Source organism: Bubalus bubalis, chromosome 14 (assembly GCF_019923935.1).
Source record: "Bubalus bubalis isolate 160015118507 breed Murrah chromosome 14, NDDB_SH_1, whole genome shotgun sequence".
NCBI classification, from domain to species: domain Eukaryota; kingdom Metazoa; phylum Chordata; class Mammalia; order Artiodactyla; family Bovidae; genus Bubalus; species Bubalus bubalis.
Window position 1 is genome coordinate 23,365,534 of NC_059170.1, and position 71,047 is coordinate 23,436,580.

Sequence of the window (71,047 nt, forward strand, 5' to 3'; positions counted from 1 at the left end):
GATTCTACCAATGTTTTCTTAGGTCAGTCTCCCAAGGCAATAAACAAGTAGGACCTAATCAAACTTACAAGCATTTGCACAGCAAAAGAAGCTATTAAAAAATATGAAAAGGCTACCTGCAGAATGGGAGAAAATATTTGCAAATGATGTATCAGACAAGGGCTTAATTTCTAAAATATACAAACAGCTCATATAACTCAACAACAAAAAAACAAACAACCCAAGAAAAATGGGCAGAAGACCTTAATAAACATTTCTTCAAAAAAATCATACAGGTGGCAAGTAGGCACATGAAAAGATATTCAACATCACTAATTATTACAGAAATACAAATCAAAATGACAGTGAGGTACTACATCACACCATTTAGAAAGGCCATCATTAAAAAGTCTACAAATAACAAATGCTGGAGAAGTGGAGAAAAGTGAACCCTCCTACATTGTTGGTAGGAATTTAAGTTGGTACAGCCACTATGGAAAAGAGTGTGGAGATTCCTTAATAAAACTAAAAATAGAAATACCATATGATCCAAGAATATACCTGGGAGAAAACTATAATTCAAAAAGATATGTGCACCCCTATGTTCATAGCAGCACTGTTCACAATAACCAGGACATGGAAATATACATCGACATATGAGTGGATAAAGAAGGTGTGGTACATATTTCCAATGGAATACTATTCAGTCATAAAAAGAACAAAATAATGCCATTTGCAGCACCATGTAACTACAGATCATCATACTAAGTGAAGTGAGTCAGGAAAAGAAAGAACAAATATCCTATGATATCGCTTATTTGTGAAGTCTAAAATATGACACAAATGAACCTATCTACAAATCAGAATCAGACTCATAGATATAGAGAACAGGCTTGTGGTTGCCAAGGGGGAGGCAGGTAGGGAAGGGGATAGCTTGGGAGTTTGGGGTTGGTAGATGCAAACGATTACATTTAGACAGGATAAACAACTAGGTCCTACTGTATAGCACAGGGAACTATATTCACTATCCTGCGATAAACCATAATGGAAAAGAATATGAAAAAGAATGGATGTATGTGTATAACTGGATCACTTTGCTGTACAGCATTGACATAACATTGCAAATCAACTATACGCCAATTAAAAAAAAGCAGTACCTGTCATTATATGAGAAATGCAGGTCAGATACCTAGTCTAGTGTCTCAAAACATGTCAGCTAGTTTTATTACTGTCATCATTATCATAGTTCCAAACATATGAATTAGGTAGTGCCAGCAGACGAGGGCAATAGGGCAGAGCCTCCCAGGGTGGGTAAGTTCGGTATCCTTGGAGATAATGTTTGTGGGTTGGGCCTACAAGCATTTCTGGGAAATCCAAACTTTTCCCCAGCCATTAGGTCCTGCACTCATCTAGAGCCAGGATCCCAGTGCTTATAAACGATAACCCTACAGGCAGGCTTTGGGAAACAAAAATATGCATTTATTTCTGTTCCCAGTTCTGAGAACCGCCTCCTGCTTTTCTCTAGAGGGATGCCAGTAGCTTGTGCAAATACTTGGAGGCAGGGATGTGTATCATAGACACAAACGTGGGTAGGCATCTCTATGGTGTCCATCCTCTGAGCACAGCTAACCTGCAGGTGTTTCCAGATACCTGACTGCAGGCTGGCCAGGCCAGAGTCTCTCTCAGGAATCTGAAACTTGAATGGAGGGGCCCTCCCATAAATCCACTGCCAGACTCTTGGTTAGTCACTTTCTGGTGTTTGCCACCCACTTCACCTTAGCTGACATGGCGACTGGGGGGACAGAACATTGTGAGGAGTTAAGGACCAACTGTGGGATGGAGCAGTGATCCTCTGGTTCACGCAGGCAGCTGGGGGATGCTTCTGGCTAGAAAGAGCACTGGACTCAAATTCTGGTTCTCTAGAAACATACTGGCTGTGTGACCTTCGGCAAATCACTCAGCCTTTCTATGTGGTCCAGTGGGATGGGACGAGAGGGGACCTCAATCAGCTGATGGGGAAAATGAATCCCAGAAAGAGGAGGGCTTTCCTTAAAGCCACACAGAAAGTTTAGGACAGACCCTGGAGAGCTCTCGTGTCTGCTAAAAATCCCAGCTCTGGAGATGAGATAGTCCCTGGAGCAGGGAGTGTGTCTCCAATTAGTGGTGAGACTGGTTTTCCCTAGATGACCCTCAGGCTCCAAGCACGTCGAAAATCACAAATTCCTTTCCCAAACAGTTGTCACATTTGTCCTGGCAATATTATCAACATTGCCTCAAAGATTGAGCAAATGAACCCCAGCGAGCCCCAAGATGGTCACACCCCAAGTTCACTGCAGTTTGAGCCAGATTTGAAAAATCTGGGCTTTTTGTTTTAAGTGAATGTTTCCCAGGCTGGTATTTGAGAATGCATTGAGGGTAGTGGTTAATGAGCTCCCCATAAGACTTGTTAAGTTGCTTGCTTTTATTCTGATGGTAATCTTAAAAAAGTAACTCAAATATATTCTGAACCATCTGCATCACCACAGATAAGGTCTACTTGGGATTGTATTTGGATCTGGGGTCACACTGGCATCAAAGAATAACATTTGGGACTTCCCTGACAGTCCACTGGGAAGGGAGTGCTGGCTCAATCCCAGGTCATGCAGCTAAGATCCCACATGCCTCCTGGCCAAAAAATCAGAACATAAACAACAGAAGCAATACTGTAACAAATTCAATAAAGGCTTTAAAAATGGTCCTCATGAAAAATATTTTTAAAGAAAGAATAACATTTATTGAGAACTAACCATGGGCCAGGCACTGTGCTTTGTATTTTTCACGTAGTATTCATTTAACCCTCATGATAGGTATTATTATCATCCCCATTTCACAGAGGATATTGAGGCAAAGAGAGGTTAAGTAAATTGCAACATAATCAACAGCGAGTGATGGGGTGCAGCCAAGATTCGAACCCAGGCTGACTTCAGAGTCTGTGATCTTGACCACAACGCTTTACCACCATCACCTGCTTGGAGGGCTGAGAAAAGGGCAGATATAGCCTTGATATGTATAATCAATTCCTGCTAAGCGAAAGGCTACATGATGCAAAGGTAGAGAGTGGGAAGGAGGTTTCGCCAGGGGAAAAAATAGAGCCAAGTGGTGGGAGAAGAGTCAGCAGCACACAGGGGTGGGTGGAAGTGTGTGACACACCCAAAAGAAATGGTAGCATGACGAGTGTCCCACATGCACACTGCTAGTGATAATTCAGGTTTAGCAAAGCAGTATCATCTATATCACTGAAATTAACATTGTTACATCGATGCTGTGGCAGCATAACTTGGTGGTTAGGGCTAAAGAGACATGATTTCTGAGTTCAAATCCATCTTCCTCCTTGTCTTGTCCTCAGACTATGGGCAAGTCACTGAACCTCTCTGAGCCTCGGTGTTCTCGTCTCTAAAATGGAGCTATAATAGTGCCTGATAGACTGCTGGTTTCCTATGCCATTCCCTTCTCTTCTTTTTCTTTGTTGGCCAAACCCTGATTTTATTTCTGGTGCCAGTGTACCCAGCCAAAATGCCACCTAGCTTCTCTTACAGCTACCTGTAGCCAATGAGTGGAAGTTGTTAGGTGAGGTTTATGAGAAATATCTTTAGAAGACTCGGATGCACGTGAGAAGGAAACCAATGTGTCCTCTTTCATCTTCCTACATGGAAAGCAGGCATTAAGGCAGGAGCCCCAGCAGCCATCTTGGGTCAGAAAGGACCTGGAGGATGAAACCATACGTGGTAAGAACGAACATGAACAGTATGAGCAGCATGAAGCTGGAAGGAACCTGAGACATTGATGAACACTGTGGAGGCTGCACCAGCTCCGGCTCAGGTTGATCTTTTCAGACTTCTTTTTAAAAATAATTATTTTAGATTTACAGGCCTATTACAAAGATAATACAGAGAGCTCCTATATACTCCAGACCCAGTTTCCCTTATTATTAACATCTTATATTAGTATGGTACATTTGTCACAATTAATGAACCAATATTGTTACCTTATAATTAACTAAAAAGTTCACTCCATTCAGATTTCCTCAGTTTTCCCCTAATATCCCTTTTATATGCCAGGTTCCCACCCAGGACACCAAGATTACATTTATCATCATGTCTCCTGAGGCTTCCTCTCGGCTGTGACAGTGTCTCAGACTTTTCTTGTTTTTTATGACCTTGACAATTTTGAAGAGTTCTGGTCAGGTATTTTGTAAAATGTCCCTCAATTGGGATTTGTCTGATGATTTTCTTATAGTTGGACCGGGCGATGTGTTTGGGGAGGGAGGTCGCAGAGGTGAAGTGGCAGCCTCTTCACTTCTGTCAAGGGTAGACACTGGCAATATTCTTTATTGGCGTGGGGGTGAACTTTGATCACTGTCTGGCTCTCTCTGCAAAGCTACCCTTTTCCCTCTCTTTCCATGCTGTGTTCTTTGGATTAATGTCACTATGCACAACCCACAGGCTAGAAGTGGGAGTTACTTTCCCTCCTTAAGGGTGGAGTATCTACATACATATTTGGAATTCTTAGGAGTGTTATCTCTTCTATTTATTTATTTATATCTGTATGGGCTCATGGATATTTATTTTATTCTTTGGGGTATAATCCAGTACAATTTTATTTTATTTTTTTGCTTAAATTGTTCCATCTTTGCTCTTCGGGATCCTGCCCTGCTGGCTCCCCACACTTCTTCACCCGAGTAAAACAAACTGAGATAGATTTTTCACAACAATGGTTTCAAATTCCTCCCATTCCTCCATTCTCGTGCCTTCACAATGTGACTTTATTATAGCTTCTGGCATCAAGAAAGACCTGGCCCTCTCTCTGGATCCCTGGAGTCTGGGCTGGGCCGTGCGACTTGCTTTGGCCAATGGGAAGAGACCAAGGTGTGAAAGGGGCTTGTGCATTGGGCTGTTGTACTCAGGACCCTAAGACCACCCAGTGAGAAAGTGGCGCTAGCCTGCAGAGGAGGAGAAGTGGTGTGGCCCAGTCACCTGCCCTACCCTTGCCAACAGCCAGGTAACAGCCAGGTGCTGGAAGCCTTCATTCACAGCTGACTGCAGATGAATGACGGACCCAGAGGCAAGCTGTCCCCCTGAGCCCGGGCCACACTGCCCACCCACAGGGTCATGAGCACAACAGTGGTCAGTTTAAGCCCCTAGCTTGTGGGGAAGTTTATTATGCAGCAAAAGCTAACTGCTATGCAAGTCACTTTCTTTTAAAAATCTGTTGAGTTTTCTGTTAAGTGAAAAGTGAAAGTGAGCTGCACAGATGTGTACTATTCTTTATGACCCCATGGACTGTAGCCTGCCTGGCTCTTCTGTCCATGGGATTCTCCAGGCAAGAACACTGGAGTGGGTAGACATTCCCTTCTCCAGGGGATCTTCCTGACCCAGGGATTGAACCTGAGTCTGTCTCCTGTATTGCTGGAAGATTCTTTACTGTCATTGCACAATGTAAAAATTAATGGTAAAATTTATGCTACTAATATAAAATTTTAATATTCCTTTACTTGGAACAACATTTAGTAGCAAATAAAAGACATCATGACAAGTTGAGAGAGACTAGAAGAAAAAATTTTATATTTTGGTACCCCTACTGGCACGTTTTTTCTAGTTTTTTAACAAGGGATCCCACATTTTCACTTTGCATTGAGCCCTGCAAGTCATCTGGATGGGGGCATGGTAATCCACTCCAGTATTCTTGCCCGGAGAATCCCATGGACAGAGGATCCTGGTGGGCTGCAGTCCATGGGGTTGCAAAGAGTCAAACACGACTGAAATGATCTAGCACGCTGCAAATCATGTTGTTGGCCCTGTTTGGAATGCCTGCTGTCAGGACTCTTCCTCTCAGAACCCAGTTGCCATGTTGGGAGGAACCCCAAGCAGTAGAAAGAGCATGTTAGGTTCTCCAGTCAGTAGTCCTGCCCAAGCCTAGCCTTTGGGGTGTCTCAGACCAGGTGACAGAAATAAAGCCTCCAGATGATTGCATTCCCACCTCTCCTAACCTTCCCCTGGCCCCAGCTTAACTTCCAGACACCTTCGTCCATCTGGGTCTTCCAGCCAACACCCACCCCTCATGGAACAGAGACAAGTCATTCCTGTAATACCCTGCCTGAGTTCCTGCCCTACAGAATCCGTGAGCAAAATAAAACCCGTCGTGGTTGTGTTTCACCAGATTGGGGTCATTTGATATGCAGAAGGAAATGTATCCTTGTTTATTCATTCGGGTTGATTCCAATCTTTTGTTAATACAAATGAAGCTGCAATGAATAACTTTGTGCATAGTTTGTGTATATTTAGATTCCTAGAAATGAGGATTACTGTGTCAAAGGGTAAAATGCATACACAATTTTGTTAGCTATTGCCAAATTCCTCTCTAAACAACTTTCTTTGTACTTACAATATATTTGTACATGTATAATTTCCCTCTCCAACATAACTACAGAGAAACATACATAGAGAAAAATGCACAAGTAGAGGTACAGCTTGACAAATTCCCGGTGAAACTGAACATATGCGTGTAATCCTCACCCAGGTCAAGAAACAAACATTCCTGGCCCTCTGAAAGCCGCCCTAGTCCCCCTTCCCAGCTCCCTTCCATGGTATCCGATTTCCTTTTGGTGTTTTCAGTTACGGGCTAATACATGTTATGCTCTTTGGCTTTTATTACAGTCATCAAAACCTGTTACACAGATGTCAGCTTTGTTAGATCCTCCTCTGTGGTTCTGCCAGTCTGTTGGGTTATTGTTCTCAAACTAGGTTCCTGTGGAACCCTGGGGTCCTTTCTCAAATGACAGGAAAAAGAACAAATGCATGGATTAGCTCTTCTACATGCAAACATTTCCCTAAAACATTTGGGGTTCATTCCCACTTGTCTGCTACCAAGTGTTAACAATGACAGATGTTCAAGAAACAGGGGGAAACCCAGAGATGCCATGAGCTGCGCTGAGAATAAAAGTGGTCATCCTCTGTGAAGAAGTCATTTGCACTGGGACAGGACTTCGATGTATGTGTGTGCTAAGTCACTTCACTCGTGTCTGACTCTTTGCCACCCCATGGACTGTAGCCCTCCAAGCTCCTCTGTCCATCGGATTCTCCAGGCAAGAATACTGGAGTGGGTTACCATGCCCACCTCCAGGGGATCTTCCCGACCCAGGGATTGAACCCATGTCTCTTATGTCTCCTGCGTTGGCATGCAGGTTCTTTACCAATAGTGCCACCTGGGAAGCCCTTTTATGTATAGTAGATAGATTTTCTCTCATCTTCAAAAGTCTTGGTGAAATAGGTACTGTGATCCCTCTTTCACGGGGAGTGAAAACCCAAGCTCTGAGTGGGGAAGTAACTTGGTCAAGGTTCCCTGCTCATACTGAAGGATGGGAGAGGCTGGAGGCTCTGGGCTCCCTGACAGCCCTGGCTTCCTTTGATTTAGACTGCATCTTCCTGTCTTCTCTGTCTGGCACCCATGGCTCTACCTATCTCTGCCTCTGTCAGAGTTCCAGCCTCTTCCTTCCCTCCCTGAATATTCTGAAGCTTTCCCCTGAACCAGCCCCTGGGCCTTTGCACATGCTGTTCCCTCTGCCGGGAACCCTCTTTCTTGTCTTTCACCTAACCTCCTGTCCTTCAAGGATGCCTTCCCTGGGTTGCCAGGCTTGCTCCAAGAGCACCGTGTAGTTCACCTGTCACAGTCACTGGGCTGTTTTTGCTGTTTTGTTATTGTGTTTCTGTCTCCTCCCACCCACCCTAGACTGTAGGCACTTTAGAGCAGGTGTGTCTGTCTTGTTCATGGCTGTGTTGGCATTGCCTAGTTGTTGGCACACAGCTGGTATTTCAGTAGACATTTGTTGAGGGAAGGAACGATCTTACTTGAGTCTCACAACAATTCCGTGCATCTAGCAGGGCTGGGCTGCTCACTCTCATGCTATGGATGAGGAGAGTGAGGCCCAGCGAGGGAAGGGGTCCAGTCCCCTGTGACTTGTGACCAGCCAGGCCTGGGTGACCGTGGTCCTGACACCTCTCCCAGACTGAGAGGAAGGCCTCAGCCAGCCAGGGGGCTTCCCAGCCTCCCATGGCCCTCCCCTGCTCTCCAGCTTAGAATTGGCAAGTGTGACCTGTCTCTGCCTCCCCCCTTGCTCAGGATGTGCTGGGCAGGGGGAAGTCGGGGAGGGGGGCGAGGGGATGGGGAGAAGGCCAAGGAAATTGACAAGGAGAAAAGCTAAGTCCTACTCGCAGAAGAGCTGGGGGTGGCGGGGCTGTGGTCATGTGTTCCGAAGCCAGGGCAGGGGAGTCAGGAAGTCAGAAGCAGGAAGGAAGCTCACATCCCTGCCCCAGGGGGATCCAGCGGAGACAGTGGGCCTTTGTCTTCCTGTGTGTTTCAAGCGCTGGCCAGCTTGAACTCAGCAATTGCTTATGTATATATTTATTTTCCTTTAACCTTGGTCATAGGGTGAACACGCTCTGGAGCAGGTCACTGGGGTCCAAAACTGTCTCCTCACTGTGTGTCTTGGCTTCTCTGGGCCTCAGTTCCCCCATCTGTAAAATGGGAAGATGATAATTGTACCTATCTTCCATGGTCATTACAGGGCTTCCCCAGATATTCTAAGGGAAATTCTCCATGGTGTGCCTGGTATAGAGAAATAATTGGAGACAGCATCACAGAGAACTTACTATGTACAGGCCCAGTTATAGGGGTCCACAATTTACTACGACTTCATGGGGATTTTGGAGGCTCCAGCGTGATGCTTGAAAGGGGCAGAGGTGGGATGGGGACCCAGCTCTCTGCAGATATCAGAGGGCTGAACCAATGAACTGTGTTACTTAGAAAGAGTAGCTGCTGCATGTTGGGCCCTGCCTTCCATGCAATAGGGACATAAAGGTCAAGTGGAAATGGACAATTCTTCCAGGATACCTGGTGGCCATCTGGGACCCTTTCTTCAGGAGGAATGCTTTCTACCGGAAGCCTCTGAACTCCAGTGTTAAGAATCCCTCGAGCAGGGGTGGAGCTGGGGAAGGGTTGAGCTGAGTGATAAAGTCCTGTTTACAGGCTGAGCTCAGGGTACTCGGGAGCCACTGAAGGTTCTAGACAGGGGAAGTGCCATGACTATAGGCCAGGAGGGAGCACACCTGGAGATGGGGCCCCATGAGGAGGCTGCTGGGATCTTCCAGGCAAAACATGAGGCTGGGGTGAGAGGGCAGGTGCTGGAGAGGAAGCGGTGCTGGATGTCCTGCCTCCCTTCCTGCCAGCTGGGAAGTGTCACCTTTGAGTACAGCTGCCCTGGTCCCAGAGAAGGCAGCTATGGTCGAGGATGGCAGAGCCGCCCACTAGACACAGACTACTCAACTCCAGACTCACACAAAAGAGAAACATTTAACTCACTGAGTTTTAGAGTCTTTCTGCTACAGCCGCTTAGCCTGAACCAGAACTCACTGTTTGACCTCAGGCAAGGAACTTTACTTCTCTGAGCCTCAATTTCCACATTTGTAAATTGGGGGCAACAATAGAACCTGCTAACATTCAGAAACGACGTGTGTAGAACTAACAAGGAGGCACGTGGTTAAAGCCCCTCATTCCCACACAAGCCCCCCCTGGCTGACCCCCTAACTCCCGTTTAGCCCAAGGGCAAGCCTTTTATTTTCTCTGCCTCCTTTTGATTCCCTTGGTGGCTCAGGGAAGTGGACACAGGGCCCTCCAGGGCCCTTGACCCAGGATCTGAAAGACTTTCAGATAGAGGTGATCCCTCTCCTGCATTTTACAGATCAGGAAACTGAGGTCCAGAGAGGGGCAGGGATTTGTCTCAGCTCCGCAGGTCCATTCAGAGTGCTGCTGAATCCAGCTTTTGGTGGGCACTGGGCAAGGAGTTGATCTCTGATAAAGGTGCTGGGGGCACCTTCTCCCCCCTCTCCCCAGCTCACTGGGAAGTGGCAGTACTGACTCAGTGGCATCACTCCTCCTCCGCACTAACTTCTTGACTGTTCCTCATGACCACCCCAGGGCCTTGGCACGTGCTGTTCCCTCCAGTGGGAGAGCTCTTCCCACAGCTCCTCACCTGACAGCCTGTTTCTCACTTTTGGTCCTTGACTTAAGTGACTTTCTTCAGAGTCTTTCCCTGATTATCCTGCCCAGTTGGACCATCTGAAATCTTTTACCTATAGCTCCTATTTATTTTCTTCACTTATAATATATTAACGAATCAGTTAATTTAAATTTAAAAAATTTTGATTTTGGTGAGTCTTTCCCTTTAGTCTCTTAAGCACCATGATGTCTGGACTGTGGCTGTCTGTCTTTCTGTCTGTCTTGTTTGCTGCTCCCTCCCCGTCACTGAGGCAGGCTCTGGCCCAGGCAGGTCCTCAGTACATACCCGCTATATGAATGCATGGATATGTGCATGAATGAATAAATTCCCGAGTGAACGTGCCAAGCCTGGACATTCACCACTGCCCTGAATCTGCACGACTTCCCTGTGACTAGATCACAGTCTCCCAATTGTACAGATGAGGAAAGTGAGGCTCAGAGAGGTCTTACAGGGGAGGGTAGGAAAGTATGGGATGCTAAAGGCCATTGGACTTCCCTGCTCTCTGGACACATCCAACAGCAGCTCATAGGATACGTTACACATTAATCTAACACAAGAAGTAACACATTTATGCTGGTTGTGGCCTGAATCAGGCTCCATTCTCTGAAGGGCTGCTCCATCAAAAGATGCTGATGCTGCTGTTGCCAAGGCAACACTGTTAGCTTTCCAAAGCATCTTTCATGAGAGAGGTGAAGGCCCACATGGACACTGTGGAGGGGGGACAGTCCGGAAAAAGGAGACAAATACCCTTTTCTACTGAGACAAACCATCCTGATGCTGGCTGCTCCCCTGCCCCCTGCAAAGGGCCACCTCGTACCCCACCCATGGTTGCTGTTTCTGGGCTGTGCACAGTGAACTCTTCCCCAGTGTGGAAACTGCCTTTGCTGGAAACATGCAGAGATCTCAGGAATAATGTGTTCTCCCTGCCTGGCTCCACTGGGATTTACCAGACACCAGTGGGAAATACAGAGTAGTCTTGGAAAACTTTCCAGAAGGTTCATTCAGCCCTTGATATAGGTGGAGAGGACACCAATCCAGCCTTTTTGTGGTTGATGCCAAGATGCCTCCAGAGAGCTCTCGACGAGGGAGGCAACAAAAAGATGCAAGTGCACTGGAGGTGGTGTTGGCTCAGCTACTTGGATGAAACTCTTTCCCCTCTCTGAGCTCTAATTTCTTCATTGCTAAGATGGGGAGAGTGCTGGTCTGATGCAGAGAGAGGTGACAAGGCTTCTAGGTAGGCACCTGCAGATGTAGGTATCCTTGCAGTTTCTGCAAGCAGTGGCTTCAGGAGACCCAGCCAAGGCCAAGGACATGCCAGCTAGGCCCCAGGGCCCTGTGCGCTCAAAGTCCTTTATCTGTTCATGTCTACAGCTGTGGTGAGTCAGTGTTGCTGTCTTTTAGGCATCCGCAGGTGCTCTGTCCTTATAGCACAGATGGGAACTGTAAAGGCTCAGAGAGGGCCAGGGGTGCTGCTCCAGGGGCAGAGCCGGGACTGTGAATTAGGATGTGACACCTCTGGGCAGGACACAGCAGTGTCCTTGATAGTCTGGGGCAAACCGGGATTAGCTAGAGCCCGAGGGACAGGCTGTGGGGGCATGGAGGCTAGGAGAAGGGGCAGGGATAGAGATGAGAGCCAGGAATCTGCAAGAGGGAAGGAGAAAAAGTGAACCCCTGTTCTCAACTGCCCAGCATCCCTGCTTCCTGAAGCGGCTCCTCATTTTCTCCAAGGCCAATCCAATGCCTTGGAGGGGACTGACCTCAGTCCCTGGTTCTAGGCATGATCATATGACCCAGGTCCAGTCAATCAGAATCACAGTGGTAAATGCAAGGATGGACATAGGACGAGTCCTGGCTGGAAAGAATCCTGCTCTTGTTGGAATCACTGGGACAGGGGAGCTTTCTGGCTGAGGGATGTTAAGCAGGCAGAACACGAGCCTGCGGTTGCTGGAGCCATCGTCAGGAGAGAACCTGATGGAGAATGAGGTCAGCATGATGGATGGCAGGCCTGAGAGGTGAGGAGTGACATCATTTGAGCACCCAGATCTAACCACACCTGAATCTATCTCTAGACTCCCTGTATGTGAGTCAGTCCACTCCTCAGGATAAGTTTTCTGTCCCTTGCACTTGAGAATCCTGGCACAGAGAAGGAAGGAAATTTAAAAAGGAAGGATGGACATTTTAAAGAAGAGATATGTGAGGGTTACCCCAATTGGGTTCTTGGTGTTTTTAGACAACTGGAATGCAGGTAGAGATTGGAGCCTTCGCCCCACCCAGAGGAGCTCTGTTCCTGGGGCTCCCAGCAGTGCCTATACACTTGCAGTGAAAAAAAAAAAAATGCTGTAGCTACAAAGATAAAGCACTTAACTTCCCTAGGTCCAGGAGAAGGGATGGTATGTACTACTAGGGCTGATTTCTCCACCCCATTCACTTCTTTGGGAACTAACATTTATTAGGCACCTGCTTCCTGCTGGGCTCTGCTAAGAGGCTGAAAGACAGTCTCATTTCCTCCTGCCCCAGCACAGTGAGGAGGGAGAATCACCATCTCCATCTCACAGACCAGACGATAGACCTTGAGATGCAGGACCACTGGTTTCAAGCTCAAGAGCCGCAGCAGGTCTGTCTGACTCCAAAGTCCTGCCCACGGCACCACGCTGCATACAGTAGATGCTAAATGAAGGCTCGCCTAGCAAATGCTGGATAAGGTGGTGTCAGCCTTCTGGGCAGCAACCTGCCCCTAGGTACTTTTCCCTCCTGCCTGAAATGCCACCTTTAGCAACCACACCCTTTGGTTTCCCAGAAGATCAGCACTAATTTGTGCTGGACTGACTCAGGGGATTGGCAGAGGTGGGACTCAGGAGGTGGGGCAGAGCCAGGCAAAACCAAGGTGCTCTGTTTCCACCCCACAGCCTTATGCAGGAGAAAACCTTCTGAAGAAAGAGGGGTGTCCGGGCGGGAGGGCAGATCGGTCCTGGCTGGGCCCAGGTGTCGGCTGAGGACGACAGGGCTTCAGTGGCCTCATCAGGATTCAGGCCAGTGACACAGTAATGGGAGTGGGTGGCAGAGTGGCCATGGCCCCTCTCAGCTCCTCTCCTCTGAAAGAAGCTCATGAGGAGCCCCTGGTTGCCCAGACTCAGCAAAGCCCAGTCTCCATGGATAACTGCAGCATCGCTCTTGGATGAGAGAGGAGACTAGGAGTTCTGGTTTGGAGGCAGGAAGGATCTGGACCTAGCGATTGGTTTCCTGCTCAAGACAGAGTGGGCAGTCCCCAAGAGTCCCTAAACTTGAGAGCTGGCCTGAGTTGGGGACACAAGAAGGGTGGACGGCAGCCCCAGCCAGAAAACTGGCTTCCTAGGGTCAGAGAAGCCTTGGAGCGCTTAGTTCTAAGACCAAAGACTTAGTTCTAGACTCTTCTTCAGTGACAGCATGTCTGTTTCAACCCAAAGCCTCCTTCCAGTTGTTTTTAGAGGCTGTCTGAAAATGTCATGGTGGCCCTCATCGCTGAAAATGGTGAAAACAGCTGGGGATGGGCATGGGGCCTGGGGTTTAACTCATGACTCGGGAGAACCAATTTTCTCCAAAGGCATCCACAGCCCCAGGAGATGCTCTGAGATAATCAGGTCCCATTTTCAAATAAGTAAATTTGGGGAAAGTGGCCCACTCTAGCCCTTTCATGACCACAGTGATGGCTCTGACAATGTGTCTACATTGGTTTAACCTGGTGTTTCCTCCCTCATTAGACCACAGGCACCTTTATTCTCTCTGGAACATATTCTAGAACATTCTAGGGGTAAAGGAGTACCTCTTGGATCTCCTGGAGCCCCTGAGAAGCCATGTCTGAGCTTTAGATGCTGGGGCCTAGGAGTGATGGACAGTGTGGGTGCAAATGGCGATTCCCATTATAGGGGGACACAGCTCCTTCAGTCTTGAACAGAAAGTTCAAGGATGTGAGAAAGCTTGGAATAAGAGATGGCCTTCCCAACAACCCGGGGACAGAATCTGGGCCTCCACCTGCATGGTTTCCTCCTGTAAATACCTTCCCACTTGCCTGAAATTCCACCACTAGCTGCATATTCCTTTGCAGAGCCCAGTTAAATCTGCTCTCCGCTTGTTCAGGATACTGCAACCCTCAGGTGGGCAGGAGGTCCCTGAAGGAGACAAGAGGGAAGAGGAAAAAGGGACACTGAAGAGGCAGGAACCCCCAAACATCCACCATTTCACAACTTGAGGGGAAAAGGGCCAGAGGCGACTCTTCTGGACTCCTGGGGCAAGGAGGGCTGGCTCAGGGGACCCCCAGGCTGTCCGGGACAGGGTCCTGGCATTGTGTCCTGTGTTCGAGTCCGGCTTGTCCAGGGGATACCATGGCCATGTCCTCCCTTGGGACCAGCCTCCAGGCGTGGCTGCCCCTTAGATGCCCGAGGGGCGCACCATCATGCGAGTGGCGCGCAGCGAGTAGCTGGGGCCCTGGAAGTAGTGCCAGCGGATGCCGTTGAGCTTGCGCACGTGGTGACGGGCCGGGTAGTAGATGCCATTGAGGTTTGAGAGGCCACAGGCGTCAAACCACCACCCTGGTGGAGGCGAGAGAAAGAGGCTTTAGGGAAGTGGGGATGCAGTCAGTAGGGTGAGGGCAGCCCCCTACCCCAAAGGTGAATCAGGGCTGCTGGCCCCTGAGAGAAGCCAGCTTGCTGAGGATGGGGTTGGGTGGGAATGGGTGGGAGATTCCCAGACCCTCTCCTCAGCCTGGGGCCTCCAGAGGCTGGGAGCTTGGGTCTGTCTCTCTGATGTCTGTCTCTTTGCTCCCTATGACCCTGCCTTTCTGGGTCTCTCTGCCTCTCACCCTGTTTCCATCTGTCTTTCATGGATGAAACATGATCTGTGATTCTCTCTCCACCTTTCCCTCTGTACCTGCCCCTGTCCCCATGCAGCTCTGTGTCCACCTCTCTGTCTGTTCATCCTGGTGTTTCTCTCATTTCCGTCTGTCCCTGTCTCTGTGTCTCCTGAGGTCCCCTCCGATCTCTGTCCCTCTCATTCTGTCTCTCACATCCCATCTCCCACTCTCTGACGTCGCTCTCTGCAGAAAACACTGCCTGAGTCAGAGTTGGTGGGCAGCTGCCCCTCTGCCCCCAACCCAGGTCTCCCTCCTCCTGATCCTGCTTGGCCTGGAGGAGGGTTGCGTGGGAGTCTCAGATCTGGGGTTGGAGCAGATTAGGCATTTTACCCCCCTAGGGTGCACCCTGGTCCCCAGCATCAGTGCTGCTCTGAGGTCTCAGGGGAGAACTGGAGGTGCCAGCTTTAGGGGGCAGTGAGACCCTGGAGGGGACCTTAAGGACTCAGTGGAAGTAGGGAAGTTTGGATGAGGTACAGCCAGGCCAGCCCGCAAGTGAGTGAGACCCTGACCTGTACCCACTTCTTGATGGCACCTGGCTGCACAAAGACCCAAGTGGGGAGGCGATGAGGGTGTTCAGCCAGGTGAGCCTGTGCAGAGGCGTGGGTCCACCTCATCTTGCACCCACCTCCAGACAGCATCTGGGCGCACTTGCAGAGGCAGTTGTCATTGTCTGCGTCGCGCGTGCTGAAGTTGGTGCCCTGGAGGACCAGGCTGCTCTGGCGCCCTGCTGAGCCGCTGTACCCACTCAGAGAAAGCCTGGAGGCCACCCGGAGGTGGTAATGGGAGAGAGGCACAGAGTCAGGTTGGGGCTGGTTGAGGAAGGGGCTCCCCTCTGGTTGTCCTGGGAAGGGAGCCCCATCCTGGATGCTGGGCCATCTTCCCTCTTGGATTGCCCTCCCTGCCTGCTGCCTCCAGGGACAGAGTCCCCATGTGTGCCAGGCCCCTCTTAGCTGGACCTGAGTCTTGGACAGTTGTGAGAGTGATCATGATAATAATAATAATAATGGCTATGGCTAACACTTTTTGAACATGGACTATGTGCCAGGCATTGTTTAAAGCACTTTACATGAGTTAACTCATTCTTGCTTAATCTTCAGCATACCCTAAAACTCCTGTTTTACAGAAGAGGAAACAGAGCTCCTGAGAGCCAAAGGAGCCTGCCCCGAGTGTGAGAGCTGTGTGCCTTCCCTCCCCAGCTGACCATCCTGCAACCCCAGCCCCGTCACACCTCCTCATACTCATCCCCCCGCCCCCACTTCCAGGAAGACTTCCTTGACCACATCAGCCCACATGGATCGGGCCCCAAGGCACCCCAATACGTGTGACTTCTACCCTTGCAGCCAGGTGGGGAGGGTTTCTATTTATCAGGCTACAAGACCCTGGCAGACACCTTGAGGCCTGTGTGGTGATTGCAACCATGAGCTTTGGGGACAAAATGCCTGGATTCAAATCCCAGCTCTGCTGCTCGCCAGCTGCGTGCCCTTGGGCAGATTGCTTCACCTCTCAGCTTCAGTTTCTTCATTTTTTAAAAATGGTAATGATAGCATATTAACCGTCAGTGTGAGGGGGTGACCTCAGCATGTGACGAGTGTGGAGCAGTGCTGGCGCGTGCTAAGTGCCCAGCACGTTCAGGGCTTGTTGTTATCCGTCCTGTCCTGCCCGTGTGTTCCCAGCCCGGGGCGCGCGGCTGGCACAGGCTTCCACTGAGCCTGGCTGAAGACAGTGCTGGGGGCTTGTAGTGGGGGAGGGGCTCCACCGACAGCTGCGGCGGGAGCCACTCTGGGAGCAATCAAGGTCTTCCGGGTGGAGGCAAGTGGACACCAGGTACAGCCAGGGCAGTTCAGGGGAGCTCTGGTTCCCCAGAGCAGGGCCTGCGAGATGCCCCCAGAGGGATCTAGAGGGAAGGTGGTGCCTGGGCATGTGGCCTGGCTCAGTCCCGGTACCTCCCACCCATGGACTCTGCCTGCAGAGAGGGCAGGGCCATCTCAGGGCAGACAGCCATGAAGCCTCAACTATGCCCTTAAATACATCACCCTGGGCTTGCATGACTGGTGTTGCAAACCCCCTTCCAAGAGGCCCACCTAGCCAGGGCCTCCCTGGGGTGGGAATAGGCTGGCCGGCCCACCTGCTCATATGGTCCCAGCTTCTTGTGGCTGTTGATGGCTCCCCTTAAGGGCTCAGACATGTCACTTCAAGGCCAGGCTTGGGGCTCAGGCTGAGGTTGGGGGTCATGTTTAGTCTGGGGCCGCATGAAATCAGTGTTGGACAAAGCCAAATGATCTGAGGTCATTCAGCAGCATCAGCCCCTTAACTGGGCCCAAGTCCTCAGCCTCCCTTCCCTGCTCCTCTGGGAGCCAGAAGGGGGATCTGCAATCTCTAGGGGACCCTCAAGTCATAGGCCAGGAAACCCCACTTGACCCATTTTTCAGACACACTTTGAACATATTCATGGCCAAGGCCTGGGGAACCCAAACAAACACACGAGTCCTTGAACGTCCCCAAGTGAGATACAGAAAGGGTGTGAGTCTGTGTGTCTGAGGTCGTGAGCATCTGGATATGCGTCTTTGTGCCTGCGTGTGTATGTGTGCGTGTGTTTTGAGTTTGTGTGGCATTATCTATGGTGGGTCTGGTGTGTGCTCTGCAATCTGTCTTTGTGGCTGGGATTGTGCATGTGTTTATCTGCAAGGGCTTCTCTGAGGCATGTTTGCACACGTGCCCGGTTGGGTGCTTGGGCTTGTGTGGGTAGCTATGGCACTTGTATGAGTCTCTGTGCTCTGAAGGGCCACGATATACCCCAGGGGTGTGGTGAGCCCCTCCATATGAACATGTGTGTCTGTGCGTGTCCCTGTGTGCCTCTGAGTGTATCTTGTGCTTGTGCCGGGTCTGGGTGGCTGGCACCTCGGGGAGGCCTGTGCCTGCTGTCAGTGTGTGCTGTGCCTTGTCTGTGCCTACCTCACCCCGCTCCATGGCTACTTCTCTGCAGGCTTCTGCATACACCCCAGCTGGGCTCCAGAGGGTCCCCATCATTGTATCTGACATATAAGGGTGCCCCTCCTGCCCATGCCCCAGCTGCTGACTGCCAGGCTTCCCTGCCTCTGGGCCTCCCTGAGAGGATCCTCCTCATCTTGTCAGGCAGCTGACTCTGGACAGTGGGGGCCCAGGGACCAGCGTCTGTTTCTGTTACTTTCCCCTAGCCCTTCTCTGGCAGTTTCCAGGCCCCTCTGTGTTTTCCAGGATCTTCCAAGCTGTTCCTGAATGAGCAGGGCTTATTCTTTAGGATCCCAGCAGCCTTTGAAAGAGCATTGCTTAAGTTTAGGGTTTCCGTGGCCAGCTAGATGGCAACTCTTCTGTCTCTGCCTGGGGTGTCCTCTCTATCCTCTCTTTGTCTGGAGAATGCCTACTCTTCATAGGCATCACCTCCTCCAGGGAGCCCTCCTTGATAGCACTAGTGTCTCTGTGCTCCTGTGCTGTCCCCTTAGGCAACTCCTGTACTCCTGGGGGTGTGGGAAGACACACTCACCCCAAGATACACATGACACACTGGACTGCGAACAACTTTGAGGGGTAGAGCGCAGGTCTGATTCTTCTCCAAATGACCAAGGCCAGCCCACACTTAGCACAGGGCAAATGTTCAACATATTGTTATTATTATTTTGTGGGCCCTTTGAGACCTGAGAGTAATGGGCAGGGAGCTTCTCCAGGTCTCAGATAAAAAGTCAGAGGCAGCACATCAAATTCACATAGGAGAGCACAGCATGTGGTTCCAAATTTTACATAAATGCATATATTTGTATAAATGGACATAAATAACAGATATGCATAGATGTAGAGATATTGTATTTCTGTCTTTGGATATATTGTTTATATATCTCTAACATTTACTTAACACTAACCATATGCTAGGCTTTTTCCCACAGGTTATCTCAGCTATGACATAGATAGTGTGTTTTACTGGAGCACAGAGAGGTAAGTAATTTGTTTAAGGTCATGAATCCAACAAGTCAAAGAGTCAGGGTTCATACCCTGGGCAATCTGGCTCTAGGGCCATGTTCTTTAGCACAATGAGATATAATACTTTCCTGATATTTCTTCCCTAAGAAAAATGGCAGATCATGGACTTGGGGCCACAGAAGCTGCTGCCCCAGGACTGGGTCATGGAGATGAAATGAAGTTTAACTGTTACATGTGTAGGAAAGGGAGGCACCCCCACTTCCTGTTATGCACTTACTATGTCCCAGGCACTGGGGATGGGAACAGCAGTGAACTCGCACAAAACAGGCCAGCCAAGTGTGTGAAAGGATGGCTTGGGAACAGTAATTGTAATATAATAGTATAATATTATTTGTTGGATATTTACTAAGTGCCAGTGTTAATGCTCTATGTGTAGTATCTCATTCAAGCTTCACAGCACTTTGAGGTGGGTACACTTTGGGCACCCATTTCACAGATGAGACAGTGGAGGGAGCAACTTGCTCAGGGTCCCTCAGGGAGATAAGGATAAAGCCAGGATTTAAGCCTTGGCTTTGGTGGTCAGTGGCTTAAAGAGAGGTCAGCCAGGTGTTGTGGCTACTCACTGGTCAGCTCAAGGAGTCAGGGGGCATTCAGCTCAGCCAGCCTAGCCCAGACCTGGGGATGTTTCATTTAGCTCTAGACCTTACACTTTACGAAAGCGCATTATCAGATTGGGTTGAGTCCCATAAAGAGGGATGTCAGAAGCAGCCAACTGGATGAACCAGGAACATTTCACAGAGAGAGGGGTTGGGGGCACATCCCTGAGAGGCCATCAGAGAGGGAACTATGCATATAGTGCAAGGAGCCAGAGAGTCATGAGCGATTCTTTGGAAGGAAATGGCTTCCCATTAATGGGAGCATTCCAGCATGGTTGGATGCTGACTGTGGCTGTGGAGGAGGTTCTAGCATCATGTGAAAAACCAGATGACATGTGAGGTCCCTTGTGGCCCTGGAACATGAATCTGTGAATTCAATTCTGTCCTGGTTCCAAGATAGCTTATCCTAATATCCTCGAGTTTCTCAGAGACATAACACGATGGGGGAGAAACACGAGTATTGGCAGCAGAAATGAGCTTAAAACCATGCCTTCCCTACCTTGTAACTCTGGGAAGTTCCTACATCACTAAAGCAGGTATAGCAACACTTACCTCAGAAGGTTATGTGTGTGTGTGTGTGTGCTTAGTCACTCAGTCGTGTCCGACTCTTTGTGACCCCATGGACTGTATCCTGCCAGGCTCCTCTGCCCATGGGGTGTCTCTAGGCAAGAATACTAGAATGGGTTGCCATGTCCTCCTCCAGGGACCTTCCTGACCCCAGGGATCGAACCCAGGTCTCCTGCATTGCAGGCAGATTCTTTACCGTCTGAGCCACCAGGGAAGCCCTCAAAAACGGAACTCTGGTCAACCACTTGTAAAAGAATGAAACTAGAACACTTTCTAACACCATACACAAAAATAAACTCAAAATGGATTAAAGATCTAAATGTAAGACCAGAAACTATAAAACTCCTAGAGGAGAACATAGGCAAAACACTCTCTGACATACATCACAGAAGGATCCTCTATGACCCACCTCCCAGAATATTGGAAATAAAAGCAAAAATAAACAAATGGGACCTAATTAACCTTAAAAGCTTCTGCACATCAAAGGAAACTATTAGCAAGGTGAAAAGACAGCCTTCAGAATGGGAGAAGATAATAGCAAATGAAGCAACTGACAAACAACTAATCTCGAGAATATACAAGCAACTCCTACAGCTCAACTCCAGAAAAATAAATGACCCAATCAAAAAATGGGCCAAAGAACTAAATAGACATTTCTCCAAAGAAGACATCCAGATGGCTAACAAACACATGAAAAGATGCTCAACATCACTCATTATCAGAGAAATGCAAATCAAAACCACTATGAGGTACCATTTCACACCAGTCAGAATGGCTGCGATCCAAAAGTCTACAAATAATAAATGCTGGAGAGGATGTGGAGAAAAGGGAACCCTCTTACACTGTTGGTGGGAATGCAAACTAGTACAGCCACTATGGAGAACAGTGTGGAGATTCCTTAAAAAACTGGAAATAGACCTGCCTTATGATCCAGCAATCCCACTGCTGGGCATACACACTGAGGAAACCAGAAGGGAAAGAGACACGAGTACCCCAATGTTCATCGCAGCACTGTTTATAATAGCCAGGACATGGAAGCAACCTAGATGTCCATCAGCACATGAATGGATAAGAAAGCTGTGGTATATACACAATGGAGTATTATTCAGCCATTAAAAAGAATACATTTGAATCAGTTCTAATGAGGTGGATGAAACTGGAGCCTATTATACAGAGTGAAGTAAGCCAGAAAGAAAAACACCAATACAGTATACTAACGCATATATATGGAATTTAGAAAGATGGTAACAATAACCCTGTGTACGAGACAGCAAAAGAGACACTGATGTATAGAACAGTCGTATGGACTCTGTGGGAGAGGGAGAGGGTGGGAAGATTTGGGAGAATGGCATTGAAACATGTAAAATATCATGTATGAAATGAGTTGCCAGTCCAGGTTCGATGCACGATACTGGATGCTTGGGGCTGGTGCACTGGGACGACCCAGAGGGATGGAATGGGGAGGGAGGAGGGAGGAGGGTTCAGGATGGGGAACACATGTATACCTGTGGCGGATTCATTTTGATATTTGGCAAAACTAATACAGTTATGTAAAGTTTAAAAATAAAATAAAATTAAAAAAAACAAACAACAACAACAACAAAAAAAAAACGTTATGGGGAGGATTCAATGGAGCTATGTGCCTGGAACATTGTAGGTGCTCAAGAAATGCTCATTTCTTTTTCTGAATGGGACCAAGAACCCAGGCTGAGGGGGATGGTGGGAGACCTTGGTGATTTTATAAGTTTAAGCCCATCTTGTGTTACAGAGCTAAGGAGAAGCTGACTTGACTCGCCTGAGTTCACACAGCGAGCTGGAGAGAGCGAGAATGAGCCTAGGTCTCTCATTTCCCAGCCCGGAGACCTTTCCACTTCCCCTCTTAGCATAGGACAGGCTGGGAACATCACCCCTGCGATTCCAGGCCTCTGCAAAATGACTGACTGACCTTGGAAGGCCCCTTTCCGCTCCCGGCACGGCAGCGTCAGTGGCATTCTTTCCACCCCACCCAGTGGCCGGGCTGTGCTGAGTGCTAACCAGCTGCCTCCAGAGCCCATGACGCGCGCCCAGATGGGGGACAGATGGCAGGAACAGGAGACGCCCAGGGACTGACCCCTGGTGCAGACTCTATAGCCACTAGCCCAGGGTCCCCCGCCCACCCACCAGCCTGGGCCCCGAGCCCACCTGTACAGCTGCGCCTCGCTGCCCAGCTGGAAGTGCTCATACTGGGCGTAGGCCTCGTTGCCTTCCCAATCTTGCAGCTCCACTCGCAGAGAGTAGGTTGCCCTACTGGTGAGCTGGTGCACCACTTCATTGCCTAGCCAGTGCTCTCCGGCTGGGTTGCCAAAGCCCTAGGGAAGGGGAGAATGCGGGTGGGTTGCATGTGGAGGACAGAGGCTACGCCTCTGGTTAAGGATCTGGGCTGGGCCGGGCTCTGGGGACATTCACCCTAAGCCACTTTGCTAAATGACCAAGTTCATAAAGAATAGTGTGGGCAGGCCTAAGGGTGGAGCTCCCCAACTTCTAGAGTAAAATGACTAAGACTTTTGTAAATGTAAAAACCTGTTAAAAGCAATTGAAATCACATTTCTATGAAGTTCAAGAACAGGTCAAAAAAAGTCTGTGATGGTAGAAGTCAGAATAAACACTACTTTGGGGGTGTCTTGACTTGGAGGAGACACAAGGAGGTTTTCTGGGGGTGCTGGGAATGTTGCGCATCTATCTTTGAATGGTGGTCACATGGGTGAATACATATTCAGTGAAAGGTCACTGAATCTTACTTACACTTAGGATTTGTGCACAGAAATGCATGTATATTAAATCTCAGTTAAAAACTAGCTAAAAACTTAAATCAGCTGCATACATGGTTGAGCAAACTTTGTTCAGTGACATGGCAGCCACTGCAAAATTTCAGTAACAGAAATGTAAAACGAAGAGCACTGAGGTGGAAAGTGTCCCAGGGTGACAAGTATCCAGCACCCTTAGCCAGGACAGTAATTCAGCACTAAGGACAGGGCACACCTAAGCCCCACTCCCCACTTTAGTACCACTGATCAGCCTCATGGTTTATAGTCAGCACTCTTGTGTATTTCTGCTTTTGAGTACCCTCTTTCTTTTTGCCATTTGAATAATTCTTTAAAACCCAATTGGTTTAAGAACAGTCATAGCTTAATTTGCTATTTATTTTCAAGTATTTGTCAAATGGACAGCAAGCAGACACACAAAAAATAGTATTGTTATATTTCCGTTTGAGTATCTTTTTCTATTTCTTTTGCTCTTAAAAACTTTAAGAGCTTTTAAGTCAGCTTGCCAAAAATCCTTTACTCAAAATTTAATTAAAAAATTGGAAGACAATCAGGCATTATCCCTCATCTTGTAAAATGCATGGGGTCTTTGAGCCAGCAATTCTGCGTTAAAAAATCTCTCCTACAGATGTAGTCATGTATGTGTGTTAAGACAAAGACATTCATTTAAGCAGTGCATCCAGGGGTGGGCAGCAGAGGTTACTTTTTTCTGTTCCATTTTTTGGTAAAATTTTTCCAGCAACGTGTATCTTTTCCAAAAATTAAAATAAAATGAAAGCTAAACTTTCGTTTTTAGGATATACGTCAGGACTTGCAAAAAGAAGGTTCGATTTTGGGTGTTGGAGTCCTTGACAGTGAATGTGCGCTGGCCAAACCTGTTTGAAGGGAGTTGGTTTAGGCAGGCTGACTTTTTTTCCTGAGAAGGGTTGAGGGCAAACCAGATGCCTGCCCACACCCCACATCCTGCCCCAGGTTTCAGGACTGACAAGATCCTCCCCAGGGCAGCAATGTTACCTGTTTGTAATCCTTCCAGTTCCGTTGGAAATTCACGCTACCATTCTCACGGCGCTGAATGAGCGTCCACCCACCTCCACTGGCCTCCATGTCACAGAACACCTGGAGAGAATTGAGAAGGTGGGGAGTTGGAAGCCCCTGGAGGCAGCCAGAAGCCAGGTCTGGGCCAGCATGAGGGTCATCTGACTGACAGAACATCACAAAGCAAACAGTGAGCTTGGTGGTCAAGGGCATCGCATAGATCCAGGCCCAAACCCTTCCTTTCTTCATTTGTCAAACGAGGATGCTAATACCTTCATCTTTTTGTGCCTTAGGTTCTCATCTGCACAATGGAATTGTCGTGAGAACTAGATGAGTCATCCATCTAAGAACAGAACTCAGTAAACGGAGGCTTTTCACTCACTATTATTGCAGGGTTCCTTTAAAAATGAAATGCCAAGAGGTGTAAAGTGCTTGATATATGGCGTAGACTCAGGAAATGTTATTACAGGGGTTCCCTGGTGGCCTAGTGGTTAGGATTCAGTGCTTTTATTATGGAGGCCTGGGTTAAATCCCTGGTTGGGGAACCATTCTGCAAGCCGCATGGTTGGGACAAGATACCAAAAAAAAAAATGTTATTACATTTGGTGGACAAATGTTTTCTGAGCACTTAGTAGGTAGCAGGCTCCATTCAAGGCATCAGATCAGATCAGTCGCTCAGTCGTGTCCGACTCTTTGAGACCCCATGAATCGCAGCACGCAAGGCCTCCCTGTCCATCACCAACTTCCGGAGTTCACTCAGACTCACGTCCATCGAGTCAGTGATGCCATCCAGCCATCTCATCCTCTGTCGTCCCCTTCTCCTCTTGCCCCCAATCCCTCCCAGCATCAGAGTCTTTTCCAATGAGTCAACTCTTCGCATGAGGTGGCCAAAGTACTGGAGTTTCAGCTTTAGCATCATTCCTTCCAAAGAAATCCCAGGGCTGATCTCCTTCAGGATGGACTGGTTGGATCTCCTTGCAGTCCAAGGCATAGAGAGTGCCAATATGGATGAGACAAGGAGTTCATTTTTTGAAGAGCTTACCATCCATTGCAATCACATCTTTCAGTTTAACTTTTGTTTACATATTAATTTTTCAGCCAGTTCAGTAGATTTCAATGTTTGATGAGGAAATACTTGGTGTCTAGTCCCATACTATTAATAGACAAATCAGAGACAAATGAGAGATAAATCAGCCCCCAGGGCTGGTTTGATCTGGAGGAAGCTAGCAGATTGATATGGCTAGAAGGTCTGATACAGCTGGCAGACTATTGAATATGAACATCTGGGCAGCTACAAGATGAGTTCCCAAGAAAGAGTCAGGGACAGCTTGGGAAGGCTTCCCAGGGGAGTGGCATTGGAACAAGGCTTTGGATGTTGACATGCCTGCCAGATAGAGATGAGTGGAAATAGCATTTCCAGTGGAGGAGGGGAGTAGCTGGAATAGAGGTTCTGAGATGTTAAAGGTCTGTTCAGGAGAGAAGACAGTGGTATGTGTTGTGAGGGTAGCAGAGGTTGCAGGAAGGGAAACTGAGGTCCAGAAAGGGGAAAGTATTTGCTCAAGGTGAATGAGTCAAAGTAAAATTGAAGTCTGAGCCCAGATCTCTTACCTCCCAGGCCAGCTCTTCCCTCTCTATCAGTGTTTCCAAATTTTAGCTATTCACACTTCCCAAATCCCACCATAGTTGAATTTACTTAATTTCGTATAAAATATTTACTTTAAAAGTGGTGTATTTTTTCACTTAAGTAAATACTCAGACTGAATGCATCTTAAAAAGGATATCTCAAACTCTTCCACTTTTGGGTTTGGCCCCCAAACCCTCCCTCCTGACATCCACATTTTGCCTTGACTTCGTGCGCTCCCTCCACACATTTGATAAACTGGTCCTCAAAGTTCAGGGTCTCCATCAGTCCCAGTCCCTAATATCCCACATGGAACAAGCTAGAAAATATCCGCTTTAACTGCATGATCTGACTCCTGATTGAGTCACCCCTACCTTCTCTGGGATCTCAGATGTTGGACAAGGCCTGAAGTGAATGTGGGGAGCAGGTGGGGGTGAGCACGGGTCCTTTGGCTCAGCACCCTCTGATAGCCTCAGTCCCCAAGGAGCCCCCTAACCTTTCTGGGCTCTGTCACATTGGCCACATGGATGGTGTAGATGCCACTGGCATTGGTCCCAAAGCGCTGGATCTCTGCACAGTCCTGGAACAGCTGGTCAGCTGCCCTCATGGAGGCTGCAATGGGACAAGGTGAAAGCAATTAGCAGAGAGCAAAACGCTTCCCAGGTGGCTCAGTAGCAAAGAATCCACCTGCCAATACAGGGACACAGGAGATTCTGTTTCGACCCCTGGGTTGGGAAGATTCCCTGGAGGATGGCAACCCACTCCAGTATTCTTGCCTGGAAAATCCCATGGGCAGAGGAGCCTACAGACTAGTCCATGATGTCATGAAGAGTCAGACCCGACTGAGCATGAATGTACATTGATGAAGATGGGTGTGGCTTAGTGATAAATAATTCACCTGCCAATGCAGGAGATGAGGGTTTGATCCTTGGGTCAGGAAGATCCCTTTAGAAAACTTATGAAATTTTGCCTAGCTAAAAATGTATGACAAATTTTGATTCTACTTATTTGACTTAGTATGAATAGAACAGTATATTTCTAATTTAAAAGAAAATGGACACACAACAAGCAACAAAGGTTCACTGTATAGCACAGGGAACTATAATCAATATCTTATAATAATCTATAATGGAAAATAATCTGAAAAATTATATACATGTATATGTATAACTGAATCATCTTGCTGTATACCTAAAACACTATAAGTCAACTATACTTCAATAAAATATATATATATATTAACATTTTTTAGAAAAGAAGGAAATAGTAACCCACTCCAGTATTCTTGCCTGGAAAATCCCATACAGAAGAGCCTGGTGGGCTACAGTCCATGGGGTTGCAAAGAGTCAGACGTGACTGATCAACTAAATAACAAGGTGAGAGGGAAAGGGCCAGGTGGGCACTCCTGCCTGCTCTGTGCCAGGTTCTGGGCTGGGAGATGTTGGGGACACAGAATGTATCAGGCCCAGGAAGGTTTCCTAGAGGAGCTGACAGTTAGTTGGGACCTGGACGAGGAGCAGGGACTGCCCAGGTGTAGAAGGGAGGATTGTCTCAGGCTGAGGGAACAGCACAGGCACAGGCTCCGACGTGGGAACAGGACTGCTGTGTGCTGGGGTTGGGGTATGGTAAGGGGAATTTGGGGCTTCCCAGGTGGTGTTACTGGTAAAGAACCCGCCGCCAATGCAGGAGACCTAAGAGACATGAGTTCAATCTATGAGTGGGAATATCTCCAGTATTATTGCCTGGAGAATCCCATGGACAGAGAAGCCTGGCAGGCTACAGTCCATGGGGTTACAAAGAGTTGGACAGGACTGAATTGACTTAGCATGCATGCACGCACGCACACACACACACACACACACACACACACGGGGAATTTGCCTGAGACCACGGAGAGGAGATGACTCACACCCTGATCTCAGACCTGAGGCCAGAGGGAGCTCTAGCTGTTCAATGAACTAGAAAGTGTCATCAAGGAAGGAGAGAGGAGTCTTGAGATTTCAGTCTTGAACATGGGGCTGAGGAGCGCAGACTGTGGCAAGGAAGAGTGCTCTGGCCAGAGATTAGGACAGAGAATGGGAGGGATCAGACTCAAAGCAGGAAGACCAGAGATGAGGCTGTTACAGTCTTTCAGGACAGGTACTGGGGCTCCAACTCCACTGAGGTACTTCTCCATTTCATAGACCAGAAAACTGAGGCCCAGGAGTGAGGTAACTGGCTCAAGGACACACGGCTGGGTCAGGTGGGAAGGGATGAGCAGGGCTTGCCTTCTCTCTGGGTCTCACTGGGGAGCTGTTCTTAGAGCTCCCTCAGGGTAGGTGGCCCAGAGTCTCCTCTACAGTCCACTCTACCAGCATCTCCTAAGTGGGCCCCTCCTCTACATTCTGCTTTCCCTGGGAGCTGACCATTGGCCTTAAGAGAGGATATTAATATAATGGCCAAATTCCACCAGGGCTCTGCGGGCCTCCAGGCTTAGCAAGAAAAAAGTGCCTAGTGCCTATTGGTAAATAAACTATTCAAATCCCCTCTCTGGCTCCTTTCGTGGAATCCATTAGAGCTTTGGGCTATGAATCCACCAGAATCCAATCTTTGGGTAGGTGGGTATCCAATAACTAATAATGTTAGTCACTCAGTCTTGTCTGACTCTTTGTGACCCCAAGGACCACAAGTAGTCTGCCAGGCTCCTCTGTCCATGGAATTCTCCAGGCAAGAATACTGGAGTGGGTAGCCATTCCCTTCTCCGGGGAATCTTCCTGACCCAGGGATCTAACCCAGGTCTCCCACATTGTGAGGAGATTCTTTAATGTCTGAGTCACTAAGTTTAAGGTGGGTATCCATGGACAGGGCTAAAGTTCCAGATGGATAGGTATCCTGACCAGGGACAAACCAGGAAGCTACCAAGTGTGTGACTTCCTGTTTTTGGCTTCATACTTGAACCTGGATCCTGGATCTTGGAGCTGAGGCACTGTTGAAAGGAGGCTATTATTCCCAGATCGCAAATGAAAAGACAAAAGCCCCCCAATCCATCCCAGTCTGTGCAAAAACATTCCCTGGACAGGATCTCCATGGTCTCACTGGCCAGGCCCCTGGTCCCTGGGGAAGGGAAGCAGACATTGGGCCACAACTGGAGACTGGGTTGGCAGTGAGCCTGTAGGGTGAGGTGTTGGCCCCAGGCCCCATGCCTTTGGCTGAGCTACAGGATGAATTTAGGCAGCCTCATTGCCACTATGCACAAGCCAGTGATGGGTTCGGGTCACTGTTAATTATGGACGATATCCACCTCTCTTGCCTGTGGCCACCTCAGACCTTTTCAAACCTCCACCTCAGGGTGCCCAGCTTAGATGGCACTATGGTGCTGTCCTCTGTCTCCACAATGCTGCCAGCCAATAGCATCTGGAATCCCTCACTATTGTTTGGCTCCTGTGCCTTAAAGGCTTTCCAGTTTCCCCCTATGGTGACCCAGCAGCAGTAGGAACCCTTTCCCTGTCTTTCTCTCACCAAGCCATTCTCCCTTCCCTGGTTCCAATCACGCTTCCTAAATGTTAGTCCCTAGAAAATGAGTTAGTCCCTCCCTGCAGCCCTCAGATTGAAGTCTCCTCTCCTGCACACAGCCTTTTAGGCCTTCCATTGTCTGGGAAAGACCCTGAAGCTGGGAAAGATTGAAGGCAGGAGGAGAAGGGATGACAGAGGATGAGATGGTTGGATGGCATCAGCGACCCAATGGATATGCACTTGAGCAAACTCTGAGGGATGGTGAAGGACAGGGAAGCCTGGTATGCTGCAATCCATGGGGTGGCAAAGAGTCAGACACAGCTGAGCGACTAAACAAGTCTGGAAACTTCAGGAACACTGCTAGCAAGGCACCTAGCACATACCAGGCACTTAACAAATATGCAATTCCTCCTCCTTCCCTCAGAGACCCACAGAGAGGGGCAAGCCATGGTGTATTTTTTTTTTTTTTTTTGTAAGAGACAGTTGTGGAACTATGCTGTTCACTGGTGTACCCCCAGCACCCAGCACTGGGCTGGCTCAGTAAGTGCTTGTTGACTGAGTGACTGACGCTGGAACTGAGTGATTGAAGTCGGCCCCATTAGAAGTGGGGGCTGGGGAGCAAGCCCAGCCATTGTCCTTTCTTAGGAAACTGATTCAGAGGTGCCTCTCCGCTTCTGTTTGGTCCTCTTGGGTTAGAGGGGAGAGAAGTCCTTGAGGGGGTGGGGTGGGGCTGAATCCAACCTCTCCATTCTGTAGACAGGGAAACTGAGGCTTGGGGATGAGGGGGCAAGCCCAAGCAAGCAGGGATGGAGGGTGGATCCTGGAATCCTCAACTTGTCAGTCTGGGCTGGTGGTGTCCTTATCACCACCCGTATTGAACAGATGGGGAAAGGGAGACCAAGAGAGGGATGGGGCATGCTCAAGGTCACTCATGGAGTCAGGAGGAATCTGGATTGGTTCCTCTTAGGTCTGCGGTTGTTGTCACCATGATGACTACTCTTTGTTGTTTCTGTTTCATGGGTGGGGGCGGGGATGGTCCTTTCTGCAGTGGCTGCCAGAACAAGCATGAAAGGGCAGGAGGGTAAGCAGGGTCTCCCTCCCCTCTGCTGCCCTCCTCCCACATTCCGGGCGCCCCGGTCGCTCACCCGGGCCCTGGGCCATGACGCGCACCAGGCGCTGCACCGACTCGAGCAGCTGGTGCTGCTGGCGCTGCAGGAGGCTGGAGTTGCTGCTGGCGGCGCGCAGGGTGCGCTCGAGGCCGGCGAGGGCGCCGCTCTGGCGGCCCAGCAGGCGCCGCAGTCGCTCCTTCTCGCCGCGGAGGCTGGCCAGCTCCGCCTGCTGCTGCGTCTCCAGGGCTTGCACCCGCGTCTCCAGCGCGCTGCAGGGAGGGGAGGGAGCGCACAAGGGTGAACCCGCCGCCCCCACCGTGCAGTCACACTCAAGGCTTTCCCCTGGGTCCTCGGGTGAGGCTCAGACCGCACCGGGGCTCGGAGAGGTAGCGTCCTGCCTAGGGTTCCACAGCCGGGAGGTCCGTGCCCACGGATAGCAGAGTGAGGAAGGGAGGAAAGAGAGACCTGGCCCTGGAGTAAAATGCCTTGGGGTCCAGCAGAGGAAACAGGTGGGGTGGGAGGGACACACCAGCAACCAGCTAGCCGTGATCAAATCCCAAATACGTGTGTCCTTTGACCTAGCAGTCCACTCACCAGAGGCAAGTTCCAGGGGGCATGGGCAAGAATGTCCTTTGGGGGAGTTGGTTGTAATGGGGAAAAACAAAACAGCCAAAATGCACAACAGCCAGGAGTGGCTGAGGCTCTTCTGTTCTGGTTTCCCTGGAAATGATCTGGAGCAGTTCTGAAGAGCAAGGAGGCTGAGCTCAGTTGTGCAGAAGGGAAAAGGGGCCAGCGACTTGGAGTGGCACATCACTGCCTCCAGTCTAACCCCGCATGTGAGAAATTAAAAGAGAAAGAAAAAGGTATTAATGTAAATTGTTGAGGGATACTCGGGAGCTTATAGGAAGAGGCGTGGATAGACATATGGAAGGACATGGTGGTACCTGTGTTTGTAGAGAATGTGAAAGAAAATCCACTAAGTGCTGGTACTTCTGCGGAGCAGGTTTGAGCAGATGGAAATGAAAAGGAAGGGAGTGGGTGGAGGGGGCCAACTTTCCCTTTCATTTTGTACAAGTGTCTATTGTCTGAGGATATAATAAGCATGAGGCATTTTTGTAATGAGTTTTTTTTAAAAAGAAAGACATTTTTGACTCAGCTTTTGCACTATCTTTTGTCCTACAGATTTGTTCACATGTGTGTCCAATAAGGTATGGGAACAATATACATAGCACCACGTGTTGGAATCATAAGAGACTGGAACAACCTCAGTACCCATTAACTGGGCACTGGGGAATATATCTGGGGACAGGCGTCCAGTGGAACATTATGCAGCTGGAGAAAAGAATGCACAAGTGTGTCACGTAGCTATGGAACCATCTCCAGGATAATTGAAAAAAAAAAAAAAGAAAATATCATCTTCCAAAGAATAGTATGTTCCACTTGGGTTTAAAAAGGGTTAAAAAGGGGACTATGCATACATATTTGCCTCTGCTGCCAGTGGGTGGGTAGCTGAGAGATGAAGCAGGAGGGAGATATTTTCTTATGCATGAGGCTATGCCAACCATTCTCCAGTCTAAGAAAATGAGCCCAGCCAGGGCCGGAGGAATTTCTCTGGACCCCAGATTATGCCTCAGGAAGAGACAATTCCACCTGGATTCTAGAATTTTAGCTGTCTCCATGGGCCAAGCGTGTATTGATGACATCTTCCATCTTCACTGGTTTCTGTGTGTGGTGGTCGCTCAGTTGTGTCCAACTCTTTGCAACCCCATGGACTGTGACCTGTCAGGCTTCTCCATCCATGGGATTTTCCAGGCAAGAATACTGGAGTGGGTTGACATTTCCTTCTCCAGGGGATCTTCCCAACCCAGGGATTGAACCTGGGTCTCCCGCATTGTGGGCAAACTCTTTACCATTTGAGCCAGCAGGGAAGCCCACTGGTGGCTTACTGGTTTCTAGGCACTTGAATTCAGTTCGGAGTCATTGGTAGTATCCCAGGGCTTCCCCCGTCCCTTGGGGTGGGGAGTAAGAATAAGGAGGTGTACAAACTATCATTAATGGCCCCCAGATCACAGGGAGCTTGAGGATGCTTGTATCCTTATCTTGACTCAGCATATGAGCAACAATAACATCTCATTCTGTACACAGGCCTGTGACTGCTTACCTGTGTGGGTTTTGCTTTCTCCACCAGCCTGAGCTTGGCAGTTTTTCCTCCACTCAGCTCGAAACTGAGATGAAATCAGCTTCAGAGGTCCATGTCTCTGCCTTATCTGTACCCCAGGACTCTTTCTTTGTAATTTAAAGGGTGTTCCCTTTGTGTTTATTTGCTTATAAATGCTGAGACTCGCTGCTAATACAGACAAGAAACATATCACTGTGGTTGTTTCTGGGAAGGAGAGGAGTTGGTAGGTGAGATTATATTTATTTATTTACAGATATGTAGAGCAAATTAAGATGTACGGGGTGAATTGTATGGTATGTAAATGGTGGTTCAGAAAAGCTGTTAAGATCTATAAAATAAATAAAGGAAGATAGAAAAGAAGGAAAGAAAGAGAGAGAGAGAGAAAGAAGAGAGGAAGAATCAGGGTGTCCCACATCTCAGGAAAATGCCTGTCTCCTGTCCCCACTCAGGGCAAGGTGGTCAGGCCCCATGCCTGCCTAGCCCCTAGCCTCAGCCTCAGCCAAGCCCCAGTGTCCACCTTCACTCTCAACTTTAGTCTGATCTCCTACCCTGATTTCAGGCCTTGCCCTAGCCCTGGCCATGTCCCAGCTCTAACTCCAGTCTTCAGGCCTCTACCTCTGGCCCTAGCCCCCATCCTGGGCACTAACTCAAGTCCACCTTTTCATTTTGCCCCCTGACGGAGCCCAGCTCAGGCTGGTTCTGGGGCTCACCCCAGATCCTCAGCCCACTTGGGTCCCAGCCCAGCCCTGGAGCTCAGCCCTGGTCCCTGCCCCTGCCCCGTGTCAGGGTGCCAGTGCCCACCTGTTGTGGCCCTGCAGCCGGTGGAGCTCATGGCCCTGCAGCAGCAGCTGCTTCTCCAGCTTGTTGGTGGACAGTGAGGTCTCCAGCAGCTGGATCTCCATTCGTGACGTCTGGTTCAGGACCTGCCCCGACAAGGGAGGTGGGGAGAGGGGGCTTTGTAAGCCCTTCAGGAGCTCTGCCCAACAGCCACGCACTTGACCTCAAGCCCTGCCATTCCAGAAACTTGCTGACCTATTTACATCCTCTCACTCATAGACCCTAATATCGTGGTCCTTTCTTTCCTTCTGCCTTGTTTCTGGAAATGCTTTCCCAACCTGTGCACAGACCATGACACCTAGCTAGGCTTGTGATTATCTTAAATTTGCTCTTCCCCATACCTGTACATGGCAGTTCCATTCCTCCTGCCATGTATGTGGGAGGAATCAGCCTTGACCTCCCCCCCAATATCTAATCCATCAGCAGTTAGATATTTGCTCCACCTCCCGATTTGCTTATGGCCACTCTCCTGCCCCTCTATGACCCGCTTGGCCCTGACCTCCATCTCTCACCCTGTGTCTTGTACTGGCCTCTTCACAGGGCTCCCTGTCCCTGATCTTGTCCTCTATAGGCCTCTGTTTGGTTGGTAGTCTGGGGTAGACTTTTAAAATGCGGACCCTCTGCTCAAAATCCTCCTGTGGCTCCCATCGCACATGGTAGTGGCCGGCAAAATTCTGTAATGCCACCTGCCTCCATCACCTCTGACGCTGGCCCGCCAGTCTCCCTGGGTCATTCCAGCCATACTGGCCTCTTTGATGTTCCTGGAGCTTGCCAGCTCTGTTCCACCTCCAGGCCTTTGCACATACTGCTCTCCCTGTTGGGAAGGCTGTTCTAGTAAGCCTGGCCCCCAACCCTACCTTCCCAGCAGTGCCTTCCTGGCTGTATTGTCTAAGCTTGCAACTTGTCCCTCTCGCCACTCCTGGCACACAGTCTCCACCAGTCATTTCGTCCTTGCTGTTTTCTCCCTAGCACTATCACCGTCTCATACACATGCTATTTATCCTGTTTGTTTTCTTGGTGCTCATTAGAAGGAAGCTCCAGGGGGGTACGGATGCATAGCTATTTTATTTACTGCTGTAAACTAGAACCAGGCATCTCCAACAGGGCTTGGCACATAGTAAGGTTTAAGAAACACGCGGCCCTTTGTCAGCTGTCTTTTCAGCCATTCATTTACTCACTCTCTCACTTATATTCCTGTCCCTTTCCTACCTCCCTCTCTGCTGCTCCCTGTGGCCTCCTCTTCCAGAGTTGTTGTCCCCCTGAGGTCTAATAAATAGGTCTAATTTATTATCCACATTTTCCTGAAGCGCTGTGAGCCCCCTGAGGGCAGGTGTGTTCGTGCTGCTGAATCCCATCTCGGACCGGACACAGGAATCACAGAGGCAGAAGAGCCAAACCCAGTGTCTACCGTCCCCCACTTCCTGCTCTGGGCTCGTGGCCTGGTGGGAGACAGTTCTGTGATGGGGTCATCAGGGAGGGGCCCCAGGGGGCTGTAAGGTCAGAGGAGGCTCTGATCTTCCCCAGGGACAAGGGTCAAAGCAAGATGACCAGGGTTATGAGCCAGCCTGGCCAGCCACGGTGCCCCCAGTACCACCCCCTCACCCTCTAGTACCTGAGCCTCCACGTCGGTCAGCTTGCGGGTCTGGGCGGTGGTCTGGGTCAGGAGACTGGTGCCCAGCTCCAGCATGGTGGCTGTCTGGTTCTGGACCATGTGCTGCTGGGCCTGTGCCAGCTCCAACCTCAGGTTCATCTGGATGTACCTTTCCAGCTGTGAGGAGATAGACGGTGCACTGGGGTCATGGGTAAGGGTTAGAGGAAGCTTCCTGTCCCTTCCACATGTCCCCTGGAAGGACATAGAGCAACTGAGGGAGGCCCTGATGCCAGGTCAGGCTGCCATCACCTCTTGCTTACTCTATTTGTTGCTTTCTCCTCAACCTCTCTGCCTCCATCCTTGTCCCATACACAGCCCATTCTCTACTCAGCAGCCAGAGAAATCCTGTTAAACTGAAGTCAGATCACACTTCTCCTCTGTTCAGAGCCCCCCCAGGGTTCCTATCTCACCAAAGTCTTCCTTGGAAAAGTCAGGGAGGAAAAGCCAGTCCTCCGTGACTGCAGGTGCTTTTACGACCTGGTCTCCTGCTACCACTCTGGTTTCCTCTCCTAGTCCCCCTCACTCCATTGCAGACACCTTGCCTCTGTGACGCCCTTCCAACACAGCAAGCATGGACCTACCTCAGGGCCTTTGCACATGCTATTCCCTCTCGTCTGGATCCTACCACCCCACACCATCTACAAGGCTCACTCCCTCATGTCATTTCAGTTCTCTTCCAACCCCTTATCACGCCCCAACTTTGTATTACATATTTTTTGTTTGTTGCCTTTTAAAACTTGCCCTTGACATGTCAATGCCATGAAGCCAGGAGCTTGGGCTTGCTTTCCACTTTATCTCCATATCTAGCACAGTGCTTAACATACAGTGGGTGTTCAAAAAAAAAAAAAAGTGTGTTCAATGAGTCGCTAAGAGGGGAAACAGCAATTGTCATCATAGTCCCCAACATCATGGCCATGACCTAGCTTCGTAGGACTGAGCCAACAGCGGGAAGAGGGGATGCATCTTTCCCTATACCGGAGTTTGCAAGTCCATCCATCAAACCGGACATTTATTTTCTGGCCCCCTCCATCTGTGAAATGGAGTTGAACTGGCCAGCCTCCAAGGGTTCTCCCAGCTCAGATATCTTGGGATCTGACAAGCTAATGTTCATTTCTTTGACAGGGCGGCTTTTTCCCAAGAGCAGGAGAAGCTGGCATGAGACCAGGATCAAATTGCAAAGGTGAACGGTCTGTTCTCAGGGCTCAGTGCCTGAGGACAGAGAGCCGGTGCCCCTCCTCCACTCGCTCTCCATTGGGCATATTTGCTGGCCTCTCGCCACCATCTCGATCCCCCAGCTCTGGCTCCTTCCCACCCCCTGTCACTCAGCCCTCCAGGAGGTCCAACAGGGCAGCTCCCAAGGTCCCTGGGAAGACTGGTGCTTCCCAGGGAGATGGGGTGACCTTGGCTGGGGGTCAGGCTTCAGCTGCTTCTTCCTTAGTTCTTCACCTCTCTTCCATCTAAACTGTCTGCTCCCATACCTCCCTCACCTCTGTGCTTTCTAAGGGGGCATGGCTCGTTGTAGTGCAATGTCAAATCCTGAAGGGGGCGCAAGTGGTGTCGATCAGAGCCTTGCTTCTTAAAGTGCGTCCTTGGGACAAGCATCACCAGGGAGCTTGTGAGAAATGCAAGTTTCCAGATCAAGACCTACAGAATCAGAAATTCTGGGAGGAGACTCAGCCAACTGATGCTTGCTCAATTGCAGAGGTCACAAAGGGGACTTGAGGACCAGGGAGATAAGTGTGTCTGAACTTCTCAAGCCTTTGTCCCTTTGACCCTTCTTTCCTCTCCTGCCCCAGCCTCTGCAACAGGCAAATGTGTCCAAGGGTCCCTAGTTAAAAATTAAAGAAAAAAAATATCCTTGACTCCACAGATTCCCTCTATCTGTGTCTCTAATTTCTCTGCTCACCCCCAAACAACATAACTTCTTGAACAAATAATCTCCATTTTTCCCTCCCTCTCCATGCTTGCTGCTGCTAAGTCGCTTCAGTCGTGTCCGACTCTGTGTGACCCCCAGAGACGGCAGCCCACCAGGCTCCCCCGTCCCTGGGATTCTCTAGGCAAGAACACTGGAGTGGGCTGCCATTTCCTTCTCCAATGCATGAAAGTGAAAAGGGAAAGTGAAGTCGCTCAGTGGTGTCTGACCCTTAGTGACCCCATGGACTGCAGCCTACCTGGCTCCTCCGTCCATGGGATTCTCCAGGCAAGAGTACTGGAGTGGGGTGCCATTGCCTTCTCCATGCTTACTTTTAAAAAAATAATATTATTATGGTGTTCTTCACACTCACACATTCACACAGCATAAATAATAGTATAATAAAATCTGTGTATTTACTACACTCAAGAAAAAAAAGACAACCCATATGGTTGAATCTTGTGCACCAGTGACCTGTCCCCAGCCTTGGAGAGACTCTTTAACACACCTCGTTGTAACTGTCTTTGACAAGGGTGGTCAGCGGACACTTCTGTGTCCTCAGCTTACTCTCCGTCTCAGCAGCAGTCACCCATATGGCCACTCCCTTTTTCTGGAAGAACTTCCCAGGTATACCCTCCCCTAGTTTTTCTTCTCCCCTCCCTATTCCTTCCCCCTCCCCTCCCATCATCCTCTATCTGATTCCTTTTTCAGGCTTCTTGGGAGGCTCTCATGCCCTAGTCCTGGGTATTCTATCTGTAGGTCACAAGTGCCTAATTGGGGACCACAGGGCCTGTGAAGAGAATTCAGGGGGTCCATGAACTTGGGTGAAAGAATAATTACATTTTTCTTTTTTGTTCACTAACCTGTAATAAAAATTTGGCATTTCCTTCAATTACAAGCCAAGGTCCAAAATCATAACACTGTTAGCTGATCATACAACTGGGCTTCCCCATAGCTCAGTTGGTAAAGAATCTGCCTATAATGAAGGATCTCCCCAGTTCAATTCCTGGGTTGAGAAGATCTGCTGGAGAAGGAATAGGCTACTCACTTCAGTATTCTTGGGTTTCCCTGGTAGCTCAGATGGTAAGAGTCCACCTGAATGTGGGAAACCTGGGTTCGATCCCTGGGTTGGGAAGGTTCCCTGGAGAAAGGAAAGGCTACCCACTCTAGTATTCTGGCCTGGAGAATTCCAAGGCCTGTATAGTCCACGGGGTCACAAAGAGTTGGACACAATTGAGCGGCTTTCACTTTTAATTGTGAGCAGAGATTCCAAATCATAACACTGTTAGCTGATCCTGCAACTTCATTACCAACAGAAATCACAAATATTTCCTATCACAGCACAGATATTACAGTGTCATAAAATACTTCAGAATAATGGACATTCTCAAACCCACCACTGGGTAATGCTACAGCTACAGCACATTATAGTCACAGTGTCACTAGGTGTTCTCATTTTATGCATTTGGAAGCAACATTCTGGACTTCTCTGGTGGTAGAGTGGAAGAAGAAGAATCCGCCTGCCACTAAAGGGGACATGGGTTCGATCTCTGGCTCAGGAAGATTCCACACGCTGCGGAGCAACTAAGCCCGTGTTCCCCAGCTACTGAGCCTGCAAGCTCTAGGGTCCACAAGCCACAAGTACTGAGCCCTCATGCTGCAAGTACTGAAGCCTGTGCGCCTAGAGCCTGTGCTCTGCAACAAGAAAAACTACCACGATGAGAAGCCCACACGCTGCAACTAGAAAGTAGCTCCTGCTCTTCACAACTAGAGAAGAAAAGCCTGCAGGCAGCCACGAAGACACAGTGCAACCAAGAAATACGTAAATTAAAAAAAAAATTTTTAAGTAATATTCTGAAAAAGTATCCATAAGCTCCACCCAGGACCAGCAGCCCAAATCCCTAAACAGAGACCCAGAAAACTTGCCTAAGGTCACCAGCTGATGGCCTGGGTTCCAAGACACCCTCCCCAGGGGGCTCCTCAGGTCTGCACAGCAGGGCTTGGGCCTCAGGGTAGCTTGGGGTCCTCTCTAGTAATGGGAACCCCCAAGCACTCTTATTAGTCCCCTATTTGTTCTGTGGCTGCAAATGCTGGGTGGGCGAAGGTCACCCACAGCTGGTACCCATCACCCAACTTGCCATGGCCCACTCATGGGCTCTAGGATGGTAATCTGGGCAAGAAGGGCCCCAGTTCAGCCAGCCTGCAGCTCTGATGAGTAATGTCAGCCTGTGTGGGGAGGTTGGGTCCAGCCCAGGGCTCAGGCATCAACTGGAAGGGTGGGAAGGGAAAAGTCCTCATGGAGGGGAAACCCCAGATGGGATCTGCCCCAGCCCCCCAGCCCCACTCAGGATTGACCTGCCCATTCTCTGTCACCCTCCTGCTGGTAAACTCTCAGGGCTGAGATGGGAAAGAGGGGGCCTGCATCTCAGCCACCTGCCCCCACCACCTCCCCCTCCCCCGCACACACACACACCACCCCCGGCCTGCAAAGAGGCTGATCTTTGGCCCTTGAGCTGCCCCCTTCTCGCCTTGGCTCTGAGTTTGGTTCTGGCTCTGCTATGTCCAAGCGTGGGCCTCTAGCAGTTGAAGGCTGCCTTTCCCTGAGCTTTGCTTTACCAACCTGTGACACAGGGACAGTAAACCCTGCTTCTTTTGTGGGAGGGAGCATTTGAAAAGGGCCCTGAAGGAAAGGAAAGAGTTTTGATAGGCAGAGCCTGGGGGACAAAGGAAGGAACTCTGGATAGAATACAGCTGAGCACATAGGCAGGAGAGCCTTAGCGGCCAAGGAGATCTGCTGAAGTCTGCTTTTTTCCTGCATTATCTAAATGGAAAAGACTTCATCTGGTAAATGGATAAGCAATTGTAGCCCAGTCATCCAATAAACTCTACTCAGCAATAAAAAGGAATGAATTACTGATGCATTCAACAGCATGGAGGCACCTCCAACTAGACTGCATTGAAAAAAGCCAGACTTAAAAGGCTACAGACTGTAGGATTCCATTCATATGACTTTCTGGAAAAGTCAGAATCACTTGTTGCTAGAGGCTGAGGCCCAGGGGTGGGGATTCACAGCAAAGGGACACAGGGGAACTTTTGGGGGGTGTTGGCAATACTTCGTATTGTGTGACAGTGGTTACATGATGATATACATTTGTCAGACTCATAGAGCTGTACGTTAAAAGGGTGAATTTCACTGTATGTGGACTATATCTCAATATAAAATCCATCAACACAAGGTTCTATAAAATGTCCCATATAAAATATGTGTTATAATATGTGTTATATATAAATATGGGCTGCCCTGGTGACTCAGATGGTAAAGAATCTGCCCGCAATGCAGGAGACCTGGGTTCGATCCCTAGGTTGGAAAGATTCCCTGAACAAGGGCAGGGCAACCCACTCCAGTATTCTTGCCTGGAGAATGTCATGGACAGAGGAGCTTGGCAGGATACAGTCCATGGGAAACGTATGTTATAAATGTGTTTCCTCAAACTAATCCCTCACCTTCTGAGTTTCATTTATGTAGTCAAGAAATTATTTCTTGAGTACCTATTATATGCTAGATCCTGTTTTAGGTACTCAAGAATAAGGAATGAACAAAACTGGCAAGCTTTCTGATTCCAGGACACTTCCATTGACTATATCAGTTAAATTCCAATAGTGATGAGTGCTACAAAGAAAATAAGACAGGGTAGTGAGTGGGGTCAGGGGCTTGTTTAGCCACAATGGCAGGGAAACACTCAGCAGAGGGGGTCATCTGAGCTGAGCCGATGTGAAGAAGCCAGCTATGGGAAAGTCAGGAGGAAGGGAATTCCAGGAGGGAAAGGCTGTGCAAAGGCCTTAAGGTGGGAATGTGTCTGGTGTGTCAGAGAATCAATAAGATCAATAACAATGATATGTCCTGCCTGTCTCTTTTGTAGAAACGGTTCAGATTTGGGAAAAGCGTTTTGTCAACTACAGATAAAAGCCAAGGCAGAAAGAAAGAGTAGTGCCTTATATATGGTGAGCCTGGGTTTGAATCGCAGCTCTTTAGCTTAATGGCTCTGTGACCTTGGGCTATGTGACCTCTACCTCTTTGGGCCACTTCTCTAGAATGCAGATAATCGTAGCTCCTATCTCCAGACGGTAGGGAAGATTCCAGGCATGATCCATTTAAAAGGCCTAGAGCATGATTATGTAATTGACACATGAAAAATTCTGGTATGTCTGTAAGTCTGTATCAAGGGTTACCAAGCAGCTGTTGAAAAGAACAAGGTCGACCTTCATCAGGAGTGGATGTGAAAAGATGTCCCGGATACACTCTTGAGAGAAAAAAGCGGGATACAGAACATTACCTACAGTGTGCACCCCTTTGCGTGTAAGAAATCCCAGCTGATGTGTTTTCACGTAAACTCAGACAAAGGTCTAGGAGACACAAACCAGTGACTTCGGTGCTTTGCTTCAGGGAAGGCGATTACAGTGGAGGTGATGGTAATGTTTTGTTTTTGTTTTTTATATTCTGTACCTCTAAATGGCCTCTATTCTAAAAAACAGAATGAGATTGTATACAGGCATGCTTCATTTTATCATGCTTTGCAGATACTGCCTTTCTTCTTTTTTTTTTTAAACAAATTGAAGGTTTGTGGCAACTCTGTGCCAAGCAAGTTTGTTGGTTCCATTTTCCCAACAGCATTAACTAACTGCATATCCGTGTGTCATATTTTGGTAATTCTCACAGTATTTCTTTTTCATTACTATTATATTTTTACAGTGATCTGTGATCAGGCATCTTTGATGTAATTACTATGAAAGATTACGACTCGCCGATGGCTCAGATGATGGTTAGCATTTTTTAGCAATGAAGTATATTTTAATTAAGGCCTGTATTTTTTTTTTTAAGACACAATGCTATTGTACACTTAATGGACTACAATATAGTGTAAAAATAGCTTTTGCAATGCACTGGGAAACTAAAAAAATCATGATTCTCTTTATTGCAATATTCACTTTATTTTCAGCAGTTTGGAACCAAACTCTCAATATTTTCAAGGCCTGCCTGTACAGATATAATTACTATAATATTGAAAAGCCAGTATGTCAGCCAGGCATTCTTAACAGCTATTCCTGGATCCCTGAGGAATCTGTGGACTTGGATGGGAAATAGTTTTGTTCAGTTTGTTTTTTTATTTTGCTCATCTCTAACTGAAAGGCGCTTTTCCTGCAGTGATGGATGTGGACCACACATTGCTGCAGCGGCGGTGGTGTGCGTGACTGCCACCGGCAGACGTCACGGATAAGCCCTTGTCTCACTCCAGTGGTTGTGGACATTCATGACATACTGTTTATACTTACTACAACTTCACAATGATGGAAGGGGGACTTCCTGGCAGTCCAGTGGTTAAGAATCCATCTTCTAAGACAGTGGTTGTGGATTCGATCCCTGGTTAGGGAATTAAGATCCCACATGTCATGGGACAACGAAGCCCGCACAGTGTAACCTCTGAGCTCACATGCTCTGGAACCACAGCTAGAGAAGCCCAAATGCTGCAATGAAGATCCTGCATGCCGCAAGACCCAGCACAGCCAAAAAAAAGAAAAAAAAAATGACAGCAAGTACTAGATCCACCAGAGGTCTTGTTATTTAATAGACTAATACAGAAGTACTATATGACTGTATCACACATCTGCTCTTTTTTCTTTTAATTTAGTTGTTAATTGGAGTATAATTGCTTTAGAACGTTGTGTTAATTTCTGCTGCACAACAATGTAGATCAGCTCTCTGTATATATCCCTTCCGTCCTTACTCTTCCTCCCGCCCCTGCATTCCACCCCTTTAGGTCGTCACAGAGCACCAAGCAGAGCTCCCTGCGCTATATAGCTGCTTCTCACTAGCTATCTATTTTACACATGGTAGTGTGTGCTACTCTCTCATCACACATCTGTTCTGAAAAATATTTGATATCTGTATCTCAAGGTAATTTGTTTCCTTTGTAAATCTACGCATACACAATTTTTTTTTTTTTTTGGCTGCGCTATCTTCATTACTGCTTGCGGGCTTTTCTAGTTGCGGTGAGTAGGAGCTGCTCTCAAGTTGTGGTGTGTGAGCTTCTCATTGCAGTGGCTTCTCTTGTGCATCACAGGTTCCAGGCCCACAGGCTTCAGTAGTTATGGCACAGGGCTTAGCTGCTCCAAGGCATGTGGAATCTTCCTGAACCAGAGCTCAAACCCAAGTCCCTGGCATTGGCAGGTGGATTCTTAATACCTGGACAACCAGGGAAATCCTGAAGCATGTAATTATATATGTTTAAAGACATTCTTCTGAGAGAGGCTGTAGATCTTTATCAGATGCCAGAGGGACCCAAGGCACAGGAAAAGCTGAGATTCTGAAAACCCCTCCCACACATATCGCTGCACGAGTGGACACTCAGTGGGCCACTAACATGGGTGCAGGGACTTTGCTAGCAATTCTTCTGGTGCTTGGAAGGATGTCTGGCAATTTCTAGGTGTTCCATGAATATTTGTTAAGCTGAATGAATGGATGGATTGGACATCTCCCCTCCTGGAAGAGTTAGCTCTGAAATAAACTACCCCATGTAGATCTGTGGTATAGCCACTGGCAAACAGAACAACAGGAAAGGAGAGAAGTGCTTTTATAAAACCATGGAACCCCAGCCTGAGCTGCTTCATGGCTTGCCACTTTTCACCTTTGTGCCTCCATTTCGCCATCAATAGATGGGGTGGTAACAGTACCACTATGTGGGCTTGGAGTGAAGAGGGAAGATGTGGACCTCGTAGAAAAGGGCCCGAGCAAATGGAGGCTCAGACACGCAGAGTCACTTCCCTGAGGTCACCCAACAAGTTGGCAGTTGCTGGATTCATATCCAGGTCTGCTGATTTGAGAGGCCGGGAGGTCAGGTCCGGTGAGCAAGAAAGAAACTCTAAGCATATACCAGCAATGAATAGGCTCCTATTCCCCTGCTTCTAGTCTATACCAATACCAGCTCACCATTCCATACCCTGCATCTTTTTTCTTAATGTAATTTGGAGATTGCTCTATGTTCATCCAGATGAACTTGCCTTGTTGTTTGAAGTGCCCCACTGTTTGCTCCTCTGGTCCCCTATCGCTGGGTCTGCAGGTTCATTTCCAGGCTTTTGCCATCACATCAGGGCTGCTGGGAACATCCTGCCCACTTGTTACTAAATCCCTCTGCAAGGCTGCTTGGGGATAAATCCCTCAAACCATAGCAGCTGCTTTAAAGGATAAGGACACTTGAGATTTGGACGAACTGCTCTGGGCAGAGGGTTGTGTCTGTGGTTCACACACTGTGTTTGGAAGAGGGATGCCGGGGTCTGACCATGGAGCCAGGGTGTTACCTACTCAAATCCTCCAACACACATCCACACGCCCCAATCTCAGCAGCTTCCAGAGCTTCTCCTGTCAGCTCTCTTCTGGCTTTCAGGTCTGCCCACAAGTGTCACCTCCTCTGATGGCCACCCCATCAAAGGTAAGTGCACCCCCAGCCCTACGACACCTGCCATGACTGTGGTTTTGTCATAGCATGTCACGTGTTTGAAATCACTGCAGTTGTTTCCTATTCGCCTCTCTCCCCCCATGGGAATGTCAGCTGCAGGAGCACAGGGGTGCCCTGTTCATGGCTATACCCTCTGTGCCTCAAGCAGTGCCAGTAGCTATACCAACTCAGTAACAAATAAGAGGGGCTCAGTAACTATTTGTTAAAAAAAAAACACAAATAGGTCCTTTCTATGTAAAAGGCACCAGATTTCCTTGGAATATTCGTTTGGGTGCTAGAAATAAGTTTGGAGACTCTGACTCAGCCCCAGCTGCCCCCTGGATCCCTGTGAGAGGCATGGCCAGAGGGGTCAGAGAGTTTGGAGAGACCACTAGTTCAAGGGCAGGAAGAAAAGGGGAAGCTGGAGGGAGGGGAGAAGAGCAGAGGGAGGCTCACAGGAAGGGAGAGAGCCAGGTTGGGGTATCTGAAGGAGAAAGTTCCAGAAACCTGACACAGTCTTGGGGCTCATTTGTCTGTTAAGCAAACTCATTCAGAAGCACTGGGACCGATGCAGGGCACTGGGGGGAGAGCAGTGACTAGAGGAGGCTCGTTCCTGCTCCAGAGGTGGTGTCAGGCATTGCCCCAAGGGCCTTATTTGGTCTGTTTAGATTTTGATGGTCTCATTGCCCCCATTTCACGGCCAAGGAAAAGGAGCACAGAGAAGACGAGCCGTTGCCCAAGTCTCACAGCTTGTGAGTGGCAGAGGCCGGCTCGGGACCAGGCCCTCATGGCTGTCACCACTTCAATGGGCTGCTTGTGGCCTCCAGACTCCAAGGCAGCCCCAGTGATCTCCTCCCCTCCCAGTTCTCATGCCCCCGTGTCATCGGACTGGCCAGTGTGAACAACAGGATACTGTAGACATGGTGGTGGTGAGCCAGGCTGACATCATCACACTGTGGCAACATCACTTCGTGGCTTCCACTTTCTCCCTCCTGAATCTCTTGCTCTGGAGGAAGTTGACCACCATGTCCTGAAGACCCTCAAGCAGCCCTGAGAACCATCTGGAGAGGAACAGAGGCCTCCCACCATGGGCCAGTACTGCCCTCCCAGCCCTATGCTGGGGCCACCTTAGAGGCTGATCCTTCAGTTCCAGTCGAGCCTTCAGGGGACCAAAGCCCCAGCTGACAGTCGAGTATAACTGCATAGAAAAAAGACCCAAGTCAGAACTACCTTATTAAGCTTCTCCCGATTCCTGACTCCCAGAAACTGTGAGAGAGAATAAATGTTTGTGGGTTCAATTAACTTGCTGAATGAAAGTGTGAAAGTGTTCGTTGTTTGGTTTGTGTCCGAATCTTTGCGACCCCATGGACTGTAGCCCACCAGGCTCCTCTGTCCATGGGATTCTCCAGGCAAGAATACTGGAGTGGGTTGCCATTTCCTTCTCCAGGGGATCTTCCCAACGCAGGGATCGAACCTGGATCTCCTGCATTGCAGGCAGATTTTTTACCGAGCAACCAGAGAAGCCCAGCTTGCTGAATGCCTTAGGGTGACTTGTTCTAGATGAGTACTGTCCTGCTTTTGCAGAGGTCACAGAGGTCAGACACTCTTGCTCACAGGCGGCCCACCCCTCTTGCCGGGCACATCGCATCCCACCGTCACCTCCGGGCTACAGTTTCCCAATGGAACTAACTAGTTTCATTTTCCCAATGGAACTAACGTTGTATCTGTGGACTTGATGGCCAAGGTTGGCCCCTCCTCTGCCCATCTCCAGCCTCTCCCATCCCCTTGGGCCCACACAGGCCCTGACCCCTGGGATCAAGGCAGAGGGGATTTGTCTTGTGTTTTTCAAGCAGCCAGGCCCAGCCTTCCTCGGCTGTTTTCCTCCCTGCAAAAGATTCTGTTGCTTTCCTTCTAGGTCAGGGCTCAGTGGAGCGAGTGGGCAGGGAGCCAGGGCTGGAGAATGTCTTGCACCAACAGCCTGTAGAGGAGGGATGCGCTTTTCAGCTCTTAGCTTAAGTTGCAATTCCCGGATTCCCGGCACAGGCCTGGCTCCGCCAAGCTTCCAGCTGCAGCGTTGAGTCTAGCGCTGGCCCGGCGCACGGCACTGTCAGGCGCTGCTTCCATCACTGCGTTGCTGTGTCCTTTCTGGACCAGTGACAGAGCTTCTCTGAGCCTCAGTGGCCTCATCAGAAAATGGGGCTGACTGATTCCTCCTTGCAGAGAAGCTGGCATGGGCTCCTCTGCCACCTGGATGAGGGTGCTTCTCGTCAGCTGGGGCAGGGCAGCCAGGGCCTTGGCCTCAGCTGTCCCTTTATGGTTGTCTGTGTCCAAACTTTGATCTTGGGAGGACTGTCAACAGTGAGGCCCAGCACATGAGTCCTTCTTACTCTCCCAAGTGTAGGAGCCGGGAGTTTAAACAACAGGGTGACGTTTCTTGCAGTTGCTTACCTCCCCGCCACTTGGGCATCAGCCCTTACCTGGAGTGGGATTGTGTGTCCATTTTGCTTGGCAAATGTCTAATTAGTGCTTATTATGTGCTGGTCACTGTTCTAGTCACTATGTGTGTTAAATCCCTGTTGCCACCCTCTGTGATAGGAGATACTATCAACCTATTTTACAGATGAGGCACAGAGAGGTTAAGCAACTTGTCCAAAGACAAACAGCTCACCAGGGGCAAGTCCAGGCTCTCTGGGAATGATTCTCTTAGGCTACACTTCAAAGCTGGCATGACTGAAGTGACACGTGACAGCACTTCCCCTCCACCCCCCCAGCTCCCCCTGGGGGAAGGGAGTCAAGTGCGCTCAGATGGAGGGAAGCCTTACTGGAGTATCTCCGCCAGGTAGCACCAGACTTCCCTGTCTGAGGAACTCTGGTGGGTAACTCTGCCCTCATCTGATCTTCCTCTGCAGCCTGGAGGAAAAGAGTGATTGCTTTCCACTTGACAAATGAGTTTAAACTGAGACCCAGAGAGGCCAAGCGTTACCCACAGCTGGTAAGTAAGGAACTGAATCCAATGGCTAAGCTCTTTCTGCTCACCTGTCACTGGTGGGTGAGGCTGACCCTGAAGACAGGGCGACAGGGAAAGGACCAAGGTTGGGCAAGGAGGAGAGGAGCAGGTCGAGATGTTCATAGCCACTGCCCATCACTGGGGGTGGGACAGAAAAGTGGCCATGTCAGTTTCCAGCACCCCAGAGCCTCAAGAGCAGGGTAAGATCTGGGGAGGTTGGTCTTATCTGGGCCACATTCTCCTAACTCTCTGCATTCCAGCCACTGTGAACATTTTTCACTTCCTCGAAATCCCTTTGTTCTGTTCTACCTCAGGGCCTTTGCACTTGCTGGTCCCTGTGCTTGAAATGTTTTCCCTTTCTTTTCCTTGCCTAAGAACTCCTAATCTACTCTTCAGATCTCACTCTGTTCTTCTTCCTGGAGCCATTCCTCCATCAAGGTTGGGCCCCTTATTATTTACTCCTTGAACAGGTGAGCCCCTTCTTCACAGCATGTATTAATATCATGATTGATCAGTATACATGAGAAATTACCAGGTTAGTGTCTTTGCCACTGCTTCTGGAGGCGAAAGACCAAGTCTTCCTTGCTTACTGTTGAATTTTCATCATCTGCATGTAAGTGACTAGCATGTAAGCTCACGGTAAACATCAATGGCTACTGCTTATGCTTAGTCGCTCAGTCGTGTCCGGCTCTTTGTGACCCCATGGACTGTAGCCTGTCAGGCTCCTCTGTCCATGGGATGCTCCGGGCAAGAATACTAGAGTAGGTTGCCATGCCCTCCTCCAGGGGATCTTCCCAACCCAGGGTTAGAGAACCTAGGTCTCCGGCACTGCAGGCAGATTCTTTACTGTCTGAGCTACCTGGGAAGCCCTACCATCAGTGGAACGGGTGATTAAGCACGTGGAGAAATGAACACTCCACCTGGCAAATTAAGTTCAGAACTGTGCACACATGTGTGCACACAATCCCAGAGTGTCCTAACTGTAAGGACACATGGCTTTTTCATGAGTTACCTGACTGTGTGTCCTCTAACCACTAGGGAGGAGAAGTAAAGTTGTCCCTGACAATGACCCCAGGGTGAATGTAGTCAAGTCACTCCCCCCACCCAGGGGAGTGTACCCATCTGTAAAATGGGTAGCAGGGAGAGGCAGTCTGTGTAGTGATTAAGAGTGTGAGGTCTGGAACCAGCTTGCCTGGGTTCAAGCCCACCTCCCTCACCTCCCAGATGTATAAACTCTTTGGGCCTCAGTTTCCCCGCAATAAATGGAGATCATCACAATCCTCACCTTTCAGGATGTCGTGAGGTTTAATGAGTCATGTTTGTAAAACACGTGTACTAGCGCCTGGCTCAGAGACAGTACAGTGTGTGGAGTCGCTACAACAACGCAGTGGCTCCAGAAGACAGAAGACAGAAGAAGCGACAGCAGAATTTCTGATTTCCCTACAAGCAGATGTGGTGCCAGACACACTCCCAGACCTCAGCAGGCACTGGTTATTTGGGCCTCACAGCAAACTCAGGCACGTGCTTACCACATCCCCAGTTCACGGATGGAAAAACTGAGACTCAGGCTTTTCCCATATTTGCAGAGCTATAAATCTCACAGACACAAGGTTGGGCGAACAAAAGCAAATTGTAGAAAGAGATGGACCGTGTGACCTCTTATACAGAATGTGGGAGGGACCTGGAGTAAGGGGTCAGCAACACAGAATTCACAGTAGCTATCTCTGGTCGGGGAGGGAGGTAGGAGTGGGGCAGGGGCTTAAAGGGATTGGTAAAGTTTTGTTGCTTAAGCTGGGTTTTAGGGACAAGAAATTTCATCTGATCTTTCTCTCTACCTTTTCATCCATCTGAAACATTTCAGTAACCATTTAGAATGCACAGAATGAGCAGCAAGGAAATAACCAGGGGATAGTGACGACAATGATTTTTTTTCCCTCTGCGTCTTCACACAATTCCATATTTCTGAATTTTTACACTCTGAAAATTAGTCAAAACCTGAGGAAAACAACTAGGGCTGTTGGCAAGAGGTAGAGCTGGGATTGGACCCCAGGTCAGCGTGACTCTGGAGGAAAAGGCCCCAGCCCCTCATCTGCAGCCTCTCTCCAGCTCATCTCTTAGCCTGGGGGGCCCACTTACAGCTTTTGCAGAGATTTCCTGTGGGGGTTCCCCTCAGCTGCCTGGGAATCACCTTCCTTCCTTCAGCCTCATTTAGCAGACCAACAAGTGCTAGACTGGAGTCAGGAGCGAAAAGCCACAAGTCTCCGCCATCCTAAGCTTCTGAGGCTCTGTTTCTCTGTCTAAGGGACGTAGTTTCACTTTCAGCCTCAAGCCCCAGGCTTCTCCTCACCTGCCTGCCTACCCCACCAGGTCTCTACATGCTTTACTTCATTTTGTCCTCACCTGAGGTGCTTGGTTCCACGCCCCACCACTTTGAAGAAGAGGAAACCGAGGCCCAGGGAAAAGAAAAAGGGACTTTCCCAAGATCACACAGGCAGGATGCAGAAAAGTTGGCATTCCTGTGCTGATTCCGAGATGGATTCCTTTCCTGGGCCGAGCATCCTCCGTAAGTTTTCCTTTCTTTCTTCCTTCCTTTTTTTTTTTTTTTAAAGATTAAAGAAAAATGTGGACCATTTTTAAAGTCTTTATTGAACTTGTTGCAATATAGTTTCTGTTTTATGTTGTGGTGTTTTGGCAGCAAGGCATGTGGGATCTTAGCTGAAAGGCGAAGTCTTAACCCCTGGACTGCTGGTAAAGTTCCCCCAATGTGTTTACAACAGCTGGCTTTCCTGGGCTCTGTCAGACACTGTCTCCAGCCCCGCCTGTATATTAATTCATTTAATCTCCATGACAACCTGCAAAGTGGCTTCTACTATTGTCCCTGTTTCACAGACAAGAAAATTGAGGCACAAACTGGCAAAGGGAGAACACACATCCAGCAGGCAGCGGAGATGGGATTCAGATTGAGTCAGTGGGACCCCAAAGCTCATGCTCGGTTTCTGATGGATTTACCCTGGTACAAGGAGGGAGGTTGTAACAGTGAGGATGCCTAGATGGAGGTTTGCAGTCCGCTCATTTCTCAAGGGCTGTCCTTGAAGACTGAGGTGTTATGGGAATCTTCTCTGGCAGAAGTTCTCCTTGGCTGAGGGCCTCCTGGGTGAAGGGGAAAATCTAGCCCCTGTAAGTTTCCCCTCTGGTGGCCAGGGATCTGTTCCCCAGGCCCTAGCTGGGTACCTAGGGACCCAGGACACAATGGATGGGTCTCGTCAATTAGCCAGAAACTGGTCCAAGTGCTGAAAGTGTGGTTTCTGGCATTAGACAGTCTAAGTGTGAATGTGACCCACTTTTCCTGGTCGTGGGACCTTGGGCAAGTCACCTCACCTCTTGGTGCCTCAGTTTTTTCATCTGCGAATGGGCAAGCAATCTTCCTTTATAGACTCATTGTGAGAACTCAGTGCAATCATTCTCACAAGGCACGAAGGACAGTGTCTGGCACACAGGAAGGGCTTCATAAATGCCAGCCATAGCTCCTGGTCTGTTTCTTTATCCTACCCTCTCGCTGGGAGGCAGCATTTTAAATTCCACTTTGCAGAGGCACTACTTAAAGCAGGTGGCTTCCCCAGGCTCACAGCTGGTTGGCAAGCCCCCTGGGACATGGCCCCTGATTCAGGCTCCATTCCAGGCATTTCAGAGCCAACTCCAGGGCTAAGCAAACACTCAGAGGCCAGAGTCTAAGCAGAGGTGCAGGCTTAAGGGCAGACCTGGGGCCTGTTTTCTCACATTTCCCGCTCAAGGAGCAAAGGGGAGAGAGGATCTGTGTATCTTCCAGCCCAGACTGAGCTCTGGAGACTGGGAGGAGAGAGTCAGAAGTATAGGGCCGGCCGGTTCCTCTGGGGAATCCCACGTGAGGTGCCGTGCTGCCACTGCTCCCTGATCATCCCTAGGCCCAGGGCATTTGTGCCAGCTGTTTCTAGGCTCCGTTCTTGGAAAAGGGAGAAGCATTCTTCCAAGAAGCAGATGCTGTTCTCCCCACCCCCTTCCCCAGGCCCGAACTGTCTAGAGGAGCCAGCAGTGAGGTTAGGAAATCAAACCCCAAGACATTTTGTTCGGCAACCGAGATCCATTTCTTGTTTGGATAACCAAAGGCCGAAAATGCCAAGAATTTACGGGCAGCCTGGGGAGGCCAGGGCAGTTGGGAGTCCTGGCCAGTTTGGGAGGATCTTGGGCTGGGCCAGGACCCCACGCTGTGCTCCCGCTGGACGCGCTTCTGACCCACATCCAGCCAGGCAAGGCCTTACGACCACTGGGCCGAGGGGCTGAGTTATTCTGAGGTTTGACGTCAGGGTCCTGGAGAGAACAGCAGAGACTGGGGGGCTCCTGTCCAGCCCTTGACCCTTCCCTGCTTGGCTTTGGGCACAGAAGGGGAAGAGAAGGAGGCCCCAGCTGAGCCTAGCTGGGAGTGGGGTGCTGGCCATAGTGCCGGATGTCCTCCAGTGTGGATGGAGCATGCAGACACCCTGGAAGGTAAAGGCAGGAGAGATGGATGGCATAGGAGTGGGCGGACCAGGGTGAGCCTGAGTGCGAGACAGGGAGAAAGCTGAGGAGATGCCAGCCAGACAGGAGAGAGAATGAGAGTGACAGACACCCGCAGACTTAGAGAAGGTGAGTCAAGCCACCGTGAGAGCCACAGGACAAGAGACAGAGAGACACAGAGATAGAGAGAGAGAGAGGCGGAGATGCATAGGAAGACAAGCAGAGAGGGCTAGCTGTTCTTGGTACAGACAAGAAAGTAGAGGGCTCCCAGGTTTGGGGGTTCAGGGTCTGCCCCACTCCTGGGACCCTGGAGACCCAGCAGAAGCTCTGCTGCCCTCAGGTGCTGAAGGTGGGACAGGAGCCTGGGGACTTGTGTTTCCTCATGCTGCTCATGCAACGAGGGCTAAGTGTGGCACTTCCTGGTTGAGAGGCCCCTGGCCGCTGGGGGATGACAGGACAAGAGTGGGTCTTTATTAAGCACCTGCTCTGGGCGGATGCTTTCCGGGCTCTGCCTCTCTTAACCCCACATCAAATATCAGTAGGTGCTTTCCCTCTCTTGTCTCACACACACAGAAAGTATTCCTGAGTCTGCGGTGGACTCAGGCGCCGGGCACTAACCACTGGAATGCACAGCCCAGCAAGGGATGCCTGGTCTCCAGCTGGCTCTGCCCTCCCACCCCCCATTCCCCTCAACATTCCTGCTGCAGCTCTTCACCCAGATGAAGGAGTGGAGCAGAGCCAAGAGCTGATGTGCAGCCCACCGAGCTGATGGCTCCAGACATGAGTCACTGGGGCAGAGGCTTCCAGGAGGAGGGGGAGGGGGAGGAAAAGGAGACCAGTGGGAGGAAGGGAAGGGGAGCAGTGTGTGGAGGAAAGTGAGGAAGGGGGAAAGAGAGTGGGGATGGGGCATCCCCATGCACCCTGAGCACAGGTGGAATAGCTGGAAGAAGAGAGTGGGTATTAGGGAATTTGGGATTCTGGAAGGGAGCACCCCATTGTCTCAGATCTGGCCTCCCCCACCTCCTTCACACCCTCCAGAGTTGTAGGAGGAACATAGACTTTGGAGAAGTGGACTTTGGGTCTCCCTGCTGTGCCATTCTGGCAAGTTCCTTCCCCTCTCTGGCCTCTCAGTTTGCTCATCTGTACACTGGACTGGGAAGAGGGAGAGGGGTTGGGACCACGAGGGAGGGAGACTCTTCTTTGCAGCTTCCCAGATGAATGAAACTTGCTGAGAGTTCGGTCTGGAAGGCCAGTCTTCCCCAGTCATCCCCGATGGCAATGGTGATGAGACTATTTTAAAACTCATTTTTTTTTTCTCTTCTAAGAGATTGTAGCAGAAGCCAAAAAGAGGCCCTCAAGTTTCAAAGACCCTGAGATAAGCCCAGACCAAGAGAATGCATGAGAGAAGAGCCAGAAGAAGGTCACGGTCACAGAAGGTAGCAAGTATTCTTGACTGGAATGAGAGAGATGACTGTCCAGGTGCCTCAGACCCCTGAGCCAGGGGCCCTGTGTCTTATTTCAGAAGGAAGGACTCAAGAATCTCAGGATTTGTGTTTCTTTCCGGGGAGAGTTCCTCATGGAAACAGCCAACATTGATTGAGAATTTACTGTATGACAGGTGTTGGGCCAAGGACTTCATATGCGTTATCTCATTAAACCTTCTTAGAGGTAGGTAATGTTGTCACTGTATTTTATCGGAGAGGAAACGGAGATTCAGAGAGGTGAAGCAACTTGCCATAGGTTACACAGTCAGAAAAGGGCAGAATGAGTCTCGAATTCAAAAAGTTGGGCTCCAGAGTTGGGGCTCTCACCTTCCAGGCTGTGCTGCAGCCTAAAGAGGTGACGGGACCCAGAGAAAAGTGACTGCTGATGGGGTCTGACCTTGGGGCAGGCTCCGCTGGCACAGGGTGACCTGGAAGTAACCCAAAGACCAAAGGGCCTGAAGGGAACACTCAACCCAAGCATACTCAGGAGATGGCAAGACAAACCTCTGCTTGGACCCCAATAGAGATTGGGTAAGACTGGGAACTGCAGAGAACACCAGCATGGACAAGTTACACTCCCTGCCCTAAGCTACCTGCCACCCTTGGATTGACTTGACCAGGACTAGCGGTGCAGGGCTCCGATAGAGATGATGCTGAATTAAGTAATAGCCAGTTGAGGAGCTACTGTACCCTTGCCCAGGTGAGTTACCCATGCAGCCGAAAGGGGTGAGTTAGCGGTCTCCCTGATCCTCACAGCCAACCCTCTACCATACTGTTGTTGTATCCACTTTGAGGAAGGGAAAACTGAGCCTTGCTCATCCACGACCACGTGGCAAGTAAGTTCTGGGGCTGGGACGTAAACTCAGGTCCACCTGATTCCCACATGGGAACTCTTTAGCCCCACAGTGCTCCATGGTGAGCCCTGCCCGGGATTATCAGGCTATGTGGACAGATATCTGGGGAGGACACTCCACTGCCAGATGAAGAGGTGAGCTGGGTGACCTCCTAACCTGAAACCCACTGGTTTAAATCCATCATCTGGCTCAACCAATGTTATCCAAGCACCAGGCACCCAGGGGAGTTGAAATGGATGAGAGGGTGAGGCTTGGGGTAGAGAAAACAGGTGCAAGGTGAGAGCAGTGTCCAGGAGAGAGGTGACAAGAGCCAGGGCAGTGGGGAAGACAGGAGGATGAGCTGAGAAGCTGAGGGGATAGGATGGATAGGACCTGCTGCCTGGGAGTGGGGTGGGGTTAAGGACACCCCAGGGCCACAGATCACCTGCTGGTTGGGTGGTACTACCTTCAGCAGAATAGGTGGGGGGTGGGGAGGGAAGATCTCAATTTCAGGCAGCTTTGGAGTTGAGAAACTGTGAGCCCTCAGAGGGGAGGTCAGGAGCCCCTCAGACGTTGGTTGGGTATCATCATGGGGGTGGGGGGAGATGGTGCTGCAGGAGTGCTGGGAGGGCAGCCCTGGGGGTTGTGCCACAAAGTATGAGAGGAAACAACAAACAGAGACTCTGCCCTGGGAAACAGCAACATTTCAGGAGGAGGGGAGGAGCAGTATTGGCCTGAGAGATGGGAGGATCACTGTGCATCCATCCATTCAACAGACATGCACTGCATGCCTACTATGTGCCAGGCACTATTCTAGGCCCTGAGAACCCAGTAGCAAACAAAACAGACTTGGCCCCTGTCTTCTTGGAGCTCACAGACCGAAAGAAATGTTTTTAAGAACAGGTGGTAGTAGGTGCTAAGGGAGGAAACCAAAGCTGGGTAAATGGACCATAAGGAGGGTGGCTATTTTAAATGTGGTGGACAGGAAGGGCCTTTCTGAGGAGGTGACGTTTAAGTAGCAGACCTGAGGTGCGTCAGGAGTGAGCCGCATACATGTCTGGGTGAGGGGTGTTGCAGCTAGCAAGGATTTTCGCTCAATAAGAGAATAAAGAGAATGGGAGCCCCAGGAGGGTTTTGAGGAGAAACTAACCTAGCTTAGGTTTTAACAGGATCCCTCTGTCTGCTGAATACAGAATGGACTATGGGGTCTGGGTGGAAAAGGAACTTAAGACAGCAGTTGTGATGACCATCCAAGTAGGAGATGGAGGTGGCTGGTCCAGGATGGAGGTAGGGAAAGCAGTCAGAGTGGTAGATGAGGACTGGTTGATGGAGACAGTTTCTGGAAGGATGATATTGGTTAGCGATACTAAATTTGCCAAGAGGTCAAGTAAGATGAAGACTGAACCGTGGCCATTGGATGTAGGAAATGGGAAGTGGGAGGCTACTTAGGAAAAGGATGGAATGAAGGAGGAAGCAGAGGCAGAGCTTGTAGACTTCTGAGAGCCAGGCCAGAAGTCAGAAGGTATAGGCTGGAGAAGGGTCTTGTTCTGTCTCCTCCTCCTTCTCCCCTTCCTCTTTCTTTCTTTATTTAACATGGGAAATGCAATTAAAGACTGAGAGGAAGGAACAGCATAAAGGGAGGAGTTGTTAGAGACACTGGAGGAATGGTTGGTTTGAGGAGGTTCAGGGGTTGCAGGGGATGCAACCCACAGGTGTGAAAGAGTGACTTTGGTCCACGGAGGAACCCTTCCTCTGAGTCAGAGAAAGGCTCTGGGGACTGGTGGGTGCATAGGTGAATCTGCAAGTGTGGGGTAGGCCCCATGTCTCTTTGAAGTAGGAGATCCATGGTCTGGTGAGAGGATGGGCACAAAGTGAAAATGGAGGCTGAGGAAGAGACAAGGCTTGGCATGACCCTTACAGGACTGGAAACAGCTGCCTGAAGACACACAGATTTCAAGGCAGCGTGGAGCCCTCTGGGATCCAGTGTATGAGGCCAAGAGCTCCCTTGAGGGGGGACCTAAGCATGGGATGGTGGCGGCTGTAAGTGTTACAAGGTAGGAGGGGCAAGTAGACAGCGACTATGAGAAGATGGTGAATAGGAGGCTCAGGAGATAGATGGTCAGGGAAGGAATGAAACAGGAGTTTAAGTGTGTATTTGAGTATGTGCACAAATCAGCTTGGTTAGATAAGTGTAACTCTCCACTTGGGAGATGGTCTACCCAGGGTATGCAGAAGATCATCCTTTAGAAAACAGGAGGAAGCCACCGGAACTCTAATTTATGTGATTTCATGTTATCTTCTTAAAGTTTTCATTTGTGTCATACCTTGTACATATTATATTAATAAGGTGCACAAATACTAAATAAATATGCATGTACCGGGGGAGCGAAACATTGTCTGCTGACCAGGCAAACAATCTGAACAATTTGAACCATGGGATAAAGAGGGACTGCTCCCCATCTTGGACATCATAGGATGCCTTCCTCACCCCACCCAGGGCTGAACCTGCTTTGTTCACCTCGGTTTCTTGCCTAGAGCCTGGCACACAGTAGATGCTCAGAATATCTGCTGAAAGAATGAGGACAGGGGATCCTAGAGTGGCCCTGGCATTGGGCCAAAATGGCAATGGGGTTCCTCAGCCCCCTCATCTCTGCCACCCCATATCCAGTTCATCAGCAGAGCCCATTAACTTCCCCTTCAGAATATACTAGTATCTGACTGGCCACACCCCCTCCTGCTGTCCTGTCTCACGTCACGCCTCCATCACTTGTTGCCTGGTCTCTTCCTTGGGCTCCCAGCATCAAATCTGTCCCTTATAGTCTATTCTTTAAAACTAACTCAGGTGTGTCTCACCTGCTCAAAACCCTGCAATGGCTCCTATGAAGCTCAGAGGAAGAGCCAAAGTTCTTCCGGTGGCCCTCAAGGCCCGACATGGTCTGCCCTCCCCTCACCTCTTGGATTTTGTCCCTCAACCCTCTATTGCCCTCCTTCTCTGCTCCAGCCATGCTGCTGTTCCCCAGGTACCCCAACTACATTCCCACCACACAGCCTTTGCACTTGCTGGTCCCCCTGGAAATAGCCTCCCCCTAGAAACCTTCCCAGGTTGCTTCATCACTTCGCTTGTTCTCTGGTCTCAAATGTCACCTCCTCTGAGAAATCCTCTCTGATTATCTGACTTCAAATAGCCACCTCTGGTCACTCCTTGCCTTTTTCTTTCTCACTTTGCTTTACCTCTGACAGAGTACATATTGTTCATCCCTTTATTGTCTCTTTCCTATACTGGTCCAGAAGAGAATGTACTCTTCTGCTTACTGTTGTATTTGCTGCTCCTAGGACAGGACTGGTCCACACTGGATGAATGAATGGCAGTTGGGGAGTTAGGTTTCCAGTTCTGTCTTCTCCCAGTTTGTCGTGTGGCTTCAGGCTCATCTCTGCCCCTCTCTGGGCCTCATCATTCCAATATGTACAATTCAGAGACAAGGGCCCTATTAGCCTGGCCATCTGTGTCCAGGGCAGGGCTCTGGGGTAGATGCTCCACCTGCTGTTCGCTGCCCTCACCCCCCTGCAGACCCAGCCCTTACCTTCTGCAGCCACTGCGTGTTGTTCTCCAGCATTTTTTCCAGCTGTCGCATCCGCTGGCTTGGCCAGTCTCCTAGGTTCAGTGTGGCCGCCGGGGAGTCCCTCTGGAGACTGTTAGAGCCCCCAAAGGCCTCGGGCTCGGGTGGGCAGGGCTCAGGCTCTGGCAGCACGAAGGTGTAGCTGCATTGGCCATGCTGGACTCGGTGGGCCCGGCGGCGCCCAGCGGCCTCCTGCCCCCTCCGCTGGGCCACAGTTGTAGAGGCCACAATGAGAAGGAGGCCACCCAGCAGCATGGCTGGTGGGGAGGGCATCCAGAGATGTGGCGATGGCGAGGGGTGTTGAGTCAGAGCCCTGGGGCTGGGCCTGTCCACCACCTATCTCTGTGCCCTGTTTGCACCCGCCGCTGGCCAACAGTGGCCAGGCTTGCCTGCACAGCCGCCGCAGCTGCAAAGCCCTGTTTGGCCAAGCTCTGTCCAGGCAGCTATTTATAATTGCTCCAAATACCACAGCTGCTCCGCTTCCTCCCACCGCCTCACGCTCCCGCCCCCAGACACCCCCTCACCTCTACTCTTCCCTCTTTCCTTTCCTGCCTCCTCGCGCGTGTCCGCACGCTGCTGCTCTGCCTGCCTCGCCTCCAAGTCCTTTTATGATCCAGTGGAGGCCTGGCCTCCCTGCCAGAGGGGAGGAAAGAAAACAAGACACACACACGCACACACACACACACACACCCCCCAAACCCGCAAGCTGCCTGCTTCGGAAAACCAAAGGCAACTGAATTCTCTCTTTCTGTCTCTGTCTTTCTGTGTCTCTCTCTCCAACCTCTCCTCGCAAGGCTGAGATCTCAAATTTCAGCCCCCAGCGCCTTCTCCTTCTCCCCCCTCCACCTACCCCTTCTGATTTCGTGTTAGCCTTGGAACACAGCGGAGTGACCTTAGAGAGAGCAACGGGGAGGGGGGCAGAGGGCTGAGGCTGGGGAGGAGGCAGCCAGTTCGATCTGTTTCTAGAGACAGAGAAAATCCTTGCAAGGCCAGGGAAATGGGCGCCCCAGCCAGGCTCCCATCCTCCCTTCTCTCTTGGGGCCTGGATGGGCTCCGGTGGTGTGATAGTAATGAGAGCATGTTCTTGTCTTGAGGCAGATAGTGCTGCGGCTGCCTTTGGCTGGAACAGGCAAGTAGATTTTGGGGAGAAGAGCCTGAGGTACAGCAGTGTCTTGACCAACCCCCGAGTTAGAGGCAGTGGGCACTAAATCCTACTCCCCAACCACTGACCCTGAGACCTTGTGTGGGCAGCTTCACCTCTCTCAACCTCCATACCCTGAGGTGGAAACCTCATCTCGTGCATGAGGAATGTATATGAGTTCTTAGCATGGGGACAGAGGAATTTTTGATTTACTTGTTTACCTGTTTACTGATTCAAATCCGGGCTCCACCACTCATCAGCTGTGTGAGTTTGGGCAAGTCACTTAACCTCTCTGTGCCTCTGTTTCCTCTTGGTGAACTGAGAAATAACATTAAAACCACCCACTTCACAGGGTGTGAAAATTATGAGTCAGAGCAGTGCTGGCACAAGAACAGAGGTTTTGGTTGTTGTCATAGTTACTAGTATCTCCCCTTCTCCAACCTACTGGAATATAAACCCCAAGAGGGCAAAGATTTGTCCTTGGGAGACCTGGTCACTGCGCAGAAGATGCCCAGGAGTTGGTTGGGCCCCTCCTCTATGGGCTGCCTTTCTTTGCTGTTTTCCCAGAGTGGGGGCCTATCCGGCGGTTTGGTATTGTTTTTTTTTTTCCCCTTTGTTTTCTCAAATCCTGACGAAATTTTGAACTGGACTAGCTTGGGACGGCAGCAAACTAGGGGCTCATCCGGGACTAAGAACATGAAACCAGGTGTGTGATTTCCTTTGGCAGGAAAAGGCAAGGCAGCTGGTCCTCAGCCACCAGCATTCACGGGGCCCTGCTCGCCCACCTCTGCCTCCACTTCCTCCTCTGTCTCCACTGTAAATGGGCCCACACCACCTCCGACCTTGCAAGGAAGAAGTGTGTTAATTCAAGTCTCATGAGTTTATCACAGGGCCCTGTACAGATGAGCCCAGAGTAAAGACAACTGCTATTAGGATTGTGCCGGCTGAGACTTGAGATAATCTCAGCGAGGCCAACAGTATTATCCTCCCCATTTTTCAGAGGAGAAAACGGAAACCCAGAGAAGAAAATGATTTGCCCAAAGTCACACAAGACATGGAATCTAAAAAAATGGTACAGATGAACCTATTTTTAGGGCAGGAATAAAGACACAGATGTAGAGGGTAGACTTACTTATAGACACAACAGCAGAAGGAGAGGGTAGTAGCAATTGAGAGAGTAGGACTGACATACACTCACTACCATGTGTAAAACAGATAGCTAGTGGGAAGCTGTGGTACAGCACAGGGAGCCAGCTCAGTGCTGTGTTGACCTAGAGGAGTGGGATGAGGGGAGATTCAAGAGGGAGGGAATATATGTATACATATAGCTGATTCACTTCATTGGACAGAAGAAACTAACATAATATTGTAAAGCAAATATACCCCAATTCAAAAAACAAAACAACAAAACCCTAAAACAAACGAAAAAACTCTGGAGGGACTTGACTGGGAACTAGGAAGTGGCCAGCCACGCTGGCCCCAGGACCCATTCCACTTCCCTCCACTTACCTGTCAAGGCAGTGTGTGAGGACACCGCCTCTCAGCCTTGGCCTCCTCATCTGAAACCTGGAGGGAGCGTTAACACTGGAAGATGGGCTTCCCAGGAGGCGCTAGTGGTAAAGAACCCACCTGCCGTTGCAGGAGACCTAAGAGATGTGGGTTTGATCCCTGGTCGTGAAGATTCCCTGGAAGAGGGCATGGCAACTCACTCCAGTATTCTCACCTGGAGAATCACATGGACAGAGGGGCCTGGCGGGCTATAGTCCATAGGGTTGCAAAGAGCTGGACACGACTGAAATGACTTAGCACACATGCATCGACATGACAAGGGAAGCTCCTGGCACAGGTAATGCATTTAATCTTATTGGTTAAAAGAATGAATGAATGTTAACTACCCCCTCCCCCCACTTAATTAAGTAGACATGGGCCCCATAATTGCACGAACACAGAATGGCGCTCTGCACAGAGAGGAAATAGGATTACCTACTCACAGGAGAAATGCAGGTAGAATCAAAAGAAGAGTTTTGGAAAGCTTGCCAGCCTTCTCACCTTCATTTCAGCACCTCCTTCTCACATCAGGACCTTTGCATATGCTGCTTTCTCTGTCCAGAAACTACTGTCCACATGTCCTCACCTCCTCCACCTTTCATCAGCATTCCAGTTACTGTGGCTGCCAGAAAAGGACCTCAACACTTAGTGGTTCAAATAAAAAATAACCATGTATTATCTTGGGGTTTCTGTGTGTCAGGAATTCAGGAGCAGCTCAGCTGGGCAGTCTGCTCCAGTCTCTGATGAGGTTGAAGTCAGATGGTGGCTACTGTTGTTGCTCAGTCGTGTCCAGCTCTTTGCAATCCCATGAAATGAGCACACCAGGCTTCCCTGTCCTTCACTATCTCCTGGAGCTTGCTCAAGCTCATGTCCATTGAGTCGATGATGCCATCCAACCATCTCATCCTCTGTCGCCCCCTTCTCCTCTTGCCTTCTATCTTTCCTGTCATCAGGGTCTTTCCCAATGAGTCAGTTCTTCACTGGTAGCTGAATCAGGGTCATCTTGAAGGCTTCTCTCACTTGTCAGCACCTGAGTGAGCACCCCCCTCACTCCCTGCAATGATGTCTCCAGCATGGTGACTTTGGGCAGCTGGCCTTCCTTCCTAGTCCCTCAAGGCTACAAAGGCATGTGTCCCCAGAGAGCCAGGTGGAAGATACATCACTTTTTTTTTTGGCCACAACACAGCATGTGGAATCTAGTTCACTGACCAGAGATTGAACCTGTGCCGCCTGCATTGGGAGCCCAGAGTCTTAACCACTGAACCACCAGGGAAGTCCCTACATCACCTTTTATGACCTAGCCTGGGAAGTCATTCAATGGAAGCTCTACCATATGATCAGGGTGTGCCCAGGTTCAGGGCAGGACCTCATCCCTCAATGGAAGAGTTTCACTGTCATAGAATGAGGTTACAGGACAGGAAAGTGCATTGAAGTAGCCGCCTCTGGGAAAAGCTACAGGTCAGAGAACTGACACTTAGGCAGCTCATCCCTGTCCAAACCAGAATCGCTCCTCTTGGAGCCCCACCCCTTTATCTTTAGCCTTCTCAAGGTGCTCAGAGGTTAATTACTTGTGTAATTACTCATCTCCCTCTGTTCCCAGCATTTGATATACAGTATGTTCTCAGTAAATAAATATCTGTCGAATGAATGAATGAATGTTTGAACCGGGCGCTTTGTGTCGGACTGACGAGGGGCAGGAGTCTGTGGGGCTCCCATTGGGGCTGTGGCACCAGGGCAAGTCCCAGCTGGCACGATGCTGGGAAGCCTCGGGCAGATCAGCATTTGTGGCTGAAGCTTCCTCTTCCTTGGCTGGACGACATAAACAGGCTTGACCACATCTTCTGAGATCTTGTAGAGGAGAGCTCTGGGGGGAACTCTGCACACTGTCAGGCCACAGGATCTTTGAACGCAGGGCCTCGGGGCCAGTGTTGGAGATGGTTTGGGCATAGGTCTGGCTGGGAGGTGGAGGGTTTACACAGTGACCTCTTGAACTTCAGGGAAATGGGAGCCATCCATTCCCACGAGAAGCAGCAGGTATCTAGGTGACAGCAGGCAGGAGGAGCTAGTGGCTGAACCCGGAGAGGAAACTGGAAAGAAGCCACCTGGGGTCGGTTAGCAAGCTCAGCAGTGACCTTTGGACCTGGAATGGGCTTTGGTGACCTGCATGCTGTGTGCTGTGGACTCCCAGTCCTGAATTTCCTTACGAGCACCAGACCCAGAGCCATTTGCCTTCTGGAGGTAAACCCCTTAGGTCTCAAACAGAACTCCTCATTTTCTTCTCCTCTGACTCTACCCTAAATGAGTTTCTTCTGGATTCTTCCATCTCTGGGAATTGCCCAACCTCACCAGGCACCTGGGCCAGAAACCTGGAAGCAGGCTCGGCTTCATGGGTGTGTGACCTCTGTAGTCACACAGGGCTCCACTCTTAGGAAGGCTCCCACGACTTGGTTTAATGCTCTGCTGTTACCATCTCAAGATTCTTAGTAAGTTTTGAACACAGGGTCTGGCCCTTTTCGTTCTGCACTGGACCTCTCAAATTACGTAGCCAGTCTTGCCAGGGAGACTTGAGGCCCCACCATCCACTTCATCCCACCTGTCATCCAATCAGACTTGTTCTGCCAACATGACCCTTTAAATAGTTCTCCGCTCTGTGCCCCTCTTCACTCTTCTGGGCATACCGGAGCCAGCCTGTCTGAGTTGGAATTCTGACTTTCCCTTCTCCCAAATGTATGGTCTAGGCCAATGTGCTTCATCTGTTTGTACCTCAGTTTTCTCTTCTGTCAAATGGGGTTGATTTAGCCATTACCCGGTAGGGTTGTTAAAAGGATTAAAAAACTGATGCCTGGCACATACTAAGTGCTCGATCAATGGCAGCCAACGTTGTCATCATTCCCCCACCGTCACTCTTTTAGCCCAGCATCTTCATCCCTTGCCAGGGGGAGAATAACAGCCTCGGAACTGAACTCTTCTTTTTAATCCATCTTTGATTCTGCAGTCAGTGATTTTTCTAAGACACAAATGCAGCTCCCAACTGCTTTGCTTAAAACCCTTCAGTTTGAAACTCCAGATTATTTATATGATTTATAAATCCCCACAGGATCTGGCCTTCAGCCTCATTGCTCTTATCCTAGGACTTGGTACTTTATAATGAGGTATTGCTTTTACTTTCCAACACTCTCTCTGCTCTCTCTGGCTCAGTACCTTTGTTTGTAGTAACCTCTGCTTGGATAATCCTCTTCACCTTTATTCACTGAGTCCCTTCTACCTGTCTTCTGGGTCTTAACCTCTGGTATCACCGTCTCTGGGAAGCCTTCTCCATCAACCTCCCTCCTTCGGTGCACACAGGTCCTCTTTCTCTAGGAACCTGAGACCCCCTGCCTGTGCTTCTCACAGCTTTCTCCCTTGTTTGCAGGCTTTTATCCCCCTCTAGTTTGAAAACCTTTGCAGAATATCAACCACATTTTCGATTTCTGTGTTGCCTATTCAAAGGTCAGCTTCACAGTACGTTCTCAAGAGTGCTTGTTGAGCGGTCTCCTGTGCCCTACAGTCTCCACTTTGGGATGCCAGTTAGAGCTGCAGTCCCCAGGTGGAGGCTCAGGAAATCACCCTTTCCAGAGCAAGGGCTGCAGGAACTTTGTTTGGGATATTTCAAGTATCTTGCCTCCAAACACTTAAAACAACCCCTCTACCCCTACTTGATTTTCCCTTTGCTGGCCTGTAGTTGCCATGGAGCTAGAGTTTGGAGAAAATACTCATATCCATCTGGAGAATTTGGCTTTTGTTCAAATGTCTTGGAGCAAAAGAGAACTTACTGGCTGATGAAACTGAAAAGTGTATTTATTTAGCTTCAGGCATAGCTGGATCCAGGTACTCAAATGATATTAGGAATTCTTCCCCCCTCCCCCTTTTCCTCCAACTCTAGGCTCTTGTTTTTCTCTGTTAGCTTATCCTCTGACAGTTCCCACCACCATTACCTCCACAGTTGAGGACAGCAGCTCCAGTCTATCAACTTAGCAACACCCCCCAACCCCCCAAAAATGGAGTCCCTCTTTCCTGATTGCTCTTGGGAAAGTTCTGGCTTGTCACATGGCCATTCCTGAATCAATTATTGTAGCCAGAGGGACGAAATACTCTGGTTGGTCAGGCTGGGCTATGTGCCTCTCATGGGTCAACCTCATAGTACCCAAAGGGATAGAAAGGTATGGTGGTTCTCAAGGAGACCTGGGAAAGAGAGACCAGGAGGGAGATGCATACTGATGGGTGCAGACCACCTGCCCACTGCCTCCCCATCCTAGTCATTCATCAGCTGGTTTCTTGGTCCCCCTGCCACCAAGCCAGTGGAGCCTTAGCATAACTGAGGACTCCGTGAGTGCCTACCTCACATTTATCTCATGAGGCAACTTGCCCCAAGACACACACTGGAACTGATTTTTTTAGAAGCATGGCCCTTCCTGCTCCTGGGAACAAAGGCAGAGAAAACGGGATCATTCTTGGAGAGTCACTTGCTGATTTTGGATCCAAAGAAGAGGATTAAGTCACAGGTCTGAGTCTCCCACTCCTGGCCTCATCTCTGCAATCCAGCACTTCCCCCCCATTCCCTTTCAAGCTCCCTACATTTCAACACCCAGGGTGATAACTGAGGGTTGCAAGTGGGCAACTTGCAGCTTCCCAAGCCTCTTGTTCTCTACTCTTCACTTCCCTGAGAACTTGACCTGGGATCTCCTAGGGTCTCTGGTGGCAATGGGGTAAGTTCTGGCAGGAAGCTCAGAGCTGCTGACCACCCTGGAGATGGTCAGTCAGTGTCCTCAGGAGGCCAAGAGGGATCTTGTGGATCAGAAGTCATGGTGTCCCCATGATACTTTCCCCTCAAGACAGCAGTCTGTCAACTATTTCCTGCCCCTCCTTTCTGCCACCCAAACCTAGAGCCACAATACAATCAATGGATCAGAAGGGACCCAGGTTGGATATTGAGGTCACTCCTGTGACCCACACCTATTGATTAAGAGCTCTCCACTCATGACACTGAATCTTGATTCTGCTTTAGGAGGTGAGACTTGGTTTCTTCATCTGTATAATGGGAGAACAGTCCCTCATTAACAAGGTGTTGCAGTGGTGCTTCTGGTTACCAGGGCTATGTAATAAAGTACCCAATGCTTGGTGATTTAAAGCAACAGTAACACCTATTTTACTCATAAACATGCAATTTAAGCCAGATTTAGTGGGGATGGCTTGATGTGACTCCATTCGACATCAGCTAGGGCAGCTGAAGGCTAGAGCCTGGAATCATCTGAAAGCTCATCCGTTGATATAACTGAGACCTCAACTGGGGCTGTCGGCACTAATGGCTATATATGGCCTTCCTATGTTAGAGGGGTGAGGGTGGTTCACGACTGGCCTGGGTATCGGGGGGATCATTTCAACAGAATCAGGCAGAAGGCACATGACCTTTGCCACCTAGCCTCATGAATCATGCAAGGCCAGCTCTTCTCCACTCTATTCATAGAGGCAGTCACAAAGTCCCATCCGAGTTCAAGGAGCAGGGCAACAGACTACCTCTTAATGGAGAGTGGCCAGGTTTTGGAAGAGCATGTGGGATGGGAGATGTGGCCTTTTTTGGAAAAATATAATCTGCCACAGAAGGGCAGGACGAGAAAATGCCATTTAAGTGTTTAGTGCAGAAGCGCTTAATCGTTGGTAGCTGTTATTACTACCCCTGCTATTATGGGAAAGATCCAGCATCTCTTTGCACCAAAGTGTCCTCCAGACCTTCTGATGGCTAAAGGTATAGGAGGAAGTGAGATTATTTCCATTGGGAGTGCCAGAGAAATTGGCCCAGAAATACTCTGGGATTTGTCCAAAGTCACCCACCATATCAGCACCCAGTCCAGTGCCCACCAGACAAGCTTCAGATGGCTGCCTCTGCTGTTAGCAACAATTGCCTCTCCCCAGAGTCTCCATCTGGGCCTTGGTTTCCCCTCTGAACAATGGCAGTGTGTGGGCTCTGCCACCCCAGGGGGGACCAGGATGGAGTACATGCACCACGTGGCTGTGCCGCTCAGGCTGGGCCACCATCCATATCCGTCCTTTCTCAGGCCTGGGGAGCCCCACTGCCTCTGAGCCCACGCCTGGCACTCACTGCAGTACTTGAAGAGTGAGGCTGCCAGGTCGGAGGGCAGATCTATTTTGGAACCTGGCATCCCCGGGAGGCCCAGGGGAGCCTGTGACCCAGAGAACCAACAGGCCCCTCTGTATTTTATTTGTTTTTATTAAACAAGCACAGCATGTCCCTCGCAGAAGAATCAGAAGATACATACTAGCCAGAAGGGAAAAAAATACATGGTGCCTGAGCTCTCCCAAGCCAGGGGCAAAAACCATAGCGAACATTTTGGAGTATCTTTCCCCCAACCATTCTACAAATAGATGCATATATTTTGGGGTGGTTTTGTAGGAAAAAAAACCCCAAAACCCTAAACAAACCTCCCCCAAACCTCAAAGCAACATTTTCTAAGTCATTTTTAATTTCATTTTACTTACACTGGATTTATTTTTTTTTGACACAGGAACTTAAAAAAATGCACAAGGTAATATAATACCACCCCCATACCCATCACTCCAAATGGGCATCTGTCAACATTTTGCAAGTTTTCCCAGATTTTTTAAAGACATGAAATACTATTACAGGTTAAGTCGGCCTCCCTGACATCCTCCTCCAGTCTTGTTTTCTCTCCTCCAGGCCCACAGGTCCATATGCACTTATCCGTAAATAGTGATACTATTTTTGTGTTTTCAAAACTCAAATGTATGCTATTAAACTGTAAGCAATGTCCTGCGCACACACTGTGTTTTCCAGATCTACACAAATATCACATATAGATCCTGTGACTGGAGTCCTCGTCTTTCCATGGCTGTGCAGCTGTGCAGCATGTAATCACACTACTTTCCATTTATTCAGCCTCCGTGGATGGACATGGGGTGAATGCAATTCTTCAGTAGTTCCTAACCAGGCTTCTGTGGCTCTTACACACTAGCCCTTGTGCCATGAGCAAGTGCTTATGTAGGGTATTAATGGAGGGGTGCTCCTTCTGGGACATGGGGGACATGTGTGGCCAGTCTGGGTAGATTTCCAGTCTGTGCTTCCAAGTGGAGTGGCTGCTCAAGTTTACATTCTCTACACTCCTGCCATCCCTTGGTACTGTCACACTTTACTTCTGTAGCAATCTGATGGCTATGAAATGGTATATGTAATTTCATAGCCCGCACTTCCTATGTATTTAATGCTCTAGGCGTGTTGCAGTCCACGGGGTCGCAGAGAGTCAGAGACGACTGAGTGACTGAACTGAACTGATGTATTATGAAGTACTTTCTACAGCAGAAGATACTTCTCAACGCACACGTTTAATGGTGGCATGAGCCTCCGCTTGTACAGCCAAGGTTTTCTTAATTCATTCCCTATTGTTGGATACTGGGTTTTGTTTTGGGGCAGACTGCAATACTGACCACAGATCTCCACCCCTGTAAGCATGTTTCTTTGCAATGTGTCTTTCCAGCTCCTCCCTTTAAGAGATGGAGCCTATGTCTCCACCCCTTGAAGCTGGCCTTGGCCATGTGACTTGCTTTGGCCAGCGCAACACTTTCAAATGTGAGGCTTGAAAGAAGTTGTGCCCTGGGGCTGTCTCTCTTGCTCACCTGGAACCCTGGAACCGTGGTGTGAGCAAGCCCCAGCTAGCCTACTGGATGATGAGAGACATGTGGTCAGGCCATCCTATCACCCCAGCTGACATTAAACTGAACTCCAGATGACTGAGGACATTCCTGACCACCCAGACCTAGCTAAAGACATTCTAGACCACACAGTCCAGACCAGAAAAATTGTCCAGGTGACTCACAGAACGATGATGATAGTAGATATTTGTTTTGTTAAGCCACCAAATTTGGGAGTCAGCCACGACTGAAGCAATTTAGCACACATTAGCACAAGAGCTGATGTGGCTCCAGTCAGCTCTTCCTTTTGTTCAGCTCATTGAGGCTGTGTATCATAGGCAAGTTGCTGAGTCTCAGTACCTCCTCAGTAGAATGGGGGATAATACCTATCCCCCAAGTCACTATGAGGATAAATAAGATGGCACATGTGTCACCCAGCAAGGCATTGGTACCCGGCAGGTCCTCTTTCAGGTTCCGGTAGCCTTTGACTTGCATATTTTCTCATGTCCCCTTGGTTCTCCCTGCTTCCCCTCTTTATCTAAAGCTTCTGCATTCTTCCAGGTTTTCTGGAGGATATCACCATTTAAATGTAAAAGCAAACATGAGAATTTAAGTATTTAATGTTCGCTTAAGTTAACATCCCATCCCTACCACTACATCTCCAGGTCTCTCCTCCCCTCAAGACACTCCTCTTGAAGTTAGGCATGGCTATGTGACTTGCTTTGAGCACTGGACACTTTAAAGAATCTTCATGTGATTCTCTGCTTCCTTTCCTTACTGCAGAGAACCTGAAACCCTGTGTTGAGACAGCAGTAGCATCGAATGGTCAAAATTTTTGGTTCCAGTGAGGTTCCCATCAACTCACCTGATGATTCCCACTGGGGACAAGAAGGATGAGAAAGATGAAAGAAACCATTGTTGTATTGTGCTGTTTGTTAGGTCAGCATAACAAATGCTATTTTGGTCTAACCTGAGTCCCTCGAAATATATGTTGAAGTCTTAACCCCCCAAAATGTGAACTTATTTGGAAAAAGGGATCATTGCGGATGTAATTAGTTATGATAAGATCATAGTGGAGTAGAACGTGTCCTTAATCCAATATGCCTGGTGTCCTCTTAAGAAGATGATGTGAAGATACTGTTACCAAATGGAATTCAGGTCCGCTCACTCCCCAGGCAGCAAAGTCAGTCTACTGACACTGGGTTCTACTAGGAAAGTACGCTGTTTATTGCAGGGCACAAAGCAAGGAGACTGGGCAGTGCATGCTCGAAAGATCCGAAATCCCTACTGGCTCTCAGGGAAGGTTTTTAAAGGCAGCATTTGGGGTGAGGGTTGCAGCTCATGTATTTTCTTCTGATTGGTTGGTGGTGAAGTAACAGGGTCATGTTTCAGGAATCTTAACCATCAATCTTCTGGTTCCATCCAGTCTGGGGTCCCCTGCTTGTGGTCAGCGTATAGTCACCATCTTCCACTTGTTATTATATATCCCTTGGGGAATATGTAATTGTTATGTATATCCCTTGGGGAGGAACTAGAACCTTGTTTTATCATTGCACCATTGTTCACATTATGATCAGTTTTCTTGCTTGCCTACTTTTCCGTTGTTTCTATGTTCCCTCACTTTCCTAATTAGTAACTGTATGAGTCTGCTCTTTGGAACTCAGGGAAGGCCTAGGAGACTAAAACTTTTTCTCTACAAGTAAGAAACGGGGAACACTGAGGGGCTTTTGTACCTGGGAAGGCCCCACAGGGTCCTACTCAGTTCCACTACCAGGGCAGGATACTTGTGGAGTAAGGCAGCTGCAAGCCAAGGAACTCCAAGGATTGGTGGCCATCATTGGAAGCCAGAGGCTGGGAAGGACCCACACATTTCTCTGAGGAAACATGGCCCTGCTGACACCTTGATTTCTAGCTTCCAGAGCTGTGAGAGAATGCATTTCTGTGTTTAAAACCTCGTGGTTTGCTGTACTTTGTTACGGCAGCCCCTGGAAATGAATCCACCAACATACCCCGGCTAACGTAACAGCCAATGAAGGTTCCCTCTGGTAGTCATCACAGTGTCTGTTCAGTGAGATTTTCTGTGTACCAGGCACAGGGCTCAATGCTCCACATACAGTATTCACTCATTCACTTGTGTATTATTTATATTTTTATTTACTTACTGCATGCCTACTGTGCCCAGCACTTCTCTCTAGGCAGTGGGGAAGCACTGAGAACAAAATGGCCCCTCCTCAAGAGCTGGCTGACTAGACGGGTCGATGCTGAGTAGGGTAACTAAGTGGATGTGTGTGTGGATTTTCTGAGGAAGTGGCATTTGTAGAGATGGGAAGGAGGCCCCACTGGTCCAGCTTTTGGGATTTAGTGGGCCCCTGCCTGTACTCCTCTTCCACAAGGGGAATAGGAAGCCTTAGCAAGTTCATGGGCTGAAAACCAAGGTGCTATTAAAAGTGAGGTTGCTGGAAAGATCCATGATATATTAAATTACAAAAGCAACCTAAGCCAAGATTTCTAAGGATGTTAAAAGCATGACTCATAAGAGAAAAGTTTGATAAATTGATAAAACTGTGGTATTGGCACAAAAAACAGAGGTATACCTCAAAGACTGATAAACTGAAAGTCATCAAAGTTAATTGTTTTTATGCTTCTAAGACACAATGAAAATAATGAGAAATCAAGTCACAGACTAGGAGAAAATATGTGCAAAATATATATCTGAGAAATATCCGAGTATAGAAAAAAGTCTCAAAACTTAAGAACAAGAAAACAAACAACCCCTCACAAACATGGCCAAAGTTTTAAACAAACTCTAAATGAAAGAAAAGATACAAATGGTAAATACTCACATGAAAAGGTCTTCAGAAGCATTAGTCACTAAGTGTTAGTCACTCAGTCATGTCCAACTCTCTGTGATCCCATGGATTCTAGCCACGC

The 71,047-nt window shown here is 49.2% G+C and overlaps 1 protein-coding gene and 1 long non-coding RNA gene across 2 annotated transcripts; one reads left to right on the forward strand and one right to left on the reverse strand.

The window, feature by feature from the left end:
- Positions 1–6,269: 6,269 nt before the first annotated feature.
- Positions 6,270–58,543, reverse strand: ANGPT4 (angiopoietin 4). Its single transcript, XM_006048971.4, has 9 exons — positions 57,691–58,543; positions 34,815–34,970; positions 33,167–33,288; positions 30,223–30,455; positions 26,082–26,197; positions 23,944–24,045; positions 22,310–22,476; positions 15,580–15,710; positions 6,270–14,634 (listed from the first exon to the last, which is right to left on the reverse strand). Exons 1-9 carry the CDS (start codon positions 57,997–57,999, stop codon positions 14,474–14,476), a joined length of 1,497 nt encoding a protein of 498 aa, XP_006049033.1. The 5' UTR covers positions 58,000–58,543; the 3' UTR covers positions 6,270–14,473.
- LOC112578754 lies at positions 47,171–53,256 on the forward strand. Its single transcript, XR_003103069.2, has 3 exons — positions 47,171–47,247; positions 49,630–49,825; positions 53,118–53,256. It is a non-coding gene; the product is annotated as an uncharacterized LOC112578754 (long non-coding RNA).
- Positions 58,544–71,047: the final 12,504 nt, after the last annotated feature.

What these genes read in the sequence shown, in the direction of transcription:
- ANGPT4 (XM_006048971.4), bottom strand. Translation starts at nt 57,999, where the DNA reads ATGCCCTCCCCACCAGCCATGCTGCTGGGTGGCCTCCTTCTCATTGTG. An exon ending in ACACGCAGTGGCTGCAGAAG is followed by an intron (nt 34,971 to 57,690) that starts GTAAGGGCTGGG and finishes ATCTCCTCACAG; the next exon opens with CTGGAAAGGTACATCCAGAT. An exon ending in TGACCGACGTGGAGGCTCAG is followed by an intron (nt 33,289 to 34,814) that starts GTACTAGAGGGT and finishes TTGTCGGGGCAG; the next exon opens with GTCCTGAACCAGACGTCACG.